The sequence below is a fragment of the Diospyros lotus genome, chromosome 6 (genome assembly GCF_014633365.1).
Source record: "Diospyros lotus cultivar Yz01 chromosome 6, ASM1463336v1, whole genome shotgun sequence".
NCBI lineage: Eukaryota > Viridiplantae > Streptophyta > Magnoliopsida > Ericales > Ebenaceae > Diospyros > Diospyros lotus.
In genome coordinates this window covers 46,199,198-46,271,286 of record NC_068343.1, presented here as the reverse complement: position 1 = coordinate 46,271,286, position 72,089 = coordinate 46,199,198, and the positions used below count along the sequence as shown (strand labels likewise).

Here is a 72,089-nt window from a genome sequence, read left to right as displayed (position 1 = left end):
TCCACAGCCTGATCAAGAAAAGAAAGTAACCCATCAAAAAAATGGTTAATATTTAAAAGTCCAATGGGTTTGGTATGGAGATTGCTCTTAGCCTTGGAGATTATACAAAAAATTTCTACAAGTGTATTAAAACCTCCCAACAAAGCAAGGAAGGCATCTGACTGATAAATCTTACAAGCCATGCGCTCAGACATAGAAGTTGTTCTTATAAGTTGACCTCGTGTATACTCAGAAATTTGTGGATCTGCCAAAGGGATTGGCATAACACCTACCACATATGATTGCCCAAGATGTGCAGCTTGTGAAACACATCCATTCAATCCATGACTTCCCCTTCCATAGACCAAATTAATTTTTATCTCTCCCAATTTTATGCCAAGTTCGCTTGTTGCAAGTGTGTAACAAATATCGCTCCCAAGTTGAGAGCCACATAGTACACATATGGTATTGATTCGACGAACTAGCTGGCCTTCCATTTATGTTAGTTCTTTATATATGCCCTGAAAGTAGAACTGGTTAAAGAAGTTTGGCGATCAAAAGTAACTACATAGAAATTCAACAATAAATAAACACAAACAAAAATCATGCGTATATACAAGTAGTTGTGATTGTGGCTCACATCTTCCTCTGGTTTTATGTCCAGAAATGACTTAAACACCTTCTATAAAGTGGGGATAGCCTTCCCATCCAATTTTCTTATAGATTGGCAAACAGGGTCAATTATAGTCAGATTCCCAAGACTGTAGCATTGGTGGTCACTTCTAAACTGGGTCTATAAAGCACGAATTTCTCGTTGCACTATTCCACACGGATGTGTCTCAAGAGTCAATCGGATATCATCCAAAGACTCCTTACTCAGCCCATCCTTTATGAAACTAATTTTATCATCTCGATTTATGGAAGTAAACCCCACAAATTTGCATCGTGTGTTATAAGTCCATTAAGCACATTTGTGACAACCATTTAATCTTTTCACTCTTCTTTTTCTCGAAAAACTAATCTTTCCTAATCTTGGAAAATGCTTAAAACTAGGTGAAGTTTCGCCAAGAAATCAAACTTTTGCCTCAATCAACCAACGAATATCTTCAGGGATGTTTTTATACAACAATTCCTTAAGTACACCTTACCCCCAACTTGAATTGCGCATTGTCCTCAATCGGCAATAATAGAAAAGATAGAGGAAAGGCATACCTAGCGGTCATTAATGCATGAATATGTGATGTTTTCTTCACCCTGAATAACTACAGGGGTTGTTATTAATGTCCTGGACCTAGAGACATCCATTTAACCTAAATGGAAAGGTGGTCTTTTAACGTTAGATTCCCAGACGATATGAAACCTCCTTTACTCATTTGATGGTGGATCCCCTAAATCCACACTTTCTTCGTCTTCCTCATAACTATATTGATAAGGTTTCAACCTATAACCATTGACCTTAAGGCATTACCCTGACTCCTAATTTTCAATTTCGAAAGCCCCATATTCTGAGATGGACTTGATTATGAAGGGGCCAACCCATCTTGACTTTAATTTTCCCGGGAATAAATGCAATCGAGAATCATACAAAAGTACCTGTTGCCCGACATGAAAGCTTTTCCTAATGATGCGTTGGTCATGCAACTCTTTCATGCGAAGCTTGGCTAGTCGTGCATTTTCAAATGCATCGTTTCTTATTTCATCAAGCTCATTTAATTAGAGCTTCCTAGAGAGGCCTGCTTCGGTTAAGCTGTTGTTAATTCTTTGAATTGCCCAATATGCTCTATGGTCAATTTCCACGGGTAGATGACAAGGTTTACCATACATTAATCTATATGGAGACATTCCCAAGATCGTTTTATATGCAGTCCTATATGCCCAAAGAGCGTCCACTAATCTCAAAGACCAATCTTTGCGATTGGTGGCAACGGTCTTTTCTAGGATATGTTTAATCTCCCTATTAGCTAACTCAGCCTGACCACTTGTTTGGGGATGATACGACGTGGAAATCTTGTTCAACACACCATATTTTTTCATGAGACCCGCCATGACTTTGTTACAAAAATGGGAACCCCCATCACTAATGATCGCTCATGGCATCCCAAACCGACTAAAAATATTCTCCCTTAAAAATTTCACCACAGTCCTATGGTCATTGCTCCTTGTCGGGATTGCCTCTACCCATTTGGACACATAGTCGACCGCAAGTAAGATATACTCATGCCCAAACAAACTAAGAAATGGACCCATAAAGTCTATACCCCAGCAGTCAAAGACTTCTAACACCTGGATTGGTTGTAATGGCATCATGTTTCTCTTGGATAGATTGCCTAGTTTTTTACATCGATCACAACTTGAACAAAATTTGTACACATCCTTAAATAGTGTTGGCCAATAAAATCCACTTTGTAGAATTTTTGCAACTATTTTCTTGATGGAAAAATGGCCTCCACAAGAAAGAGTGTGACAAAAATTAATAACACTTTGTTGTTCATGATTGGGGATGCATCTGCGAATGATTTGGTCAGGACAATACTTGAACATATATGGGTCATCCCAGAAAAATGTCACCACCTTCTTGAAAAATTTTTGTTTATCTAGTTTGTACTAATAATCTGGGATTTGTCTAGTGACTAGATAATTTGCTATGTCAGCGTACCATGGAAAGGTGAGTGGTTCAGTTTGAGTGTTTGTTTGAAACAATTGTTCGTCAGGAAAGGAATCTTGGATTGGGTTTTCAAATTGATTAAGATTTTGGCATGGTAGACGAGATAAGTGATCGACCACCACATTTTCTACCCCTTTTTTGTCTTTGATCTCGATATTGAATTCTTGTAACAATAAGATCCATCTAAGGAGACAGGGTTTTGCATCTTGCTTTGTTAATAAATATTTAAGAGCAGCATGGTCAGTAAAAACAATCACCAGTGACCCCACGAGGTAAGATCGGAATTTGTCTAGGGCGTAAACAACTGCTAGCAACTCTTTCTCTGTCCTGGTGTAGTTCTTTTGGGCCTCATTAAGAGTTTTGCTAGCATAATATATCACATAAGGTTTCTTGTCTTTCCTTTGCCTTAACACGGCTCCTATCATGTAATCACTGGCGTCACACATTAGCTCAAATGGTAGGAACCAATCAGGGGACTAAATGATAGGTGCGGAAACAAGTGAGTTTTTTAATTTCTCAAAAGTAGTTTGACACTTATTGGGCCACTCAAAGGGCATGTCTAGGGCTAAAAGACGACATAAAGGTTTGGCTATGGCACTGAATGAAGCAATAAAGTGCCTATAAAAACCAACATGGCCAAGAAAAGACCTAACATCCCTCACATTCTTCGGGGTGAGTAATTTTTGAATTAATTCAACCTTAAACTGATCGACCTCAATACCCTTAGAAGAAACAATGTGTCCCAAGATACTTCCTTGAGTGACCATGAAGTGGCACTTCTCCTAATTTAGCATTAAATGCGTTTCCTTACATCGCTCCAGGACTCTCTCTAAATTTTTCAAACAACTATTAAAGTTGTCCCCATACACTAAGAATTCATCCACGAAGACTTCCACCATATTCTCTACTACAACAACAACAACAACAACATATCCAGCCGTTATCCCACTTCCCAACAGATAGTTTGTCTAGAATTCATATTTGGATCCGACTAGGTTTTACGCTGGCTGTCGGCTACCTAACGCAACCCTCCTCCTTTATCCGGGCTTAGGACCGGCAATGGATAATATCCACTGGCGGAGTAATGGTGAAATGAAGTTTGAACACCATCTTCACATGGAGAAGTTTCATGAGATGGTGGTGAATGAATGCTCATCACGCATCTTTGAAATGTTGCAGGGGTATTGCACAGACCGAATGACATTCGTCTGTAAGCAAATGTCCCGAATGGACAAGTGAATGTGGTCTTCTCCTGATCCTCTAAAGCGATTTCAATTTGATTATACCTAGAGTACCCATCCAAGAAGCAGTAGAAGGCATGTCCCATAATTCTCTCTAAGACCTAATCCAGAAATGGAAGCGGAAAATGATCCTTCCTCATTACGGAGTTGAGCTTCCTATAATCAATGCACATACACCATCCAGTCTGGATGTGCGTAGGGATGAGCTTATTGTTCTCATTTGCTATCACAGTGACTCCTGACTTCTTAGGTATAACTTGAGTCGGACTGACCCATTTGAAATATGAGATAGGGTAGATGATACCTGCATCTAACAGTTTAAGAACCTCTCCCTGGATAACTTCTTTCATGTTTGGGTTCAAACGCCTTTTCATTTTCCTTATAGGTTTCGTATTTTCCTCTAAGAAGATCCTATGGGTGCAGGTGGGGGGGCTAATGCCATGTAGGTCAGAGATGGACCATCCTATAGCTTTTTTGTGCATTATGAGGAGATCTAGTAATGCTTCCTCTTGATGCAATTCTAGGCTTGATGAAATCACTACTGGCAAAGACTCCCTTTCACCTAAGAATGCGTACTTAAGGTGATTCAGCAATGGTTTTCTCTCAAGTTGGGGTGGGCGGACCAAAGATGGTGGGGTTTCATTCCCAAGTAATTTCAATGGCTCTAGGCCAGGCATCAATTGTGTGATCACCTTGGCTGACTCAACGTCAGGCTCTATCCTTTTCAAAGTTTGCTTCTCTAATTTATAAATAACCTGCTCATAAAGAGCCTTCTCAAAGTATTCTTTACTTAAGGTCTGGATTAAATCAACTTCCTCCAATTCCATTTCGCCATTTGGTTGCTTTGCTACCTTGAAAACATTCATCTCCACTATCATATTCCCAAATGATAGTTTCATGATCCCATTCCTACAATTAATGATAGCATTCGAAGTAGCAAGGAATGGTCTCCCCTAGGATAACGGGAATAGGCGACTGAGGACCCTGGTGGGGCTAGGTATCTAAGACAATAAAGTCCACTGGGAAATAGAATTTGTCCACTTGGATTAGGACATCCTCCATAATCCCGCAAGGAACTTTTACTGATCGGTCAGCCAATTGAAGAGTGACCCTAGTGGGCTTGAGTTCTCCCAACCCTAGCTGCTGATAGACACTGAAAGGCAACAGATTGACACTAGCCCCTAGGTCAAGAAGTGCTTGGTCGACTTTTTGGCTTCCAATTATGCAAGTAATGGTAGGACATCCTGGGTCCTTATACTTTGGAGGGGTCTTGAATTGAAAGATAGCACTTACTTGTTCCGTCAGGAATGCTTTTTCCCGCACATTGATTTTTCTTTTGACTGTACAGAGATCCTTAAAAAACTTAGCATACGAAGGTGTTTGCTTAATTGCATCCAATAAAGGAATGTTTATCCTTACCTATTTTAACACTTCGTATATGTCTGCATTTGTTTTATCTCTTTTTGATTGGGCTAATTTTTTAGGAAAGGGTGGTCGAGGTTCAAATTTGGATTTCTCTTCAATACCCTTCCCTTTTTCCTTTTGCTTTCTCTCTTGCTCTCTTTCTTCCTCCTCGGCTTTCTTCTTACCCTCTTTACTTCCTTCATTCACTTCCTCATCATTCATTTCATAATGCCCTTGGTCTTTTTTACTAGTGGTAGGCCATACTGTCCTAGGGTCCTCAGGTTTCTCAATTACTTTCCCACTCCTAAAGACAGTGATAGACTGAACTTGTTCGTGATTCTCACTAGATGACCCTTCAGCCCTATGGGCTTGACCTACGGGGTTCGGACTTGGTTGTGAGGTAAACTTCCCTGGTTCTCTAACACTCAAGGTCTGAGTCAACTCAGTTAGTTGACTTCTCATGTCTTCTAGAGCCCTATTTGTTTGTTCTTGAAACTTGGCTACTTGGGTATTAGTTCCTATTTGACCTTGCATGAATTGTTGTAGGGTGTCCTCTAGAGATCTCCTATAAGGAGGTTGATATGCACCAAATGACCCTTGGTTTGGTTGGTAAGACTGTGGCTGTGAGGGGAATGGTGCATGGGGTTGGGCGGCAGAATCATTTTTCCATGAAAAATTAGGGTGATTACGGGAGTTTGGGTGGTACGTATTGGAATTAGGATTGTACCCTGAGTAGTTCCCACCCTGATTCTGATTCTAATAAGGCCTACCCTCTGTGTGACGTGGTTGTGCTCCAGACGCTTGGCCATATAGGACCTCTTTAAAAGTAGGAATGGTAGGACAATCTTCTGTCATATGGCCATTCGTCTCACAGACCACGCAAAGCACTTCCACCTCATGGACGGCCTTGGTTTTTTTTAATTCTAGTTCTTCAATCTTCTTTGTTAATGCTGTTAACCGGCATTGATGTTATCACTTTCACTTATTTGAAATTTTCCTCGAGGCTATGGACTAACATGCTCTCTTGAGTCTTCCAAAGACATTGGACTTACCTCCCAATTCCTAGTATTCTCAGCTAAAATGTCGAAAAAGTGAAAAGCTTCTTCGGGTGTCTTCTCGTAAAATTCACCATTGCACATGGTCGACACTAACATCTTAAGGTTGGGGGTCAAGGCATCATGAAAAAAACTAATCACCCGCCACTGCTCAAAAGCATGATGTGGGCAAGTAAGAAGTAGATCTTTGAAACGATCCCAGGCTTGAGAAAATGACTCGGTGGGTTTACAAGCAAAGTTCATCATTTATCTTTGAAGGGATGTTGTCCTATTGGCTGGAAAGTAGTTCTTTAAAAATTTAGTTTGCATTTCTCTCCATGTTCCTATTGATCTCGACTCTAATGTGTTCAACCACATTTTAGCTTTGTTTTTTAATGAAAATGGGAACAATTTTAGCCTCACAATATCCTTATTGACATTCTGATAGACACAAGTGCCGCAGACCTCTTCAAATTCTCTCATGTGAGTGTACGGATTTTTCAAATCCATACTGTGAAAAGTAGGTAACATCTGAATGGTACCTAGTTTAAAGTTGAATCTATGATGGTTAATTGGAAGTACAATGCAAGAGGGAGTAGTTTGCCTCAGAGGGGGCAAATAGTCCCTGAGAGGTCGAAGCATTTCAACTCCCAAGGGATCTTGATCAGCATGATCACCCCCTTAGCAGACATGTTATCATTTTGTTGAGATATTAGAGATTGTGAATGGACTTCTTGTTCTAGCACTCTACCTAATCTAAGTCTCATACACTGTTTAGAAAAACTGAAAGTTACCTAACAATGTTTTTTTTAAGTATATAGATTTTTTTCTTATCTTTAAAATATTTATTTTTTATTTTGTTTTTTGTTTTTTTTTTTTTTTAAAGTAGTAAAACAACAAAAATAACACACTAAGTTACCAATTAATCTTCCCGGCAACGGCGCCAAAAACTGACTGCTACGCTACCCTGCACATTTATTTATCAAAACAACAACCAAATTTATCAAACATTAATCCTCTTGTTAAAACAGGTATAGGGCGATTATACTCGCCAATGTGCGAGTGTTCGTATAGTACAATTTTAAATTTATAATTCGGTGAGTCCGAGTTGGTTCATAGGGAGATTATTTTGGATGAAAACCAAAATGACTGAATATTTGATTTTAAGAGCTGATTAAGATGATCTAAAGGAAATGATTAAAACTAAATTAACTCTGAATTTAAGTAGCTTGGGTCAAGATAATTTTAGTGTCAAAATCAATTAATTCTAAATTTAATAGAAAAGATCAATAATATTCATCTGAATTAAGTTTTACAGATATGTCAGTAATTTTAGTTCAAGATAATGATAATTCTTGTTTAAGCAATCTCCATACATGGCATGAAAATTCTAAGTTAAGCAATTATCATAAATTGAATTATATCTCACAAATATAATTTATAGGTACAGATTAATCATTTGGGCTTGGATATGAAACATTTCCAGGTCTAACAATCTCCATACGTGACATAAAAATTCTAAGTTAGGCTTATGCTCCAATCCAAACTCAAAGATACACTATACGCACACTGCTCAAATTAAATCAGATTAATATTACACATTTAAAGTGCAACTTTCTTTGGGAATCATTGGCGTTGGACAATGTCCTTACCTTAAACCAAGATTGGATTTAGCTACTCATCTTCATTTATAAAATAAATTGGCAAGAATTTAAATGACGGGAATTAAAAGACAGTATTTAAAAGACTATTTTTTAACCGACCATATAGGCAGTATATAATGAAAAGACAATAATTGAAAGATTATTTTTTAACCGACCATATAGGCGGTATATAATGAAAAGACAATATTTAACCGACCATATAGGCGGTATACAATAAAAAGACAATATGAATAACATAATACAATTGTATGGAAACAAATGTTGAAGATTTAAGAGAGAAATTCTAAGAACAAAACTATATAGAAACTAAAGTGAAAAATTTGAGAGAGAGAAATCTTAAGAACCCAACCATGCTTTCATTATAGGAAAATTGAATGGTTACAAATGCACCCCAAGTGCTCTATTTATAGGCTAAAAGATGCAATAGAGACCACTCAATTATATAATTTAATAATACAAAATATCTAAAGAAAAATAAAATAACTAATTTAAAAATACAAAGATAAATAAAATATCTAATTACTTAAAAAGTTTGGGCCAAAGTGTAGTTCTTGAAACTTTGTGACTTGATGTAAGCAATGAAATCATTCCAACCCATGATGTAAGCGATGATGTCATTCCAACCCATGATGTAAGCAATGATGTTATTTCAACCCATGATGTAAGCGATGATGTCATCAATTTGTGGGACTTGGGCTTTTCATATTTTTAGACTTGGGTCTTTCGTGTGTTGGGCTTGGGCCTTCCTTGTGTTGGGCTTGGGCCTGGGCCTTTCTTGTTTTGGGCTTGGGCCTTCCTTGTGTTGGGCTTGGGATCCATAATTTTATATTATTATATATATTATATTTATTTTTATATTTTATATATATTTTTATATTAATATTTTTAAATATGCACAAAATTACAAAATGCATAATAATATTCAATTTAAACCATTTTAAGATCAAAATAAGGGTGAAATTACAACAAAATTTTTACAAAATTGATCACTAATCAGTCCTCGCTCACCCAGCCATACCCGCCGACACTAGAGGATAACCTGACCCATCCTATCCTAACCTCCTTGCCCTCACTTGCCTTAATAGCCTTCTTCACCATGGATGGAGCACCTGCACTGTCCTCGGAAGAACCAAGGAAAATAGACCCGTCAAAAGTAGACACTCAACACCTTAGACCAAGCTAGCAAGGCCCGACACCTGACTTCCTATATAGATGTCGATGGTTCGCTCATGAACTAGACTCCTTAAAACCCCCCACAGTACCCCGACACTAATAAATGATGACATAAAAAAGAAATTATGGAAGATCAGAGATTAATACCTATTGAAACAGATGAAAATCACAAGAGTCAGAGTAGAAGAACTTGGCACGAACTAAGGATTCACCTTTGATTGGGGTTGCGAAATTGGTGAGGAACAAGAAGACGTACATAAAATTTGCAAAAACATAGGGATTTGAAAATAAAGCAAGCACAAAAGTGGGAACGGGAGTGGAAAGTGGCCTTCATATAGATACCGTACGATAATCCAATTGCCAAAAGTCCGTCAATTGCTGAGTGCCCACTGATACCATGCCACTTGTCACGCATTAATACCCTACACAAGGTAGTAGGGTACAATTTCACTTGTCCACGAAATCCCAATTCTCAAGTCTAGTGCCTTGAATCTCGAGATTACACATGTCGCATGTCAGAACGTCAAAAAAATTGCCCCCATCATTGGATTCGGGAAGAGCTTGAACAACTAGAAGAATCACACTACTCAAACCATAATACCATCTCGGTAGTCCACCTCGGACACATCCAAGCACCATCTTGGTCGTCCATCTAGGCCATGTCCAGACACCATCTCGACAGTATATCTCGCCTTTTGAACATCCGACTTAGGGGGCTATGGACCATACTGGCCTCATTGGGCCCAGCCCAGTGAGAAGCCCATCTGTTTGAACTCCCGGCTTAGTCTCGGTCCAAATGCCAGCTGACGGTGATCATCATCACCTCCATACTCTGACACTCCTATGCCTACCAAAAGTTCCATTGATATTTAATATAGGTCCTGTCAGCACCGTACCTTCATCAAGAATTCTCGCTGGCGCCGAACATTTCGATCCCATCCCTTTATAATGCCCGAGATAAGTATGCACACAAGGGGATCCCTCTTTTTTCTCTATATAAACTAGCCTACCCATGGGCCAAGGTATGTTCTTCTCGATCCTACTGATACTCTATCACCTTAAACCTTTACTCACTTGAGCGTCAAAGTGCTTGCAGGTGTCGCCGCTCCCCGTTGTGTCGATCACCAGAGCAAGTTTTCTCGCCGCCTCAAGCTCACATTCGACCACTCCCTTCAAGATGAAAAGAACAATTATTAACATGTCACAATTAAGAAATATTAAACGTGGTTGTCCATGGAACAATTGAAGTCATTTGTGGTCTCCATTAACATTGATGGCCACAATTTGATCAATAGTCCTCAAATAATGAAAAAATTTAAGAATGTTCAATTTATTTTTTTGAATATTCTTTTGTACTTTTTTAAAAAAATATTAATACTCCATAAACTGTATATTTTTGGTAATGGAAGAAGAGTTTTAGGATGGGATTTGTGGCCATAACTAATTAAGTATACTGAAAAGCACGTTCATGGTCGATTTGTCACCGTATTTTGTGGGAAACATTAATGATATTAGAACTTATGTCTTTTATTAGCTTATTATGTAACAGAGAGGATGAAAGTGGGAGATGATGTCTTTTACTAGCTTATTATTCAAATTTTGGGTAATGCGTGCAACCAACTAGGGCGCTAGAGTGACCCTCCGAGTTCTCGCTGACATCAAACGTTACTAAGATTGACCCCGAACTCTCGCCAGCAAGGCATCGCTATAACTCCATCCTAAGTTCGATGTTACTAAGACTGACCTTGATCTCAGCCTAAGAACTCAAGATGATATTTCCATATTCGCCAAGATCTCTACACCTGCAGTGAATCCATCAACTCCGCATAATTCGCTTGTTGATCCTCATCAACTCCAAATCCTCATCGGATTAGGAAACTTACAATCTTGATTTTCATCCATCCCGGACAACTTGCACACGATTTTGAATTGGTTCAAGATTCTTGAGGATGATCCCTATCATACAGTGTATCTTAGCTCTCTATCATTCCACGGTGACCGGCGATACACAAGGTACCTTCACCTCTATATAAAGTTATAAACTACCCTAATCATAGGCCAATGTATGTTCTTTTCAGCCATACCAATACTTTGTCATTCTGAATCCTTTGGTTAATTGAGTGTTGAAGTGCTTGCAGGTGCCACCACCCCCACCGTGCTGTTCAACAAAGTTAGACTCTTCACTGCTTCAAGCTCACATCTGATCATCCCCTTTGGGCCAAAAGGATCAAATTTATTAGGACTAACATCTGGAGGAATTTCTCCTAAATATATCAAGTCGATGTGAGGGTACATCCTTATGATCGTCCAAAAAAGGTCGAAGATATTCCTCACTGTTCAAACTAAAAAAAAATGTTACTAATTATATTAATCATTAAACAATTTAAAATGGTAAATATTTATTTTATTTATTATTGTAATTTTTATAAATAAAGAAAAAATTATGAGGGTATATAAATGTGACGTTACTATTAAATGAAAAAAAAACACAATCTACTTGTTAAATAAATTTGATTATTGTCCATTCCAAAAAAATTAATATATTAAAAAATTATTGTCTTTGAATTAACTTAATTTAAATTCAAAAAAAAAAAAACTAAAGAACACAATTTTTAATTTTATTTTTAGAATTATTCAAAATTTAAAATAATTAACATGCATGTAATAATTTAAATTTTAGAATAATTTTAAATTAATTTTTTAATTTATATAATAAGAACAGTGTGTTTTGGAATGTGTTGTCCGTAAATACTGACTAGATACTAAATTAGTCATAAAATAAAAAGTCAATAACTCAATCGTATGCGATAAAAGATGATCAAAATTAAAAAAAAAAAAAAAGTGATAAAGTTGTTTAGTAGTTTAGTCCTCTCATTACGGCGTCCTAGAGCGAGCCATCAGTAAGTTCTGACCATAGACTAAATTGGTCTAAAAATAAAAAAACTAGAGACTCAATCGTGTAGAATAAAAGATAGGAATGAAATATGCTTATCGTCCTTGTGTTTACGATTGTGTTAGGGGTCAAAATCTGTTTGTTGAGTTCCTTGATTTACCTCTCATATTGAAATCGTGGGGCCGAACAACGAGAGGCACTCGTGATGGTGCGTTAATAAGAAAAAAATAAAAAATTAAAATAAAAAAATAATAAAATTGAAGAACTAATTAATTAGTTTAGCCTAAGAAATATGTTAAGTTAGGCAATTTTGTCTCAATTATTATTATTTTTTTGGACCATGTCTCCATTATTATTGATGAGGACGTTGTGTCCCCACATATACCACGTGGTAATCAATAATTTTGTGAAAATTAGGCGTGGATACGACCCCCCTCCCCCCACCAACCACTCCGGTGATTTTCTTTTCATTTTTTTTTTTCACTCTAGTAATTTTTTTTCCTTTTTTTTCTCTAGACTCTGTGGTTTTTGGCTGCAGGCTCTATTTGGTGTTCATAGGTGGGAACTGGGAAGCGACTTTTCGTACAAGTTATTGATTTTATTGTAAGAAAAATTAAACAAAATAAATACTGACCTCCAGCCATTATTTGTGTGCCAAAGAATTACCGTAGACCTTAATTTGGATGCTTCCAACCAATCAACAAACTCACACTCTGATGGTGTAGGGCCTCAAGTCTACTCTCGATTGGGGACCCAAACTATTTTCTGCATCCATATGAATTCCAGTAGAGGAAACCCCTATTTATAGACTACACGATGTTTATCTTCATTCAAAACTAATCCCATCAAATTAGTTTGAATTTGATTCGAAAAATAAATTATCACTCCTTATCTAGTGGATAAATATTAGGAGATAAATCCTCAATGATTATCAAAATGTGTGTCAACATTGGAGATTGGTTGATCGTGGTTCGTTAGCTCGCACTGAGAAAATAAGCACAACATAAAGAAAACAAGAGAGAAGAGAGAGAGAAGAGAAACACACAAGAGGATTTTTTACGTAATTCAGCCGGAATGATGCCTAACTGTCCTCTAGTTATCTCGACAGAGTAACAGTATGTTATTATTCATGTTTCTTACAACGATTCCTCAACCCCTATTTATAGTGTGGGGTGTTTATAATTCAAATAAAGTTTAAGATAGGAAGATGGAATCACGTTTAATTGAGTTCCCTTATTAGTTCCTTGTAATCAGGAATGGATTTCGCCTTTTAAGAGATTTGATTTGTTTCATATAAGGCAGGTGGATGTCACCTTTGATTATTCTGCGGTCTTCTTGTTATGCGAGTTGAACAGTTCTTCCAGCAAGCCGAAAGTGTCACTGGGAGCTTGCTTGGTTCAACGGTCTGAACTCGGGTTTTAGTGATGTGCGACCTTGCTCTGACGACCTCGGTCTTGGGCTCATTGGGCTTTGGGAGATTGGGTCATCCTATTGGGCTGAGTCTAGCCAATTTGGTCGATTATCGAAAATCACCCGTAACACTAGCCCCCCAACTCTCAGTGCGATCTACAGACTGGGAGCTGAAACCGTCCGATTTCTCGCGAGCTGCTCGGCCGTCTTCTTGCCTTCTTGTCTAGTCACTTGGAACCACGTCATTTCACACTGCACATCCTTCTTTAGACGCATTTAATGCGCACGTCCCCCCATTACGGCCTATAATGATAATCGTGGGGCCCACGAGCTTCTGTGTAACCAGTGGATGTGGGGTAAACCATGAGTCATTTTGATCCGATGGTGGGGATATTCTGGCATAAAATTCAATATTTGGAGGTATTGAATATCTTTATTTGAATACAACTTGAATTAAAACATCATTGGAAGTTCACTTGGATTTTTGGAAAAAGCCATCCGGATATTAGGGAAGATATCTGGATATGAGGAAAGATATCCGGATATGAGGAAAAAACATCCAGATACGCTGGCCCTCAAATAAGAAGCTATTCAGATATGCTGGGATATATTTAGATGGAAACTAGGACATCCAGATACGATTATGTACATCCGGATATCTCACAAGGCACTCGGATATATATATCAAGAGACTTATTTGAATATAAAATTCAACTTTGGAGAGAGGCATCCGGATACGGAAGGAGGCATCCAGATATGCTAAACCTATCTGGATAGAAGAAAGGCCATCAGGATACTAGCTATCCAGATGTGCGAAGAACCATTCGGATATCATATGCAAGGAACTTGGAACTCATCCGGATATGGGAAGACCCATTCGGATATCTACAATTAAATTTGACGAACATGAACGCTAACAAAGACTGAAATCTGAAACAAAACTTGATGATTCTACACCATTCTAAATAAAATCTTGGGAAAACGAATCCCAATCGATATGAAACAACTTTAAGGATGATTCAAAGATAATATTTGATTGAATTGCTATAAAGATCATGCATATATGATAACTTGCCTCTAAAATAAATAAAAGGAGGAAAGAACTTGAAACTCAAAAGAAAGAAGAAATAATAGGACTTGCACTCCAAATGGGAAAATGAGTAATAGAACTTGGAGTAATAGAACTTGCATTCCAAATTGGATAAGGATTAATGGAACTTGCAATCCAAAATGGATGAGGATTAATGGAACTTGCAATCCAAAATGAATAAGGATTAATAGAACTTGCAATCCAAAATAGATAAAGATTAATAAAACTTGCTCATAACTTCACTGTTATACGCATATATATACTGTTATACGCATATATATATGTCTCTACTTACTGATATAAATCTAAAAACTATAATGAAGAATTGGAAAAATCTGAAATCAAAATTGATATGAATCTGTAATGGAAGGGATTACAAGAAGAATACTTGCCTTGATAAATCTTGATCGACTCACACGATCTCAACCAGAAATCTCCTATGCAAAGCAACTTCTGCAACTCACAGACTTCTTGGCTCTCTGCTCCTCACGCGGCGTGAAGAAAACTATGGCTTATGTGCCTTTATATAGAGAAAGAAATAACCTTAGAAGCCCATCTCCTTCTCCTTTTATACTTTAGAGTCCTTATTCTTAATTAACTTGGAATCCTCCTCCTAGTACAACTAGGAGACTCTCAATCCAAATCCATCTCACACTTGGATTCTCACTCTCCCTTAAATACATAATCTCACTTAATTAATAATAATACAAAAATTATTATTAGCACTCTCAAATAATAATAAAACTCCAAAATTACCTTCATGCCCTTGCATTTAATTTCCATAAAATAAATGCCATTTAAATGCTATTTAAATACTATTCTCTCAATTAAAAATTTAAATTGCCACCTTGGCAAATTCCTTTAACTCCAACATTAAAAAGAAATAAATGCTATTCTTTTCCTTTAAAATCTCTAAATTGCCACATTAAATAATTAATTGACAAAATCTCTTAATCAAATACTTCAACAATTAATTAAATAATTCTTGAATAAATATTGCGTCCTCTAACGGGTCGTTACAGGGGAGGTGCTCTATAACTATTTAGCTCACCACGGCTTCCTGGTAAGCTCCGCCTTTACTCTTTAATTCTTTTAGTCTCACATTTCCTTACGAGCTAACTCTTTTTCGTCTTCAGGTCTCCCTTACTTCCATGAAACTTAAAGGGTAGGCCGAGGATTTTGAAGAGGGCTCAACGATGCCAAAGTGAGCTTCGAGGAAGAGGTGAAGAAGCTTGATAAAGAGGGGAGTCTCATATCTCTGAGCTCCTAAATGCCTAAAAGACAGTCGAGAGCCTCGACATATAACTGCAAGACGCGCAACAAAGGAATAAAAACCTTGAGGAGGAGCTTCATATCGGGTTTTTTTTCACCTTGTGGGTGAAGCATCTAGAAATGGATTTCTCCTTCTTTGCTGAGGAAGCCGTCGAGGAGGTGAAGAGGTTTGCGGCTGAAGCTGCAAGGAAAAGGCTGCTGAGGCTTCCACCTCGCTAGACCAAAGCGAGGTCGCCCCACCAATTGAGAATGTCGATAGCCAACCCACTGAAGAAATAACTCCTCCTTGCTAGGGCTTTGTTTTTCCCTCTTTTTCTTTGTTTTAGATCGCTAGGATTTCTATTTTCCTATTTTTTGCTTTCTAATACAAGTACTTTTTTAATGAAGCTTAGCTTTCTCTGAACATGTGCATCTCGCTTTAAATTTTTCCACGAACTCAAGCCAGTCAAACATGGAGTTTAAATGAGCCTTGACGGGATAAGCCTGAGAGTATAACTTGGAAGAAACTTTCAGAGTATAAGCTTGGAATGAATCTTTCGAATATAAGTTAAGATAAATCCAAAGAATTCCTAGCTAACAGTGCATCTGCATGAGAGTTCTGAGAACAGGGAATCTATCATACCTCATACTTCTCAAAGGCACCTAGGAGCACGCGTACTTTCTACAAGTATGTTGCCATTTTCGAGCCCCTGGCCTAGTATTCTCCCCGTATCTGACTGACAACTAGCTGAGAATCGATGAAAATTACAAGGGCCTCTACTCGCACCTCCTTTGCTAAGAGGAGTCCTGCCAATAGTGCCTCATACTCAACTTCGTTATTGGTGGCTCGGAAATCAAATCTCAAGGCACAGAAGATCCTATGGCCCTCGGGGCTTATCAACATGACTCCAGCTCTTGCCCCTTACTCACTTGATGATCCATCCACATATAGCTCCCATGGCGGTCCTTCCGAACACTTCGCTTCCTCTTTAACTAGCCTAATGAACTCATCAATAAAATCCTCTAGTGCTTGCCCCTTTATCGTTGTCCTCAGTTTATACTCTAAATCGAATTGGCAAGCTCGATAACCCATTTTAGTAAGCAACCCGAGGTGTCTATCTTCTGCAAGATTTGCCTCAGTGGGTACTTGGTTAGGACGTCAATCTAATGAGCCTGAAAATAGGGCCACAGCTTCCTTGATGCCATCACCAGACAATACACAAGCTTTTCCATTGGCGTGTACCTTATCTCCGCATCCAACAGCCTCTTGTTGACATAATATACGGGGTATTGGACTCCATCTTGCCCCTGAAAAAGGGTCGTACTAAGAGCATGATAAGACACTCCCAGGTATATAATCATCTTTTCTCTATCTCTAGGCTTGGCGAGGAGTGGAGCTCATCCCATATACTCTTTCAGCTGCAGAAAGGCGGCCTCACATCCTTCTGTCCATTGAAAATCCCGTGCCATTTTCAACACCTCAAAAAATGGGACTCATTTATCAGTCGCCTTAGAAATAAATCGGTTCAGTGCAGCAACCTAACCGGTGAGGCTTTACACATTTTTTGTCTGTACGGGCAACCTCATATCCAGCAAGGCTCTTATTTTCTCCAAATTAGCCTTGATGCCTTTATTATTCACCATAAAACCGAAGAAATTTTCGGAGGCCACCCCAAAAGCACACTTGAGCGGGTTGAGCTTCATCTAATAGCTCCTGAGGATCTTAAACATCTCCCCCAAGTCACGAATATGATCAGCTACCCACTCTGATTTTACCAGCATGTCATCAACATAGACCTCCATGGTATTATCGATCAGCGCCTCAAATATCATATTCACCAGCCTCTGGTAGGTCACCCCAGCATTCTTCAGCACAAAGGGCATCACTTTGTAACAATACAACCCTCAATCGGTAATAAATGATGTGTGCTCCTCATCTTCGGGGTTCATGGGGATCTGATTGTACCCTGAATAGACATCCATAAAGCTGAGGATGTAATACCCCATGTTTGTATGAGGATGCCACGTAATTTTGATAAGTTTGAAATACCGAAAGATTGGTTTAAAGATAAATTAAGTCATCGAATTGACTACAGGGAATGTCCTGAGACTTAGATATCAAAGGAAATTTATATGATACTGACAAGCATCCCGAGATAGGATTTATGGTGTTAAAAGAAATCAGATTAGAGATAATTTTTGGTATAACTATAATTTAGGCTAAAAAATCAAATGGTCGTAAGGGACTTCTAGAAAGTCAATAGAACCTTGAAGGGGCTCTTTTTTTCGATAAGGATCAACCCTGAAGTGGTTTCGAGATGAATCGATAGCCCCGTAAGAACACTGGGACGAAATCGTCTTTTTTAACTAAGCCTTGAATTATTAATTTTTAATTTTATGTATCAAAATGAAATTTATTTTAGTGTTTGGCTATATTTGCAATTGCGGAATTGCATAGGTGAATTAGAGGTGAAATTAGGGTTTAAATGAGTAATTTCCTATATTTATTGATGTAATATATAGTTATATATATATATATATGCATGTGTGAGGCCATTCTCTGTAACTTCAAACCCATGCCCTGCAATTTCAATCTGCAAGTTAAGTGTTCTTCAAGAAAAGAGGGATGGGTAAGGCAGGCTTGAGGTAGTGGCAATGGCTATAAAAGGGGACAGGTTGAGAGCAAATGGGGAAGAAGAGATGGAGAGCAAAGCTTCGCGGCCATGGCAGGGCATTAATACTCAAAGCGGGCAGCAGTGGCGACAACTGACGGCGGTCAGGGGCGCGACCAATGGTGGTGATCGTAGGCGGCGGTGGCTAGCGATAGGGTCTAAGCGGTAGTGGTCGCGGGGCTGGAGTAGGCAGGTTCATGTGTTGCAGGAGCAGGGGAGGAAGAAAGAAGGAGAAGAAGAAAGAAGAAGAAGAAGAAGAAGAAGAAGAAGGAAGAAGAGAAGAAGAAGAAAAGAAAAGAAAAAGAAAAGAAAAATGAAAAGAAAAGCGAGGAAAAGAAAAAAAAAAAAAAGAAAATAGAAAAAAAATGCAGAAAAAAAGGAAAAAGTTTCCAAAAATTTCAAAAAATTCTTGGAATTAATTTAAGGTTAGAGGAGTATGTTCGAAGCTAGGAGATTACACGGGCACGCGATTTAAGGTCAAGGCACACATACTAAGGAAGCCGGAGAGGCCAAGTAAAGGTGAGTAAAATTTCCTGAAAAAATCCTATAGGCTGGATTTAATAGTTCGTGTGGAAATTTGTGGCAGAAGGCATTGTTGGATATGCAAACCAAGGCTTTGTCGCAGTATAGGGAATACCGAATCGCTCCGCGGGAAGGTGAGTTATCTTCGAAAATTTTAGAAACATGAGAATGATATTTTAGAATTGTTGATGATGAAAATTGGAAGAGAAATGCATGATTGGTATTTATGATGGATTCTTGAGGCATTAAATGCTTGAAAATCAAAGAGAAAATGAGAAATAACTAGAAAATGGATTCTGAAAATTATGAGGAATTTCTTTAAGGCTTGGAAAATTATTTTATAAATTGTTATAGAGAAATATTTGAGAAATATTTAATTTGGATTTATTGAGGAAAAACAAGAAGAAATAGAGAAAATTATGTGAAAATTGGAAAACATAGAATATTGATATTTTTGAATAAATATGATGGCCATGGTACGTTGAGGTTCCGAATTGATTACGTTAGAAGCCTAACACGAGAATTAATATGGTATGAGATACGTTAAAGGTAAGTGGTCCGACCCTAAACTTGATTTTATGTAAACATTTTATCATGTTGTCATGCCTTGATGTGAACATGTCATGTAAATTGCATTTACATGTGTTGATGATGAAATGTGCATATGTACACGATGATATTATTGATCATGCATTGCATTGCATAAGGGTTTAAGAGTACAGGCCGATACCGCTGCTCTACCAAGGGTGCACCCATACACCTCGGCATAGTCAGGAAGCCATAAAAATGGGGAGTAGCATTAAGGTACGGTCGACTCAAATCGAAATGAAAAGGAAAAGACATTTTTCATATTGCATCCATGCAAGAAATATGTTTTGTACCCTTACTTAGATGATTCATCATCTAACTTGGACTTTGTCCTTGGAATATTCAAATATTCTAGATAGAGATTGTAGCAAAACGAGGATGAATGAGGCATTAAATGGCACTAGCAAAGTGTATGATATATTGAATGTATGTTATGTAACCTATGTATTTAAGTTCTATTACTTCGAATTTTGAACATTTTAAGGAATGATGATGTATGACCTTATTATTGGTTAATGTTAAAGTTAAGGTTCGATTCTAGCTTCCGCATTTCATGTTTATAATGATTCTCTTCGAGATAAATGAATGGAAATTTTGGAATGGATATCAGAAATAATATGGTTTAGCATTAGTTTTGAAAGGAAACATTTTATTATTTCAAAATTGTCCTAAGAAATAACACGCCTAGAAAAGTGGGGTGTTACAGTTGGTATCAGAGCGAAAATTTTTATTTGGAGATTTAGTGATTGCAAATGGTTTAGAAATTGTTGATTTAGAACTAATCTTGAGGAAGGAAAGGATAGGAATTGGAGGATTAATCTGTCAATTTGAGGTCATTAGTCGAAATCATTGTGATAGATGATAGGGTAACTAATAGTTATCAAGAATGGTCAAATCATGGATGGTTCGTAGAATGAAGTCTCTGTTTGGAGACTCGGGGATTGTTAGTTGAAGTCTTGGAGGTTATTGAAGTGAGGATATTGACCTTGTTAAGAGCACAGCTAGTTGAAATGACTTAGCTAGGAAAGTAACTGGTTATTATCGGGAATAATCGAGTCATAGATGGTTGGTCTGATGTGATGTAACCTAGTTGTCAAAAATTAGGTTCAAGAACGGATGACATGAATCGTCGACGTTTGAATGAAAGAGTAATTTAGTGAAAATGAGATGTATAGATAAAAAATCTAAGGGAGTGGGTTAAGCGAGAGGCAGTGAAATCTCGGTAAGTAGGATTTCGAGTAATAGAGCATGGCCAAGCTAAAGGCATGCCAATGAGCGGTGAGAAAGTAACCTTAGTTCAAGGTAGAGTTTGTGTACCTAAAACCACAAGAGTTGCTTGTTAGGCTGTATCGACCATAAAAGTAATGATGAGTGACCTAGTCAATAAGGCTTGTGACTAAGTTTCAATGTGCCAAGTGGGCTTGAGGATTGGGAAGTCTGTGAGAAGAGACACGTGAATAAGTTATGCCTTGTGCATCCACATGGGGACCTGAATCACTATTAAGATTCAAGGTAAAAAAGCTTTGGAGGTTCGGAGGTTCGGTTGTTCACAGAAACTAGTTGGAACCAGGTAAAATGATCTCAGTTGAGATCTTCAGAGATAAATTGGTTTGGGATTGCTGAGGAATTTTCTTGAAGGATTGATTTTTAAGGGCCATGGAAAATCTAAGGATTCGTGATGAGACTTCAGATTTTTTCAAGAAGAGATCTAGCGAGTCTTTGGGTAATATTGTAAAGGAAATGGAAGTTTGAATCTCTTAAAGCTATGAAGGCCAACGAAGACTAGAGTACCATAGGTGACGTAAGTACCTAACTACTCTAGCTGGTGGCGTGGTAATGGATTGTTATCTTCAAGGTTATGCGAATCTTTAGCATGTTTGGGAGAATTAGGTGATGGTAGATATGCTAGGATGTCATGTCACAGTAGGAAAGACTGCGTTCTTAGTAGACAAAAAAAAAGTAAAAATCTATTTGAGATCCAAGATTTTCGATTTTGGAGAATGGAACCCTTGTAAGGCTAGACGGTTAGTTTAGGTAGCTCTGGCGGGCAAATTATGAGGTGTATAGCTGGGCAATCGTTAAAGTGATGTCAGCGAGTATTGATTATAAGGAGCCTAAGGATATGTGATGAAGGCGCATGCAGTCAGTGAAAAATCGTAGGAAAGTTGAGAGATGCTAGAAAGTATTCTCGAAAAAAATTTATTAGGATTATTTCTTAAAGTGTCTATTTCTGCCATTGATAGCTTGAGATTATTTCATGCTCAGTTATGTGTGGCTTTACTAAGGGTATAAATTATTAGGGTTTTAATGAGATGATAATTAAGAGTCAATAACTTTTACCTCAAATTGATGAATTATTAACCAGCTACAAGAGGCTATGATATTTTTTAAGATTGATGCGTGATTGAGAGTAAGATAAGGGAATGAAACATTTCTAGAACGACATTTAAGTCATGATTTGATGTTGCCTTTGTTAGAACGGGAGGTGCTATGGCACACACCAAGAGGGGAGGTGAATTGGCTATTTTAAAATTCTTGATAGAACTTGAAAATTTTTTGAACCAATTGAGGTTTCAGTGATTTAAAACATAGAACATATGAAATGACAAATGTAAAACAAGAAGAATAAATGACACAAAGGATTTATAGTGGTTCGGCTTAAACCAAGCCTAATCCATTACCTTAGCTCCCACTAAGGATTTTGAACCAATTCACTAAAACCTCCTACTTACATAAGTAGGCCCTCTAGCTACCCAAGATAGGAAATACAGCCTCCTACTTAAACCAAGTAGGCCCTCTAGCTACCCAAGTTAGGAAATACAAGAAGTGTACAATTGGAAAGAATCTAAGAGATGAATCTCTTAGTTACAATGTCTCTCAAAAATAATACAAGTCTTGAATGAAATAATACAAGTTAAAATCAAAGCCTCGAAGAGAGAAAATTAAAGCACCGAACATTGTAAGCTCGACTAAAATGATTTGTAATTTGTAGATTAACTCATTTCCATCCATTAGTCTTCTCTTGATCATCCTTGAGTTGTATTTATAGGCTTCCCAAAAGATTGAAGAGAAATGTAGCCGTTTGTGAACGTTGGAGTTTGAAAAACTAGCCATTGGAAGCTTTCTGCAAAAGATATAGTCGACAGAAGAAAATGCATAGTTGACTATTTTTACAAGTAAAACAAGACATAGTCGACTATCTTATAACACAAATTTTTCATAGTCGACAGACACATAAACATAGTCGACAGATGCAAAAATATGAAGAGGATTTCGAATTTTATGAACAAAAATAGTCAACAGAAGAAAAGCCATAGTCGGACTATCTTTACATGATAGTCAATAGAGTGAAAAATAGTCGACAGAAGCCTCAAATAGTCGACAGATCAAACAAGTATAGTCGACTATCCTTATGCATAGTCAACTATCCTTAACAACATAGTCGACTATTTTCAGGCATAGTCAACAGAATAAACCACATAGTCGACTATCCATTTGAAAAGATTTAAAAGTTAACAACTCCTCATTTTGATTCTTTTGAAAACAAGTTGAAATTATCAAAAAATATATTTATTTTGAATCTAAACACACTCAACCACACTTCAACATTTCTCCTATATAAATTTTCATAACTTTGCTTCAAGGAGATTTAAAGATTGATTTTCTCATACATATAATCCATATAGTAGAGATTGATTTTCATATAGTCATTATCAAAACTATTTTATTACCAAGAGTAAAATATCAATCTCCCCATTTTTGATGATGACAAAAACAAATATGAAAATCAAGTCATTCATTTTATCTCCCCCTTTTTGAAACATATTGAGAGCATAAATAAAAGAGGCTCCCCCTTAAACCAAATCCTCATAGAAATCATTCATCAATTTAAGCATATATTCAGAGGCAAGCATTCATTGGCAAGAGTAAAATGTCAATATTTATCCATATTTCAGAAACTCGAAAGCAAACATCCAAGACTGCCAAGATAAGCATATATATATCAAAAGATTTGTTCTCCCCCTTGATCAAAGCATAAAATTTGAAAATCATTTTAACATTATAACTCCCCCTTAATTTTAGAAACCAATATAAGTTTTCAACAAAATCATAAAGCCATACTTATAACTCAAGATCATCAAAACTTATAAACACATAGAGTTTAGGGAAAGAAATATACCACCAAAGATGAAATTTAAATATCTCTTACTCTTGGTTGGTAAAATGAGAATCTAATGGAGATGATTTTCTCCTTCATCCTCATTTTCTCTTCATGCTTGATACATCCATACAAATTTTACTTTGAGTCCCATTTAGATGACAAGCAACCTGCAAAAGTAACTATCCACAAGCCTTTGGTGCCCAAACCACTTTGGGTTCACCATTGTTAGCATAGAGCTCCTCCTTAGGAACCCAAAATTGTTTAAACTTATATGGATTATTTCTTTCAAAGCCTTTACTTCTAAAATGATACCAATAGCTAGGATGTGAAGTAGAGAATTTTTATTTCCTTTTTATGATGATTGTTTGCTTCTTATCCTTATGCACATTTCTCTTAAAATAAGAGTTTTTAGGTATCAAAACATGCTTGGATCCTTGAGGATTAAAATCAGAAACATTAGATACCTTAGTTCCCTTAGGAATCCATTTCAAATTAGGACCACTGGATGATTTCCTTTTAAAAGGACAATAAAATGCAATGTGGTCGTTCTTGCAACAGTAAAAACAATTAGCATCATGAGAGGTGTGACAAGATGAGCTTTTGACATTAGCTCTTTGACTATGAAAGTTTTGAACACCTTTGTTATGATCATAAGAATTTGAAATTTCTTCTTTTAAAATGGATTTCTCATTTAATGCACTGTTCGAGGATTTCAATTCAAACTCTTCCAAAACTTTTTCCTTTAAAAATTCTTTATTGGAAGTAATCAAATATTCATTCTTAGATTTTAAAACTTCCAATTCTTTTGACAATAAATCTAATTTCTTTTGAACAGATTTATTTTTCAAACATAGCTTTTCAAAATTTTCATATAAATCATTCAAAGCATTCAATAACTCTTCATTTGAAAAATCATTCTCATTGTCATCATTATCATCAATAACATAAATAGAAGTAGAAGTTACCTTCTCTTCTTCTTGAGCTATGAGACACGAGATAGGATTAAAGCTTTCTTCATCCTCTCTTTGTTGATGATTCAATGAATTTTCAACCTGTAAATTTTCATCAACATGCTCACAAGATTTGTCAGAGAGATATAATGAATCAAGAGTACTCAATATCTCTTTAGCACTAGAGCACTTAGAAACTTTACCATAAATATCATCACTTAGGGCATGCTATAAAATATGCATAGCTCTAATATTTAAAGAAAAATTCATTTTATCACGATCATCCCATTCCATCCTTGGTTTTAAAACAAAACCCTTTTCCACAATACACCACAAATAACTATCAATGAATGTCATGAATACACAAATTCTTTTTCTCCAAAAATCATAGAATGAGCCATCAAAATACGGTGCCACATTTATAGGATAACCTTCTTTAAGAGCCATGGATCTCTCCTCAGGTTGATAGACCTTGAAATAAGGAGTTAGGCTCTGATACCAATTGTTAGAATGGAGGTGCTATGGCACACACCAAGAGGGGGGTGAATTGGCTGTTTTCAAGTTCTATCAAGAATTTTAAAATAGCCAATTCACCCCCCCTCTTGGTGTGTGCCATAGCACCTCCCGTTCTAACAAGAGTCTTATGGTTTGACCAATGCCTCAGTGCATTAAAGACACATTAGTGATTATGTTTATTGATGATATACTGGTGTACTCTTCTAATAGGGAGATGCATGAGGTGCATTGAGGACAATGTTGGAAACTTTTAGGGAGCATCACGATGGGTGTGGTGACCAAGATTTGCTTGCTAGGTTGTATCAAAGGTGATGAGAGCCTAAGGCTCCATGTCGATGAACATGAGATCAAAATTGATTGACATAAGCACCATGAGCTTAGGGAGTTCGGGGAAGTCAGATGTCCTGATAAGTTCGGGAGACAAATCGAAGTTTTGGAAAGAGTTTAGTTCGAGCAAGGGTTGGTAACCTGAGTAAGTGTAACTCCGAAAGGAAGATGTGGAGACAGGTAGAATCTATCAATAAATTGTAAATATTTTCTTGAGGAGATAGTTATATGTCATGATGATTGTGGACAATTGGTAGAAACTTGAGGTTGTATTGGGAGATAAATACCTGCAAGAATGAGGAAACAATAGCTTACAAGAGACCTTGAATAAGATTAGCACAAGTGAAGATCAAACAATGATTAAGTTAAGGTCACTTAAGGTAAAGGCATAGTTAGTTTCGAAGACAAAGATCTCAAGGACATATGACAACCAAGATGAAGTGGTAGGACCACTGACTTGTTGTGGCAGTATGAAAGTCTATGAAACAACCTAGTGATGACAAGATGTGTGATGATGCATATTTGTGATGTTGAGGATCAAAGGATACATGAAATAGTTTGATGACATAAAATATTTCTTTAGGGATCAATTCGATAGAAGTCAAAATGTATCTAAATCATGGATTTATGTGCTAAGGTTAGAAAAATATCAAAGCAAGATAAATGACGTCATCGAAAATCGGCAATAGAGAAGTGAGATGTATAAGGATATCGATTGAATGACTTAATGAAAAGCAAATTGAAAATTGATGATGTAGATATGAGAGCCACAGGCTCATTATGATGATGTGTGAACCGGCTTAGATGGGAGCTCAAGTTGAGACTCATGGCCTAAGGACCAGGTTATGTGGTTATGGGCTTCGAAAAGGGAAATCTTAAAGGCACGTGTGGGTGGCAGGTGTATTTGTCTATAGATTGATGAACGTGGCCAATCTAAGGGTTCTGATTTTTATGCGAGATGGCATTTTCAAGTTTAGATAGGATATACGTGCCGAAAACCTTGTGATTAAGAGATGATTATGGACAGTATAGTTTTCTTGGGATATGTGATTGCTTGTGAGGAGCTACAATAGAAAATTCTACGAATGACACGATATACCTTATAAGCATTGATCGTGTAATAATTAGACTATTTGTTGAAGATTAGGAAATATGAGATTGAGGTATTCAGGTGATGATATTATCAGTTGGAAGTACGTATATCGACTTGAGGAAAAAGACAATGGCAATGTTCTTTTTCAGACATGATCATTTGAAATGAAGTAATAGGTTGTGATTCACCTTACTTAGTCAGGTGCTAATTTCGAGAATGAAAATTTGAGATTTTGAGTGTATGAAAAATTTTGAGAACGAAATTTTTGTAAGGATGGGAGAATGTAATACCCCATGTTTGTATGAGGTTGCTAGGTAATTTCGATAAGTTTGGAATATCGAAAGATTGGTTTAAAGATAAATTAAGTCACTGAATCGACTGCAGGGAATGTCCCTAGGCTTAGATATCAAAGGAAATTTATATGGTACTGACGAGCATCCCAAGATAAGATTTATGGTATTAAAAGAAATCGGATCAGAGATAGTTTTCGGTACAACTGCGATTCAGGTTAAAAAATTGAATGGTCGTAAGGGACTTTCGGCAAGTCAATGGAGCCCTAAAGGGGCTCTATTTTTCTATAAGGATCAACCTTAAAGCAGTTTCGAGATGAATCGATAGCTCGGTAAGGACACTGGGACGAAATTATCCTTTTCAACTAAGCCTCAAATTATTAATTTTGGATTTTCTATATCGAAATGCAATTTAATTTAGTGTTTGAGGCTGTATTTGCAATTGGGGAATTGCATAGGTGAAATAAAGGTGAAATTGGGGTTTAAATGAGTAATTTTTGATATTTATTGATGTAATATATAGTTATATATGTATATATATATATGCGTGTGTGTGTGTAACACCCCCTCTCCTAGAACTGCCCGAGAAGAGGTGCTACGGGAAAATAAAATAAAACTAATTGATAACTAAAATCTGATATCAATAATGAATATCTCAATCAATTGGAATAAAACTCTGAGTCATCAAGACTAAAAACCATAACTGCATCTAAGGGAAAATCCCTAAACTGGAAATAAAAATAAACCCAAACTGATAAACACTATAAAACTAACAACTCCCAGACATCTTTTGTCTTGAGCGGCTCCACGTACACACACTACTGGACACTGCTGCTAGGCCCCACATTTGGTACTCCCCCGCTAGGACCTGAAATGGTGAAGAGTACAAAGTGAGTTATAAAGCTCAGCAAGTAATAAACTGGAAAGAATAACTGGACCTGAATCGAAAAATATCGATACTGATAAAATACTTACTGAACTTGTACTGAGAGATATAATAATTATTGGATTGCATTTACAAGATGTAATGCACATAAACTGTAAACTAAATGTAGGTATGCAACTTTGGCATGTAGGCCCACATAACTGTAATACATACCTGGCTGATCTGAATCCTGCAAACATAAAAATTGTAAGCACATATTGTGGGCAATATACCCCTAGCCCCCTGGTCGACATCAGGCGAGTATCTTATAACTGAGATATAACTAAATTGATACTAATGGGATCCCCGCGGACAAGCCGGATGGCGCGTATAATGCAATGCTCATATAAGTACTGGCACACGATATGTAGTGCTCCATATAAAGTCATGCTTACCCGACGCCTTAACACCTCAACCCTCCATTGGGCAACCCCAAAAGCATCTAACCGCCTCCCCAACGGCCCATTTACAGGCGCTGCAACCCGACCACGCCTTGCAAGAATTTTTTGAAATTTCGGCCACCAGCATGCTCGTTTGTAGGCCTGGGTTGATGCTTGAGCTTCCCAAACCAGTTTCCTCGAAATTCCCAGGGTCAAAGACGTCGAAGGATGGCCAGCCAGAGCTGCTGTCGGCATGGCAGATTCAACTTCCTAATATTACACTTTAGCCCCCTATAATTTAGACCTTTTCACTTTTGGTCCTTCACACAAGCCCCTGAAATTTCCATTGCTTCCAATGAGACCCCCAAAACCAGGAATTTACATTCGCACCCCGAGAATTCAGAAATAACAACATTTAGACCTCCCTTGGGCAATTTTAGAAAACTGCGTTTAGGCCCAATTGACTTATTTTATAAAAATTCTTCTCGTTTCAATCCGAAAACACTGAAGGGTTGCTTTACTTGAAAAATCGAGTCCCCCTAAGGGTATCGTCACTTTTTTGGAAGCCCCCTCTGACAATTCGATTTTATCAGCTCGAACTAAAGCTGTACCAAAAACTATCTCCGATTTGATTTATTTCAACGCTAAAAATCATATCTCGACTTGGGAAACGATGATGTGATCTTGCTTTTGATCTTTCGAGCTTTGGGATACTCCCTTCGATTGATTCAACTATATAACAACGACGATCTACTTTATAGGGCCTTAATTTTAACCATTCGAATGCTACGAATTACAAAACATTTCCCATTTTTTTTATTTATTTCAAAAACAGGGTTTTACAGTTCTGATCATGAAGCTATGTCAAAATCCCTTTCGTTCTTAATTGCATTCTTAATCAATTAGATGATACCTCTTTGAACTTACACTACATTTACTTAAGATTAAGGTACATCTTTTGAGGGTAACTCTGACTGATCAGTTTATTGAAGAGAGACATACCCACAATGAGATTTTCCATCAAAGCTTAGAGGATTGAATGTGATCTGCTGATTGATTTAACCACATTTCTCTTGAAAACATGCCCTGGACAAACGTTCAAATATAAATATTTCTTTGTATCTCCAACGTCCCTATGCTACCGATCATACATTTTTACTTCACACAGGAGATTTAATCTATCAATAAGTTTGTGAATGATGAATTTTTCCTTGCATTTGATTTGATTGCTAAGGGACTAGCAATGTTTAAGTTGGGAGGGGTGATTGATGCTCACAAATGCCAAAATTTGTTATATTTTGATTGCCTCTTAATTCACTTAATAAGCTAAAACATCAAAGATACTTGTTTGCAGGCCCAAGGAGGAAGGAGAAACCGAAGGTTGAATTAATCCCCCAAAGGCATGATCAAAAGAGAAAAATATGAAGGAAGATATTAAAGGAATCATTCAAATGAAGGCTGAGTAATTTGAATGAATACACAGAAATCAATAGACATTCGAATGAATATATCGTATGAAGAGGCTAAAGAGACATTCGAATAAAGACCAAGACATTCAAATGAATTGAGGAAATCAAAAGCAATTCGAATGAAAATGGAGCAATTTGGATGGAAGGCAGTAACAACAAAAAATCGAAGACATTCGAATGAACCGTGAAGATATTCAAATGAGAGGATCACCAAGTCCACATTCGAATAAGAATAAAAGTAACTCAAATAAGAAGCAGCAACTCGAGAAATTAAGGTGATTTATATCTGCCTAAGAGTATTCGTATGAAGATGAGAGCATTCGAATAATGCCTAAGTCATTCAAATGTTTAAAGGAGTCAAAGAGAAAAATTAGAAATTCATTCGAATTACAGAGGAAATCACCGTGAAATAAACAGTAAAGTATGAAATTCATTCGAATAAGCTTTGAATTCATTCAAATGATCCAAGCAACCAAGGAAAATCAAGAGCACTTTCGAATGTCTTTGCTCGCATATTCAAATGAAGGCCCGAAAACTCTCTAACATATGCAAATGAATACAGTGGCTCTAAGGTTAATACAACTAACTCTTTCAGCAGCTTTACACCAAGTGGTCCCCCTCTTCCATGCGTGACAAACTTAAAAAGGAGCCAGCATTCCTCGAAATCAAGTGTGGTGGATAACCCAGAATACTCAGAAAACACCAAAAAAAGGAGAATCATTGGAAAGTTACAAGTCTTTTCATGTTGTCATGTTTAAGTAGTTTCAGTTCTTGTCTGTACTTGAAAACATTCACACTCAAGTTATTGTTCTAAAATTCCTAGTTCTTGGTTCATTTCAGATGGACTGCAAGTCCCTCATTAGGCTGTAGTTTCTTTTCAGTAATTAATATAACCGTAGTTCATCTTGTTCTCATTATTTGTTATTGCTTATTTTTGTTATCGTCATTTGAGATTAGTTTTAGTCGTGCACTTCTCATGAAGATATGTGGCTAACCCAATCCTTGGGCCAAGGCAAGGACGGTGTCCAAAGCCACTGATAACCCAAAAATAGCAGAACTTCAAATGTTCGAGTAACAAAAACAAAAATAGCTTGAGAAATGTTCTTAATGAAAACCTCAGGCTTGGATTGGTTCGTATGCCTAACTTAGAGCTCCTATACCATGTATGGGAGTTGCTTGACCTCGAAACGTTCTCATACCCAAGCCCCAAGTGATGATCTTGCTAAAACGTTATTTATACACTGATTTATGATAGCGGCTTGGCATAGAGTCTCCATGCCATGTATGAAGGTTGGTTAGCAAAGAGTTATCATTATCTCAGTAGTATATTTAATGAAGAAACCACAAGCTATTTGAACTTTCAGTTATAACAAAGAAAGCTATATGGGAAATCAATTGGGTTTGGCATCAGATTTGTCTTGACCCAAGAACTTACCATATCCAGATTACATTTGCATTGTATTAAGTTTAACCTCATCTTGTTATCTTATAGATCAAGTGAACTGGTGTGATTATCTCCTTCCATGAGTAATCTCCCTGAGAATCGACCTAGACTTGCCCGGTAAAAAAAATAAATTTCTGCTACAATCACACTCGTGCACTGGTGAGTCTAAACACCTCACCCTTTCTTTGAACATAAATAACTGCTAAATAATCCAAGTTAATCCAAAAAGAATACATAAAGTGACGAATGCAGGGTGAGTGATGCAGCAGAAATGGAAATAAATTTTTAAATTGAAATGTTACTCCCTGCCATGGCATGCCTTGAGCCTTGTTACTGATTCGAAAGTCCAAAAATACTCTCTCTTGTTTTTCCTGTTCTTGAGTGTCAAGTACAAAATTTCCATATTTCTACTGCTAATCAATAACTATGATGGCCATGATAATAAAATGAGAAATAGTGTAACTGAGAACATTACTCTCTATCATGACAGGTTTTGAGAGTGATAATTGTGCATCATGGCATGATATGGTATGAGCATTGGCATGACGTGGTTGGCATAAGAGCTAACTTGCATGTCAATAGGTGAGAATATGCATCTAGAGCATTCATGTGTGTGGATTACTATGTGAGCATAGTATAGCCTGATGCTTGGCTTATGGGGGCCTTGTCATCATGTTGATGCTGAAATTCCATTACATTACCTATGTGTTGCATTACATGATGAGCTCTCAATACAGATGGTGGATGTGTGTAGTGAATATTTTTGTAGGGTATAGGCCCAATGTTTGGTGGATGGTATGTTTACGCTCCTTTGGTGATGACCAAGAGCGCGCTCATTGGTGATGACCTTAGGCACAGTATGTTTTACGTTAACTTGGTGACAACCAATGGATGAGAGATCACTATTTCTATAGTTGCAAGTATCCAGATGCAGGTCGGTATGTATTAATGAGATTTATTTCATATTTGTAATACCCCATGTTCGTATGAGGTTGCCACGTAATTTCGATAAGTTTAGAATACCGAAAAATTGACTTGATAGCAGTTATAAGTACCGAATCGACTGTAGGGAATGCCTCGGGGTGAAATTGTCTAAGGAAAATAATAAGGTCTCGACGAGCGTTTCAAGATAGGATTTATGGTATCGAAAGAAATCGGATCGAGAACAATTTTCGGTATAACTAAAATACAGCTGCTATTTAGGCTGCAAAATTGAATCGTTGTAGGAGGCTCCCGAAAAATCAATGGAACCCTAGGGGGCTTCGATTTTACGTAAGGATCAACCCTTCAGTGGTTTCAAGATAAAAAAATAGCCCAGTAAGGACACTGGGGTGAAATCGTCATTATCGAGTAACTTTGAAGTTATTAATTTTGTGTTTTCGGTATTATAATGCAAATTAATTCAGTGTTTGAGGGCATGGTTGCAATAAGAGAATTGCCTAAATGAAATAGAGATAAAATTAGAGTTTAAATATATAATTTTTCTATTATTGATGTAATATATAATGTTATATATATATGTATATATATGGTTGTGCGCGTGTGCGTGTGAGGCCATCTTCTTGGCCGAGATTTTACTGCAAATTGGAAGATAATGGCAACAGAATTTGAGGAAGATAATTGCAGCTGGATTTAAGGAAGATATGGCAACAAGATTTAAGGGATTGAGTAATTAATGATGTATAATATATATATATATATATACATATACGTTTTGCGTGGAGCTCAAGCTGTCACTGCCTATAAATTGGCAGCAATCTTGGCCGAAAGAAGCAAAGATCCAAGAGATCGAGAGAGAGTGAGAGAGCAAGATTGAGAGATCGAGAGAGAGCCAAAAGCAACCAGCACGTGGCAGCCATGGCTGTGAGTTTCAAGCAATCTCGAGCGACTAAGGCCGCGAGCATCAAGCCGGATGCGCCCTCACGGGCCCCCGGAAGGGTGGTCACGCGCTACCCCCTTCTTTATTTTGCATCCCAAAATTAAAATGGCTATATCTTGCTCATTTTTTATCCGATTCGCTCTCCGTTTGAACCTACAGACTCCTCTTTTTGTGATCTACGACTTTATGGAAAGAAAGTTATCTTACATTTTCGAATTCCCTTCTATTTTCTTGGTTTTCTAGCCAGGTCTCTCTTTCCTTCTTCTTTTCTTTTTCTTTGCTTTTTCTTTGATTTTTCTTGCACTTGCCTTCTTTACTCCTTCTTTAGTTTCTCATGGCCTTAATTCCTTTCCTTTATATAGCCTTTAAATGCCCAAATCCTCAAGATTTTACTTGGCCTCCAAGTTGCTCATTTTCCACCCAAGTAATCATCACACTTTGAATTTTTTGCAATCTTCTCAAGCAAGCCTCCACTTCTTCCAATCCTAGGCCACCAAATACACTTTCAAGATAAGCCTTATCATCTTCTTTCCTTGCAAGCAACTCCTAGCCAATCCTAATTCTCCAAGTTTAGACTTTAGATAAAAATCAATCATGACATCCTTTGATTTTGATTTCATCTTCTCCTTCAAGCCTTTACTTCTTTCCAATCAATTTCCCTTTCACGTGGCTTTCATTAATAGAACACTCAAAGACCCTTATCTCTTCTCTTCCAAGCCACTCATAGCCTTCCAACTCATGCCACTTAAGACTTTTGGAGTAAGAATCCATCATTACAACCTTTGAATATTTCCTACTTTGATTCCATCTTCCAAAGGAAGCTTCTCCTTTCTTCTAATCTTAAACCTCCAAATACTCCTTCACGTGGCTTTAGGATAAGCTCTATCATTCTCTTCTTTTGCAAGCCAATGTAAACCTTACCAATTATGATATTTGCATTTAGGTCCTTAAAACCATTTTTATTTACACTTAAATCCAAAACTTCCATTAAAACACTTTATTGCATTATCCAACTTCTACATTAAATTTTGGGGTATTACAATAGGTGACTGGTGCGCCAGTGGCGGTGGGCGGAGGCTGTGCATGCGGGAGTTGCAGGTGGGTGCAGGGGAGAAGAAGAAGAAGAAGAAGAAGAAGAAGAAGAAGGGAAGAAGAAGAGAAGAAATAAAAGAAAAAAGAAAAGAAAAAAACAATATCGAAAAAAATCCCAAAAAAATCCCAAAAAATAGGAAATTATGTTTCAATAATATTCCGGAGATTTTGGTAAGAAAAATTGTCCGGGCATGCATTTCGAGATCAGGGCATGCATACCGAGAAAGTCGGAGATGCTAATTAAGGTGAGTAAAATTTTTTAGAAAATTCCAAAAATTCAAGAATATTATTTTATGAATTTTCACAGTGAAATATTTGAGAAAATATTTGAGAAATATTTAATTTAAATTTATTGAGGAAAAATAGGCAAAAATAGAGAGAAAAATAAAGAAAATGAAAGAAATTATGAAAAAATATGTTTTAATACTTATTTAAATAAATATGGTGATTAGGATGCTGTAAGGCTCAAGTTGAAGTGACTCATGCGAATTTTGAGGTTGACACGCAAATCAAGGCGATGCACAAATTTCGAGGCAAGGGGCGAATATTGAGGTAGCCCGATAAGCTTGAGAAGGTAAGTGGCACTTCCCAATTAAATTTAGTTTTATGAAAAAATGCTCAGTTTGTAAGTGATTTATGTTTAAAAAAAAAAAAACCCGATCCTCGAGAATGCTTTCATCATATTAACATGTTCCGATATGTATCCATCACATAGACTGCATACATAACATGCTATGAAATGCATATGTACATATTGATATCATTGATCACACGCACCGAGGCTATAGGGAGTACGAACTAGCACCGCTACTTTACCAAGGGTGCCCCCATACACCCCGGCTTCGAAAGAGGTGGCCGTAAAAATGGTAGGTAGCATGAGGGGTGCAGTTGATATTTATGATGAGTAAGACATTGCATTCATGAACAAAATATGTTTTCTGTACCCTTACTTAGATGATTCATCATCTAACTTGGGCTTTGCCCCTGTATTATTCAAACGTTCTAGATGGAGATTGTAGCAGATACAAGGATAAATGAGGTATGAAATGGCACTTAGTATAGTGCATGAGAATGAAATATATGTTATGTAGCCCATGTATTTAAGTTATGCTACTTTGAATTTGAACGTTTTAAGGAATGATGATGTATAATTCTATTTAGGGTTAATGTTCAGAACTTATGTTTTGTATTAAGTTATGTTGAGAAATGATGATTTTATGATTAATGTTAAGATATCAGGTTCAATCTTTGCTTCCGCATTTGATGTGTATAATAATTCTCTTTCGAGAAAAATGAATGGGAATTCTAGGATGGATTCGAGGAATGATGTGGTTTAGCATTAGTTTGAAAGAAAAAAAAAGTATTATCCCAGAATTGTCCCAATTTATAACGCACCCGGAAAAGCAGGGCATTACAATTGGTATCAGAGCTTAAGACTTAAGTGAATCTGATGTAGTTGATATCAGAGTTAAACCCAATTTAAAGATTTTGGGATTGTCGGTTGAAGGGTTAGAGGTTACTGGATTTAAGTGTTGTGTAGTGGAAGTGCATGTCTAGGAAAGTTCTGGCTAAGGAAAGACTTGGTATTTAAGTGTGTCCATTTGTGACCCACATCTCTTTCTTGGGAACTTACTTGGTGCACTATTCACGTACAGACATTATTCCAGTATACTGTTACTATTCTCAGTGAATAGTGGAAGCCTGATGTAAACTAGTGCAAGAAGAATGATCTAGCCATTGAAGTTAGGATTCGACAATTTGATTCGAGTGTAAGGTTGACTCGGTAACCATGATTATGGGTCCAAGAGATTTAGAGACTGTCGATTTGAGGTCATTAGTTGAAATCCTTACAATGAAAAATATGATAGGATAATTGTGGTTATCGAAGATGATCGAATCATGGATGATTAGTCTGATGTGACATGGCTTAGCTAAAGAGTTAGGATCAAATGATAAATATTTTTTGAGGATCATTTAGTGTCTCGAAAATGAGATGTAAAGATCAAGAATCCAACGTTTTGAGTCAAGTAGGAGGCTGAAGATGGCTAAATGATGGCGAATGAGTTGCGTCAATTGATGAGACGATAATGGTACAACCGATGTGACTCGCAGAGATGGGATAAGGAACCCTAGCAGCATGACGACACTACTGGTTCAGTGTTCGCAGTAACAGATCTAGATCTAGGGACCCACGTGTAGATGGTTGATGGATGGCTTGCAATAAGGTACGGGAAGCCCGTCAATCGAAGCATTATAGCAGACTGCCTGGGAGATGATTAGATGCTGAAGATCTGGGACAGCCCAGTAGGGTCTATACCTAGTATGGGTCTAAGTCCTAATGGTCTAGGAGCAAAGTGTACCACTAGCTGTGATTGATTGAGGCCAGAGAATCAACCCGAAATGAAATGGATTGAATATGGACTGAGTGTCCTATTTAAAGAATTATATTGGGGTTCGCGGTCATCTTGGGAGTGGGTGACATGACGAACAGTGCAAGGCTCAAAGAGTAGAATACCTCGGTATTTAGTATAGCAATGAGATCATGAATGGTCGTGTGCCAATAGTCAACTGGATCTGAAGAACAAAATGCGAGAGTCAGTGGATTCTCGATAAATGAGATTTTAGGTAATGGAGCATGGCTAGTCTAAAACCTTGACAATGAGTAGTGAGATAGCAACCTCGGTTCAAAGTAGAGTTCGAGTACCGAAAAATGAAAGAGTTGCTTGATAGGTCATATCGACCCTAAAGGAATGATGTCAACAGAGGTTGTGACTATGATTCGATGTGCCAAATAGACCTGCAGAATCAGGTAAAGTTGTCGGTAGTAAACCCGATGAGGAGAACTCAGGAGCACCATGATAAATGGTGGATTAAGAGCCATAATTGCAAGGAAATAGAGTTCACGGAAGATGATTGGAACCAGATATTGTGATCTGATTTGAGATTTTCGGAGATAAATCGGTTTGGGATTCTTGAGGAATTTTTTTAAAAGAATTAATTGAGGATCTAAGGACTCATGAGGAAACCTTGGAGTTTTCAGGAAAAAAAATCCAGCAAGGATTGGGGTACCATTAGTGATGTAAGTACCTGCCTGCTTTAGCTGGCAGTATAGTTACGGATTGTCGTCTCAAAAATTGTGTGAATCTTTGACGTGATTGAGAGGATCAAGTGATGGCAAATGTGCCAAGATGATGGGTCACAATAGGAGAAGCTGCAGACCTAAAGCAATTAGAGATCCGATATTTTCGATTTTGAAAAATAAAATTCTCGTATGGCTAGACGGTTAGTCTAGGTAGCTTGGTAGGCAAATTAGGAGATGTATATCTGGGTAATCATTAAAGTGATGATCATAAGGAGCCTGTTGATCTACGGTACAGAAACGTGTGGTCAGTGAAAAGCCAAATATTAGGATATATTCTCGGAAGATTTATCAGAATTATTTTTTTAACGATGAAATTGCCAATAATGGATTGAGGTTATTAGATTCTTAGCTATAAGTGGCTTGATTGAGGACGTAAATTATCGAGCTTTGAAAGAGGTGATAATTAAGAGTCGATATCTTTACCTCAAATTTAATGAATTATGAAACCGCTGCAAGAGGCTATGATATTTTCTAGGATTGATGCGCGATCGAGGAGTAAAGTAGACTCTTGTAATATTAAGGTTACGTGGGACACTCTTCATTATGATGCTTGAGGGTAAATGGTCCCAAGATTTTGATTGGATGATAATGATGTCATAGATTGTGTGGACTAAGAGGCTAAAATAGTACAAATAAAGTTAATATCGCTATTACCAAGACAAGTAGACAATAGAGTCGATGAGCAAGTCTAGAGATTGCGAGTTGGTAAGTGAACATGTGCTACGATTGACTAGAAGTCAAAAGAGCAGATGGTCAAATGCAAGGAAAGAAATTAGGTGATTTTTGTATGATAAAGTATGATTAGCATGAGATGGTGCCCAGGACTAGAGTTAGTTGATATGAGATGTTATTACTCGAGGAGTAGTTCGAGCAAATTTAAGGATTAAATGGTTAATCTGATGATATAAAATGTTATTTGAGGATCACTTTGAAAAGTACAAAGACTTATTTGAGTTATAGGTATGGATGAATAGATATTAGTACTGCTAGATTGGAAGATAATGTTAGGTTTTAAATTGATATTAAAAGTTAGATTACGAAAGGAAGATTTGGAGATAGATAGAATCTATTAATTGTAAAGATTTCTTGATGAGATAGTTATACGACATGATTAGAAGATGATTGTGGTCAATTGTCAGAAACTTGAGGTTATATCAGGTGATGAATACCTACGAGAATGAGGAAACAATAGAAATCTTGAATAGATTAGCACAAGTAAAGATTAGGCAATGACTAAGTTTGAGATAACCTAAGGTGAGGCATAATTAGTGTCGAGGATATGTGATGACGTACAATTGTGATGTTTTTGGATCCAATGGTACGTGAAATAGTTGATGACATAAAAATATTTCTTTGGGGATAAATTTGATAAAAGTCAAGATGTATCGAGATCGAGACTTTTGTGTTAAGGTTGGAAGATTATCAAAGCATGATTGATTGGTTCAAGATGAATGACGTCGTAGGAAATCTGAATTAAAGAAGTGTCGTGATATCAATTGGATGACTTAGTGAAAAACAAATTGAAAATTGATAACGTGGATATGAGAGTTGCGGGCTCATTACGACGATATGTGTACTGACTTGGATAAGAGCTCGAGTTGAGACTCGTGGACCAAGGACGAGGTTATACGGTGGTGAGTTTTCAAAGAGAAATTTGAAAGGTATGTATGGCTAACAAGTGTACTTGTCTAGGGATTAATAAGTATGATCGGCCTAAGGGTTCTGATGTGACAGTATTCTTAAGTTTCAAATAAGATATACGTGTTAAAGGTCTGGTGAGTAAGAGACGATTATAAATAGTATAGTTATCCTAGAGATAAGATCGCTGTAAAGAGCTTCAGCGGGATTATTTGAGATAAAGTAATGAGGTAGGATCTTCCCTAGTTATTCGATTAGTCGGAGTTAATTTCGAGGATGGAATTTTGAGATTTAGAATATGTGGCAAATTTCGAGGATGAAATTTTTGTAAGGAGGGGAGAATGTATATATATGGCTATGCGCGTGTGCGTGTGATGCCATCTTCTTGGCTGAGATTTTGCTGCAAATTGGAAGATAATGGCAGTAGGATTTGAGGAAGATAATTACAGCTAGATTTAAGGAAGATATGGAAGCAAGATTTAAGGGATTGAGTAATTAATGATGTATAATATATATATATACATATACGTTTTGCGTGGAGCTCAAGCCATCACTGCCTATAAATTGGCAGCAATCTTAGCCGAAAGAAGCAGATATCCAAGAGATCGAGAGAGAGAGAATGAGAGAGCAAGATTGAGAGATCGAGAGAGAGCTGGAAGCAACTAGCTCGCGGTAGCCATGGTCGTGAGTTTCCAGCAAGCTCGAGCGGCTAAGGCCGCAAGCATCAAGCCACGTAATAGCTGCAAGCGGCACCTAGGGTGGCTGGGGAGAGGTCGGCGGGGTCGTTGGAGGCTCGAGAGGCGGCTGGGGGGGGCAAGTGCGGCCATGGCAGCCATGGCCGCAACCGGTTGCAGCGAGGAGCAACCAGCCGCGGCCGCGAGCGACTACCAACGGCGGTGCGGCGATCGCGGTGGTGTCCGGGGAGGCCGGCGGCAGGCGGCAAGATCGGTAGGGCAGGCGACTGGTGCGCCGGCGGCGGTGGGCAGAGGTAGTGCCCGCGGGAGTTGCAGGTGGGTGCAGGGGAGAAGAAGAAGAAAAAGAATAAAAAGGAGAAGGGAGCAAGAAGAGAAGAAAAAAAAGAAAAAAAATATCAAAAAAAATCCCAGAAAAATCCCCAAAAATAGGAATTTATGTTTCAATAATATTTTGGAGATTTTGGTAAGAAAAATTGTTTGGGCATGCATTTTGAGATCAGGGAATGCATACCGAGAAAGTCGAAATGCTAAGTTAAGGTGGGTAAAATTTTCTAAAAAATTTCAGAAATTCAGGAATATTATTTTATGAATTTTCATAGTGAAATATTTGAGAAATATTTAATTTGAATTTATTGAGGAAAAATAGGCAGAAATAGAGAGAACAATAAAGAAAATGCAAGAAATTATGAAGAAATAGGTTTTAATGCTTATTTAAATAAATATGGTGATTAGGATGTTGTGAGGCTCAAGTTGAAGTGACTCGTGCAAATTTTGAGGTTGACATGCAAATCGAGAAGATGCATGAATTTCGAGGCAAGGCACAAATATTGAGGTAGCCCGATAAGTTTGAGAAGGTAAGTGGTACTTCCCAATTAAATTTAGTTTTATGGAAAAATGCTCGGTTTGTAAGTGATTTATGTTTAAAAAAAAAAGACCCGATCCTTGGGAATGCTTTCATCATATTGACATGTTCCGATATGTATCCATCATGTAGACTACATACATGACATGCTATGAAATGCATATGTACACGTTGATATCATTGATCACACACATCGAGGCCGTAGGGAGTACGAACTAGCACCACTACTTTACCAAGGGTGCCCCCATACACCCCGGCTTCGAAAGAGGTGGCCGTAAAAATGATAGGTAGCATGAGGGGTGCAGTTGACACCTACGATGAGTAAGACATTGCATTCATGCATGAAATATGTTTTTTATACCCTTACTTAGATGATTCATCATCTAACTTGGGATTTATCCCTGGAATATTCAAACGTTCCAGATGGAGATTATAGCAGATACGAGGATAAATAAGGCATAAAATGGCACTTAGTATAGTGCATGAAAATAAAATGTATGTTATGTAGCCCATGTATTTAAGTTATTCTACTTTGAATTTGAACTATTTAAGGAATGATGATGTATAATTCTATTTAGGGTTAATGTTGAGAACTTATGGTTTGTATTAAGTTATGTTGAGGAATGATGATTTTATGATTAATGTTAAGATATCAAGCTTGATCTTTGCTTTCGCATTTGATGTGTATAATAATTCTCTTTCAATAAAAATGAATGGGAATTCTGGGATGGATTCGAGGAATGATGTGGTTTACCATTAGTTTGAAAGAAAAACAAAATTTATTATCCCAGAATTATCTCAATTTATGACGCGTCCAGAAAAGCGGGGCGTTGCAATATTGATATGTGAGGTCGTTAGCCAGCTATGTGTTTACCAACTTTTATGTGTGCTAAGCATGGCATTGTTATAATGGGTGGGTGTGTGAACAATGTGAGGTAATTTGTCTTTTTCACATTAAAATCACCCACCTTACCATTATTACATTGTTATCTACCATACTTTCCTTCTATTTCTTATACTTGCTAAGATTTGTAGTTCACCTTGTACTCTTCACAATTCCAAGTAAAAGTAAAGAGTTAACTAGTGAGGAGTCGAGCAGAAGGTTAGTTAAAGATGTGTGTGTGTGCGGGTTGACTCTCAAATCAAAGGTCTTGGGAAATGTGACGTTAGAGGTTGCTTAGGTTTTATTTTGTATCATGTACCCTAATTTTGAGTTGAGCCTGTAACCCTTAAATTCTTTTATTTAAATTTTGGGTCTTGTGACAAATGCATGATATATATATATATATATGTTCGTTGGTAGTTGTTGGATCTTTCTTAATCCTTAACGCTCTTTCTTCTAGGTTGCTTAGGGTTAGGGTGGCTTTGGAAATGGGGTGTTATAGGTAGGGAATGGAATCTGTCTAGCAATGAGATGCTAGTTTGGTTGAGAACCCTATAGTCTAGGGATAGTGAGCTTGAAGTGATGATAGATGATGTGTTCTAAGGGTAAGTCGCGAGGACAATGGCTGTGACGCCCCAGCCCCCACTACCGTGTGTCACCGTAACCCACAGTTACGACCCCAACCTATCTCGAAGGACGGTTATGCCCTGCCGATATAAAGCATTAAAATAATATGGGCGCCTTGAGTGGGGTCCAGGCTTCCCTGCCTTCAACTATCGAGAACTTGGGCTTAAAATACATAGGCAGCGAAAATTCACCCGATTCTCATGCTCAATAAGGCCTTTAAAATATAAATCCAATTTTCGTAAGTAAATAAAAATAAATACCAACATGCTCAAAAAAGAATTCCAACAATCAAGCATATTTAAATAGGTTTTTATACCTCGATCACAATCGACCGGTTCAAACATACACTCTGAGTTACTAAGAGCAGGAACCTTAACTTGATCTTAAACCGTAGCCGCCTCCTGTAGTCAAATACAAAGCATATATATTGTTGTTTCCAAAATACAACAATTAAAATTTGTGATGTGGGGTCCACCCGAGCTCAGTATCGGGTGAAGTTAGGTTACCGTAAGAGATGTCGCCTCAAAGGAGATTGCCGCTGGGATGCTCGCCGCAAGGATTCGCCACCAGCGCTTACCATAAGGTTTTGCCACTAGCTCTTACCATTAGCTCTTGCCATAAGTGCTTTCCACTAACTCTTTCCACAAGCTCTTGCCACTAGCTCTTACCACTAGCTCTTGTCATAAGCTCTTACCACAAGGTTTCGCCATTAGGTCTCGCCATAAGCTTTTGCCTTCGCCACAGGCTTTTTGACTTCGCCACTAGGTCTCGCACTTCAGCCTTCACTGATAGGTCTCGCCGCAAGCTTTTTCCTTCGCCACGATGTTTCGCCTTAAGGATTTGGTTTCGCCACTAGCTTCGCCGCAAGGATTCAGCTTCGCCGTAAGGATTTGACTTCGCCGTTAGTTTCGTCACAAGGATTTAACCCTGTTGATGCTCAGAAAATGATTTAGGAGGCTCGCAGGAATCTTCTCCCACGAAGACCCTCCGATGCCAAAGTAAGTTTTGAATCTCAATGACAATTCACGAAAACAGTAAATGTTCATTCAAAGTGTCTAGATTTTACCAAAATTGGAAGTCCTCATCAATGTTCTGTAGCTAGGTATTTATAGGGCACGATTCTCAAGCATGGTGGGTGCTGACACGTGTCGACTACTGAATGGATCAAAGCCAAAAAAGAGAAAGGTTGCCACGAAGCCACCGTGAGGCCACTTGCGGCTGCCTCAAGGCCGCAAGGGAGCCGTTATCGGCTAGCCGCGGTAAATGCTGTTGTAGGCAGCTGGTCCTTGCAACAAAGGCTGTTGCGAGCCAGTTGGGCCTCGCGACCAGTGTCCCTTGCGGCCAGCTCCTACTGGCCGTGAGGCTTTCCCTCCTGCAGCCAGCACCTGCTGGTCGTGAGGTTTTCTTTTCGCAAGGTAGCTGGTGAAGGATCATCACGAGGATACATAGCATGCAACGGAAGCGTTTTTAAATAAAAACTTTCCTCGTATTGATTAGAATCTAGGAAACTTACTTTTCCTTCGGATTACCGGATGGAATGAAGCGATGGGAGGAGGATGTGCGGGAGCTTCTTCTCGTGGTGGAGATGACGGCTGTTCTGCAATCCTTCGGCTCCTTCGCATTAGAACTTGAACGTTCTCTTGATCTTCTAAAGGTATGACTCAAACTCATGGCCTCTCTTTTGGTGAAGAAGAGTAAAAAAAAAAACCTTAGATGAAAAACAACCAAGGAGAGAATATATATAGGGAGAACCCTAGGGTTAAAACCCTAGTGGGCCAAACCCTAGTGGGCCAAGTTCATTTAATTAATTTTCTAATTAGGTTAGCCCAATTAATTAAAAAACTAATGAACTATTATTTTATTCTAGCCCAATTAATTATGGACCATTCTGAATAAAATAATTCTCTCTCAATGTAATTCACCCAACAAGCCAAATGTATTAAATAATACATGAGTTATATCGAGCTACCCTGGGGACCAAAAGACAAATTATTCACGGCTACTAAAATGACCAAAATATCCCTGCTACCTAGTAGCTATATTTTGTCATTCTAAGTGTTCCAACTATCACCATATGGTAACACTGACCCCACGAATAATTTTGCATATGCAATGTCTTTGACCTACTAGTGTAATGATGAAAATACCCCTCTGCGTAACACCCATCATTTAGAAAGGAATAATATACTAACACCTCTCTAAATGATTTCTACCATCCTTAGATCACTAGTCCAATAATCCGTGACTACTCGAATGTACTTGCTTATCACTGGGAGCTACCCAGAAGCACACACTCTTAAGTCACGTTCCCAGGGCCCTGGATTATTTGATTATTCTTGGACAATCACAAGGGGGTGAATCACAGAAACTATCTTGTATTAGTCTGTCTTAGCTAATTAGAAACCATACTCCCAACTCAAAAGGTTATTGATCTTTGATAGACCTCACCTACAGTGAATCTAAGAATATAGCTCTAGGTTCACTAGACCACCAACTAATACTCAAGTATTAGAGTACTCATCCACGTAGTAGCAGTGATAGACTAGCTCCATGATAATTAGTACTTTGTCATTAGCTTCTATCACAGGTCCACTCTACGCATTCCAAATGCGCTTGTACAATTAGAGTAAACGGACTGTTTACTGGCTAAGGCAAGCCATCCTCCATTAGGATCTATTGCACAATGATCTTATCATGATAGAATGCTCAGTTCTATCAAAAGATCAAGAGTAATATTTTCTTGCTTATTAAGTACCCATGATTCATGCCTAACTGTGAAGAACGACCCATCACATGAATCACTTACTTAATAGCATGGACACTTTTCCAACAATTAAATGCAAATAATATATGTGCCATAAACTGACTAAAAGAAACATCATTACCATAAATTAAACAAAACGTGTCTTTAGGGCATACATTTCCAATAGCTGGGCCTCGCAGCCAGTACCCCTTGGGGTCAGCTCCTGCTGGCCGCGAGGTTACCTTGTCACGAGGCAACTTGGCCTCGCAGCCAGCACACTTGTGGCCAGCTCCTGCTAGCTACGATGCTTACCCTTTGCAGCTAACACCTACTGGCTGTGAGGCTTCCCTTGCTGCTAGGTAGCTCACGGCCAGCCTTGCCGCGAGCTTGACTTTTGCAGGTAACCTTTCTTTCAAAAGGATTTTTATTTTCAAAGTGTCTAGATTTTACCAAAATTGGAAGTCCTCATCAATGTCCTGTAGTTAGGTATTTATAGGGCACGATTCTCAAGGATAGCAGGTGCTAACACGTGTTGACTACTGAATGGATCAAAGCTATAATACCCCATATTTTTGTGAAGATGCCACGTATTTTAAGTGAGTTTAAAATACCAAAAAAATGTTTAAATTGGCAACGAGTGACCGAATCAGTCGTAGGGAGTACCCTAGAGCCTAGATACCTAAGGTTAAAGGTATATTTTTTATGAGCGTCTCGAGGCGAGATTTATGACGCTGAAAGAAATCAAATCAGAAATGGTTTTCGGTTAAGCTAAGTTGTAGCCTAAAAAGACCGAATGATGGTAAGGGGCTTCCGAAAAATTGTATATATTGAGTAATTTTGAGTTATTAATTCTGGGATTTTAAGTATCTCGATAAATTTGATATTTGATGGTGTAATTGTAATTAGAGAATTATCTAAACGAAATAAGGATAAAAATTAAGAGCTTATGTGGTAAAATGTTAAAGTTGAGGACTTGAAATAAGGGCCAAAGTGTTATTTGAAAGAAGTTTGGGGTTTTAGCTTGGATTTCAAAAGTTCAACTCATTCTAGTTTTGGATTTCAAAAGCCACTCAATTATGGCTTTGAGTCTTTGGAGTCCATGGCTAAGATTTTGACAAGTGGCATAATGTGATTGGTTTGAGGAGTGAAGCACTCTAAGAGGAGGAGCTTGCTCTAGAGAGAGAGAAGGGAGTTCGGCAAGAAGGAGGGAAGAAAGCGGCAAAGAAGCGGCAGAGAACGAGCCTCGTCGGAGTTGCGGGTTTTCGTCGGAATTTGCCAAAATCAGTCAGCAAAAAAGCAAGGTAAGTCTGATTTTTTTGATAATCCTGTAGAGGGGGAAGAGAGGGTCGCGTAGGTTCAAACAGGGTCGAATCAGAGTTAAAACGAGGGAGATATGGCCGAAATACGAAAACGACGCAATGCTGTCCGAAATCTGGCAGCAGCGCGTGAGTTACACGCGCCGGATAATAGCTGCGCGTGAGGGCGCGTGGCCCGCCTTTCTAGGGCACGTGAAGGGCCTATTTTTCTCCAAATTTTCCAGTTTTGTCCCTACTTTAGTGCCCCTCAACCTTATGTAAAAATATTTGAGGTTAGGTTTACCAAAACGTATGTTTTCTGCAGAAACCTAGGCCGTTTGCTGTGAAATTATACCGTTGAAGAGATAAACCAATAAGGTGAGACTCCTATACTCCAAATCCTATTTTTTATTCTCTTATGAGAGACTTCTATTGCATGAGACGTGTTTCGTGAAGTTCTTACACATAAACGCTTGTTATTCTCTTACGTGAAATCATGATGCATATATGAAATGTATTTTTCTGAAAATTATATGCTATTGGCTTTTTAACTGTTGCATTTATAAAATTCGTGTGGCCATACTGTTGTACCTATCTATTATTGGTCGAGGGCAAAAGTCGGATATCCCCCGAAAGGCGCTATGCGTGCGCCATCGAGAAAGCTCTCGTGGGGAAGACCATGAGTCTAAGGAATAACGGATGTGGTGCTTGCATGAGTGCTATGAGGTTGGGCCGAAGTGACATGGTTAGGGACCTCCCGAGAGGCGTTATGCGTGCGCCATTGAGAAAGCTCTCGTTAGAGGAGGCTGACGTGTTCACTAGGCACTTCGGAGTAGTTCTCCTTGCCTTCTCATACATTTTATACCTGATCATGCATCGATATAAACTATTTTTTTTGGAATTTTTCACTAGAAGATTCATCTTCTAATTGGACTATGTCCCTGGAATATTCAAACGTTCCAGGTTCGATGAGCGGCTATAAGGGAAAGGAGGTAGCTGAAGAATTAGCTTAAATTACTACTTGTAGCATATTTAGCATATTTTTATTTATGTGCGATCTATGTAATTTTGGATATGTTTAAGATGTTCAGTTATCAGTTGCTAGAGATGACGTCCATGTAACATATTTTGTAAACGTCTTAAACGATTTTTAAAGAATTATGGTGTTGAACCATATCAGGTTCGATCTAGCTTCCGCATCTGAAATTTTAACACCTGTCTTAGCTATTTAATATTGGGTTTGTTAAGATGAGAAGGTTAAAATTAGGGTTTTTGGGAATTTGTGTGATGTATGGCAGCGATTGCAGTATGAAAATTTTTATATTCCCGAAATCCTAAGTTATAACACGCTCAAGAAAATTGGGGTGTTACAGTTGGTATCAGAGCGAACCTAAGAAAAAGTTCGCATGTGGCTAGATGAGTAAAGCCACCATAAGTTTTGGGAATTAGGTTAGGATTTTTGAAATATTTAGTGGCATACTCTTGTTGCTTATTCAATTTGAATTGTGCCACGTCGTGATGATTTAATAGATCACCTTGTCTTCTTGCCAGATGGTGAATACAAGAAGGAACAAGCGCGAGAGAGGCAATGGCGAAGAAAGCAACACCAACCCGCACCCAAGAGGTGGTGTGGAAGGTCAAAGAGATGCACGAGTTGACCTCGGTGAAGGCCGGATTGATAGGATCGAGAGAATCCTAGAAGGCATGGCTGGGCGAATTTTAGAGTTGCAGCCCAAGCAAAGAAGAGTAGATTCCTTAGAGAGGTATCTACGATAAAACCTGCCAGTGTTTCGAGGAAAACCGGTAGATGACCCTGCAATTAGTGAATACTGGTTGGACCAGACCGAGAAGATCCTACACAGATTAAGAATCCTGAATGAGAACAAGGTCGAGTGTGCGACCTATATGATGGAAGAGGAAGCTGCCCAATGGTGGAGGTCTATGCAGCGAGCGATACCTAACCGGACAGGATCTCAGGGGTCAGCAACAGACGTAGAAGTGGGGGAGGCACCCCAGATGTCGTGGGAACGGTTTAAGGAACTGTTCAACGGGAAATTCTTTCCCACTTGCTAGAAGTTGGCTAGAGCTCGAGAGTTTATGAACTTACGCCAAGGGCTAAATATGTTTGTGGCCCAATACGAGGCTGAATTTTTGCGGTTAATCAAGTATATGCCATTGTATGGGATGAACAATGTGGAGAAGGGACGGAAATTCTTACAAGGCTTGCGGATAGAGTTTCAACAACTGATGAGCTTGGTCCACGTGGAGTCTTACACGGATATAGTTTTCAAGGCTATGACAGCCGAGGAGAATATGACACGAGTGGGAGAACTAAAGGCTACAACTGTTCAAACTAGAGGACAATCAGAGAAATCCCACTCGACTATGGGACCTCGGGATGGGAAGATCGTGAAAAAGGGCAAGGCGTGCTTTAAATGCAAGAAGAGGCACCCGGGCAAGAGGTGCGATGGCCAAAGTATTATCTGTTACACCTGTGGACAACTCGGGCACACTTACAGAAATTGCTCGAAGGGAACGGTCCAAGAAGGTAAAGCCATAGTAGCAACACCAGTGAGCATGATCTACTACAATTGCAACCAGCACGGGCACATCTCGTGGAATTGCCCAAAGAAGAACGAATAGCCGCTAAAGATTGCAGAGGGAAAAGGGACCAGACAGGGGCGAGTCTATAATTTGACCAAAGAAGACGTAGAAGCGAACCCTGCAGTTATCCAAGGTACTCTCTTCATTTTGGATACTCCTGTGCATGCATTGATAGATCCAGGGTCTACTCATTCTTTTATATCGCATGCTTTGGCTGGGAGTTTGAGAGTAGAAACCGAGTCTATGGGGTGTCTTATGGTGATTTCGACACCTATGGGAAAAAGTATGAAGTCCTCAAAAATGGTGAGGAGATGCGAAATTAGCCTAAGTAATGTTTGGTTCCAGGCTAATCTGATTCTGTTAGAAGTATATGACTTCGACATAATCTTAGGGATAGACTTCTTGTCCAAGTACGACGCCAATATAAACTGTCGTAGGAAGATAATGACCATAAGAAAACCCAAGGGAGGATGGGTCAAATTTCGAGGACAAGGCGAACCCAAGGTCGTAAAGATGATTTCGGCAATGAAGGCAGCAAAGCTATTGAGCCGAGGAGCTCATGGATTCATAGCTTATGCTCAGTTAGAAGAAAGAGAGGTACCGAAACTCAATGAGGTGCGAGTGGTACGAGAATATGATGATGTGTTTCCAGAAGAATTACCGGGACTACCTCTACCTCGGGAAATTGAGTTCTCAATTGAGTTAGTGCCAGGAACCCAGCCAATATCAATTCCGCCATATCGAATGGCTCCGGCGGAGATGAAAGAACTGAAGAGTCAGCTACAGGAGTTGACTGATAAAGGGTTCATTAAGCCAAGCACGTCGCCATGGGGCGCACCAGTGCTATTTGTAAAGAAGAAAGACGGGAGTCTAAGGATGTGCATTGACTACCGTCAGCTAAATAAAGCCACTGTAAAGAATAAGTATCCGCTTCCAAGGATAGACGAGTTATTGGATCAACTATAGGGAGCGAAGGTGTTCTCGAAGATTGATTTGAGATCCAGATATTATCAATTGAGAATTAAACCAGATGATGTTCCGAAGATGGCAGTTCGGTCGAGGTATGGCCATTTTGAGTATTTTGTAATGCCATTCGGATTGACTAACGCTCCAGTAGCATTTTTGGATCTTATGAATAGGGTTTTCAAGCCCTACCTAGATCGGTTTGTGATCGTTTTCATAGATGATATATTGGTGTATTCTTCGAACGAGAGTGACCACGAGGAGCACTTGAGAATAGTGCTAGGAACCCTCAGGAAACACCAATTGTATGCCAAGTTCTCAAAGTGCGAGTTCTGGCTATCCCAAGTAGCGTTTCTTGGGCATGTGATCTCAGCCGAAGGAATCTCAGTGGATCCAGCTAAGATTGAGGCTGTTAGAGGATGGAAGCAACCGACGTGCGTGACCGAAGTACGAAGCTTTTTGGGATTGGCAGGCTACTATCGAAGATTCGTGGAAGGGTTTTCGAAGATAGCTGCACCTATGACGAAGCTCATACAGAAAGAGATAAAGTTCGAATGGATAGCAAAGTACGAGGAAAGCTTTCTAGAGCTCAAGGACAGACTGACCTCGACACCTGTGCTGGCAATGCCTAGTGGGCCTGGTGGATATGTTGTATACATTGATGCCTCAAAGGTTGGTTTGGGATGTGTATTGATGCAGCATGGTCGGGTGATCGCATATAGATCACGCCAGTTGAAGAGACACGAAGTGAACTACCCAACGCATCACTTAGAGCTGGTAGCGGTGGTATATGCTCTAAAGCTATGGAGGTACTACCTATACGGAGAGACGTTCGATGTATTCACAGACCACAAAATTCTAAGGTATGTGTTCTTGCAGAAAGAGTTGAACATGAGGCAGCGACGATGGATGGAGTTCCTGAAGGACTACGACTGCACCATCTTGTATCACCTGGGGCGTGCCAATGTGGTAGCTGATGCTTTGAGTAGGACTGTGCTTACTGTTATGGCCGGGTTGATGACCCAGGAGTGGCTGTTGATTGAGGATTTTAGCCTGATGACGGTGAGTGTAGTGCCGAAGGGATCTTCTATCCTAGTAACTGGCCTGGCGGTTCGGCTGGATCTGGAGACCGAGATACGTGAAGCTAGTGTAAGTGACTGACGTATACGTCTATGGGTAGATGAGCAAGGCTAGCCCAAGAGTTCATATTTTGAGATGTGAAATGGCATTCTCAGGTTTCGGGGTAGAGTGTACGTGCCAAACCTTCGGGAGTTGAGGCAGAAAATTTTGGATGAAGCCCACAGAGCTAAGTATACTGTGCACCCAAGAGCCACAAAGATGTATCGAGATCTTCGAAAAATCTATTGGTGGCCAGGGATGAAGGCTAGTGTGGCTAGAAGGGTGGCACAATGTGATATATGCCAAAGGCTAAAGATTGAGCACCAGAAACCCGCAGGGTTGATGAGACCTTTGGAAGTTCCTGAGTGGAAATGGGAACATATCATGATGGATTTCGTGACGGGATTTCCGAAGAGTCGAAGGGGTTATGATGCCATTTGGGTGGTGGTAGACAGGTTGATAAAGTCAGCGCATTTCCTGCCTACGAGGATGGATCAACCGGTACGAAAATTCACCGAGCAGTACATGAAGGAAATAGTACAACTCCACGGTGCGCCGGTAAGCATAGTTTCAGATCGGGACCCGAGGTTCACCTCGAGATTTTGGGAGAGTTTGCAGGAATGTATGGGGACCCAGCTAAATTGAATACGACTTATCACCCCCAGACTGACGAGCAATCAGAAAGGACAATTCAAACGCTTGAAGATATGTTGAGATCCTGTGCCCTTGATTTTGGAGGAAATTGGGAAGAGCATCTACCATTGGTAGAATTCGCGTACAACAATAGTTACCACGGCAGTATTGGGATGGCTCCTTATGAGGCTTTGTATGGAAGAAAGTGTCGGTCGCTTATCTGTTGGACCGAAGTAGGGGAACGACAGATGTTGGGGCCCGAGCTTGTGCAACAGACTACTGATAAGATTCGAATAATCTAAGAGAGGATCCGAGCTGCGCAAAGCCGACAAAAACCCTATGCTGATCAAAGAAGAAGGGATCTAGAGTTTGAGGTCGGGGATCTAGTGTATCTCAAGGTGTCACCTCAGCATTTAGTGACGCGTGGAAGCGGTAAAGGAAAGCTGAAGCTAAGGTATATAGGACCATATCCGATTGTAGAAAGAGTCGGACCTTTGGCCTATCGATTGGAGCTTCCATCTAGCTTGTCCGGGATTCATAATGTGTTCCACGTCTCCCAACTTCGAAGGCATGTGCCAGATCCAACCCTCGGAGTTCGGGTGGAGACAATTGAGCTAAGGAATGACTTGATCTACCCGGAGTCACCTGGAGCAATTTTAGATCGCCGAACTCAAGTGTTGAGAAATAAAGAGATACCGTTAGTGAAGGTTCAGTGGGGAAAGCACTCGAATGACCAGGCAATGTGGGAACTTGAGGAAACAATTAGGAAGAAATATCCTCGTTTATTCGAGGAAATGGAGATAAAATAGGAAATTTTTATATTTTCTTCCAGAAATTGTATTTCAGAATGCAATAATTATTTAACCTTCAATAATGTTGAGTATGTTTCAAATTTCGAGGACGAAATTCTTTTAAGGAGGGGAGAATATAATACCCCATATTTTTGTGAAGATGCCACGTATTTTAAGTGAGCTTAAAATACCGAAAAAAATGTTTAAATTGGCAACGAGTGACCGAATCAGTCGTAGGGAGTACCCTAGAGCCTAGATACCTAAGGTTAAAGGTATATTTTTTATGAGCGCCTCGAGGCGAGATTTATGACGCTGAAAGAAATCAAATCAGAAATGGTTTTCGGTTAAGTTAAGTTGTAGCCTAAAAAGACCGAATGATGGTAAGGGGCTTCCGAAAAATCGTATATATTGAGTAATTTTGAGTTATTAATTCTGGGATTTTAAGTATCTCGATAAATTTGATGTTTGAGGGTGTAATTGTAATTAGAGAATTATCTAAACGAAATAAGGATAAAAATTAAGAGCTTATGTGGTAAAATGTTAAAGTTGAGGACTTGAAATAAGGGCCAAAGTGTTATTTGAATAAAGTTTGGGGTTTTAGCTTGGATTTCAAAGGTTCAACTCATTCTAGTTTTGGATTTCAAAAGCCACTCAATTATGGCTTTGAGTTTTTGGAGTCCATGGCTAAGATTTTGACAAGTGGCATAATGTGATTGGTTGGAGAAATCTATAAAAAGGCACCATGTGTTCTTCTCAAATCATTCCAACCAAGTTTGAAGATTGAATCACTCTAAGAGGAGGAGCTTGCTCTAGAGAGAGAGAAGGGATTTCGGCAATAAGGAGGGAAGAAAGCGGCAAAGAAGCGGCGGAGAACGAGCCTCATCGAAGTTGCAGATTTTCGCCGAAATTTGCCAAAATCAGTCAGCAAAAAAGCAATGTAAGTCCATTTTTTTTTTTATAATCCTGTAGCGGGGGAAGAGAGGGTCGCGTAGGTTCAAACGGGGGTCGAATTGGAGTTAAAACGAGGGACATATGGCCGAAATATAAAAACGACGCAATGCTGTCCGAAATCTAGCAGCAGCGCGTGAGTTACACGCGCCGGATAATAGCTGCGCGTGAGGGCGCGTGGCCTGCCTTTCTAGGGCGCTTGAAGGGCGCATGAAGGGCCTATTTTTCTTCAAATTTTCCAATTATGTCTCTACTTTAGTGCCCCTCAACCTTATGTAAAAATATTTGAGGTTAGGTTTACCAAAACGCATGTTTTTTGCAGAAACCTAGGCCGTTTGCTGTGAAATTATACCGTTGAAGAGATAAACTAACAAGGTGAGACTCCTATACTCCAAATCCTATTTTTTATTCTCTTATGAGAGACTTCTATTGCATGAGACGTGTTTCGTGAAGTTCTTACACATAAACGCTTGTTATTCTCTTACGTGAAATCATTATGCATATATGAAATGTATTTTTCTGAAAATTATATGCTATTGGCTTTTTAACTGTTGCATTTATAAAATTCATGTGGCCATACTGTTGTACCTATTTGTTCTTGGCCGAGGGCAAAAGTCGGATATCCCCCGAGAGGCGCTATGCGTGCGCCATCGAGAAAGCTCTCATGGGGAAGACCGTGAGTCTAAGGAATAACGAATGTGGTGCTTGCATGAGTGCTATGAGGTTGGGCCGAAGTGACATGGTTAGGGACCTCCCGAGAGGCACTATGCGTGCGCCATTGAGAAAGCTCTCGTTGGAGGAGGCTGACGTGTTCACTAGGCACTTCAGAGTAGTTCTCCTTGCCTTCTCATACATTTTATACCTGATCATGCATCGATATAAATTGTTTTTTTTTTTTGGAGTTTCTCACTAGAAGATTCATCTTCTAATTGGACTATGTCCCTGGAATATTCAAACGTTCCAAGTTCGACAAGCGGCTATAAGGGAAAGGAGGTAGCTGAAGAATTAGCTTAAATTACTACTTGTAGCATGTTCAGCATATTTTTATTTATGTGCGAATCTATGTAATTTTCGATATGTTTAAGATGTTCAGTTATCAGTTGCTAGAGATGACGTCCATGCAACATATTTTGTAAACGTCTTGAACGATTTTTAAAGAATTATGGTGTTGAACCATATCAGGTTCGATCTAGCTTCCGCATCTGAAATTTTAACACCTGTCTTAGCTATTTAATATTGGGTTTGTTAAGCTGAGAATGTTAAAATTAGGGTTTTTGGGAATTTGTGTGATGTATGGCAACGATTGCTGTATGAAAATTTTTATATTCCCGAAATCCTAAGTTATAACACGCTCAAGAAAATTGGGGTGTTACAAAAGCCAAAAAAAGAGAGAGGTTGCTACGAAGTCTCCACGAGGCCACTTGCGGCTGTCTGCCGCAAGGCCGCGGGGGAGCCGCTATTGGCTAGCCCCGGCAAATGCTACTGCAAGGCAGCTGGTCCTCGAGACAAAGGCTGCCGCGAGGCAGTTGGGCCTCGCAGCTAGCGTCCTGTGCGGCCAGCACCTGCTGGCCGCTAGGCAACTCGGCCTAGTGGTAAAGGCTGTCATGATGGAGCTGGGCCTTGTGGCCAGCTCCTACTAGCTGTGAGGTTGCCTTATCGCGAGGCAGCACGACCTCGCGGCCATCTCGTGCTAGCTGTGATGCTTACCCTTTACAGCCAACACCTGCTGGCTGTGAGGCTTCCCTTGCTACTAGGTAGCTCGCGGCCAGCCTTGCCACGAGCTTGACTTTTGCAGCTAACCTTTTTTTCAAAAGGATTTTTATTTTCAAAAAAATCCCTAATTTTCCATGGCACAACAATTGCCCCCCACTCTTCTGTTTTATCTTTAGACAAAATTGAACAGTAGAATATTAGTCAAGGAGTCGAGTCTAACACCTAAACTCTATCAAGTGTTCCAAAATACCCAAAGATCTTACGTTGACCAGGGGCTAGGGTACCAAATTATCCCTAGGCAACCATGCCCTTCATAGATATGCTCCACTGTAGAATTTTTACAGGGTGTCCGAGCTTGCCGAGAGGCCTAAGCACTGGATCAGCCAAGGAGTCAAGTCTAGCTTGGGAGCATAGCAACGGACTCAGTCAAGGGATCCCAACGAGCCTATAGGCACAGTCTCCGGAGCGTCCGGTGATCCATGATGGATCATAGCGCACTAGCTATTGTGTTCTCCATATCCGTCTTTTGGGGTTAGCCTACTTCAGGGAATCTGGGTTTGGCAAGTGGTTCGACGCGGGATTCTTACCAGACATCCAAGTTTACCGGGAGACCTAAGCTCCAGATCTACCGAGGAGTTGGGTCTAGCTAAAACGGCATGGCATCCAACTTGAACAAAGGATCCGGGTGAGTCTATGGGCATAGGCATCGAATGTTCTGGTAATTTCGGGCCAACCTGCAGTCATCAACACCAGATTGCAACCGGGTGACTCAACTCCGATAAGCGGGATCATGACAGAACTGTCATAGGGTTATTGTTTCTTCATGCCTTCCTTGGGCCAGTCTACCTCAAGGGATCTGGGTTTGGCCAGTGGTCCAGCACGAGATTCCTACCAGGCATTCAAGTTTGTCGAGAGACCTAGGCCCCAGATCAACCAAGGAGTTGGGTCTAGCTAAAAAAGTATAGCACGAACTCAAATGAGGGATCCGGGTGAGTCTACGGGCATAAGCATCAGATCCTCTGGTGACCCCAAGCCAGCTCATGGTCATTGGCACCAGATTGCCACTAGGCGACTTGACCTTCGGGAGCAGGCTTATGCTAGAGCTATCATGTGATCACTTTACTTCTTTTCCTCCTTCCTAGGGCCAATCTACTTCAGGGAATCTGGGTTTGGCCAGTGGTCTGGCACAGGATTCCTATCAGACATCGGAGTTTGCCGGGAGACCTAGGCTCCAGATTAACCAAGAAGTTGGGTTTAGCCAAAAAGGCATGTCACCCAACTCGAATGAGGGATCCGAATGTTCTGGTAATCCTGGGCTAACCCGTGGTCATCGGCACCAGATTTCCACTAGCAAACTTGACCTTTGGAAGTGAGCTGTGCTTGAGCCACCATACCTGCGTGACACATACAAATAATCTAGGCCCATGGAGATTTTATGTGGTTCGGCTTATAGTTTTTCCTACTACACGAGAATACAAGGGGTATATTCTTTTATTTATAGAGGGATGTTATTACAATGGAAAATAAAAGACAATTCTGGCCTCTAACCGGGTCAAGTAACGCTTCTAATGATAGGCTTGACTCTACGTCTCGTGCTTCGTCCCTTCCCCTAAGGCTAAAGCCGGGAAGTACTTCTCGAGGTGCACAATGTTCTAAGCTTCTCCTATTCTGTAACGGCCGAGGTCCACATAATAACGTATTGTCCAGTTCAGGTCGCAACCAATCCCCTGTTTTATCGCTCTGGGATTTAAGGCCCGAATGAAGACTGCCCAGGATCGTCAGAAGAGTTATGCGGACATGAGGCATCAGGACTTGGAGTTTTTAGTTGGAGACCACGTATTTCTTCGTGTCATGCCTATGAAGGGTATTCGACGTTTTGGGGTTTCGGCCAAGCTTAGTCCACGCTATGTGAGTCCATTTGAGATTCTGGAGCGAGTTTGGCTGTTGGCATATCGCCTAGCCTTGCCACCGCAGCTGGCTCTTGTGCACGACGTTTTTCATGTCTCCATGCTACGCAAGTATATCGTGGATCCTAGTCAAGTTATAGACTATCATCCCCTCCAAGTGGAAGAAAATGCCTCATATGTAGAGTTACATGTATGCATTGTGGACAGAAAGGAGAAAGTGCTTAGAAGTCGCTCTATTCCCTATGTGAAAATCCAATGGCAGCGGCACGACTCTGAAGAAGCTACATGGGAATTAGAGGAAGAGATGCGACGTGATCATCCACAACTATTCGAGTAATTAGGTTAGAATTTGGAGGACCAAATTCTTTTAAGGGGGGGAGGATTTGTAACGACCCGTTCCTGGGTTTATGCCATTATTGATATTTATTTTAGATTGGTGAAGATATATATATATATTGTTTTTATTTATTAAAATAGAAAGAAAAATGGAAATAGCAAAGGAAATGGCAAGGTTATGAAATGATGCAAGAGCAAGGGTAAAATGAGAAGAATGGAGGGATATATAAGCAATCTTGATTTCAATCCTCTTCACTCTCGTTCTTCTCTTCTTCTTGCCTTCTTCAAGTTCCATCTTCTTTGAAATTAAGCTCTAGGAAGAGATTTGGTGGAGGAAATTAGAGGGCTTTTACTTGGAAGCTTGAGGATCTTCTTCTTCTCCACTTAAATCACCCATTGAAGCAAAGGCAAGCTCCTTCTTGTTCTTCTTCCTTTCTTGTTTTTTTTGGATGCAAGTTCTCTCCCTTCTTTTCTTCTAAATGCAAGATCCAATCATCTCTTTCACTTCTAAGCTCTTGAATGTAAGTATCTTGAGGATGCTCCATAAGTAAATCTCTTTGTTTTGCAAAATAAGGGTTTTCTTGTATCTATGTAGAGTAATTTGTAAATCACTCTTTTTCTTTGTTTGATCTTGTTAAATTTCATAGGAGCTTCAAATAGGGTGTGCTTTACCCTATAATCCTCAAGGAAGGTTGTATTTATTGGTTAGGGTTTGGATTGGGCAAGAAATGTGATGTTTTTGGCAAGAACGGCGAGGTTCACGTTGAACCGCGGTCCGACCGTGACATGCTTGTCGCGGTAGACCCGTGAGCCCCAGTGACCAAATCTTACTGCGGTCCTATTGCGGCATGCATTCCGCGACAGGACCGTGAGCTTCAGATTTTGTGCATGTTGTACACTTTGAGTCATAACTTTTTATGCTAATATCAGAATTAAGATCCATTTGAAGCGTTGTAAAATACACTCAAAAGGATTCATTTTGGTATAGAATTCAACCCATTTGGCCAACATTTGAGTAGTTTATTATTGTAAGCTTTGAAGGGTTCGATTCTCCCTTCTGTTTGTTGTGGAATGAAGCTAGGTTGTTGTGGTAGGTTCTCATAGAGGTTGCTATGGCCAAGTTTATGTGTAAATGATCATTTTATATTCAGTTCATGGTCAGTTCATATGCATGCAAGAGCTTGGGATATGCATTGGGGGGTTTCACGTGACTTGAGTGCTTGTCACACGACCATGATAATTACTTACTAATTGTTAAGCATGAGCATTTGCATTTGGCGTGTGGTTTACTAGTTGGGCGAGGCTTGGCGGGATGCTTGGCTTATGGGGGCTTTGTATCCTGTCCAGTCTATTATGCCACCCCTTACGTGTTGCATTTGCATGAGTCTTGGCACCGGTTTTGAGATACAGCTGTACAGTGTCGGGCTTTCCCAAACCGAGTTATTAAGGACGCCTCGGCGTGCCTAGTTTTTATTTTGGATGCTTATACGCGCCAGCGAGTGTGGTCGCTCCCACTTGAGCGAGCTTTGGCTCGTAGTTTAGAGACAGTTGCCTTCAGAGCAGTAGCAGGTTTGTTATTAGGACTTGGGTGCTAATGCATTTCTTATTTGGGCCCCAAGATCCAGTATGTGAGCATTTTTACTTTTCAGTTGATACTTGCTTCATTTTATGATTGTGCATGGCATGTTATGCATGAGTTATAGTTTGTTATGTACTTGAGAGGTAAGTGTACTCTTAGTGCCTATCCTTTGTGCCTTCCTTTCTTATGAGCTTGCTGAGTCATTTGGACTCACCTTGTTTCTCTTCATTCCAGGTAAAGGCAAGGACCCGGTCATAGGCGAGTCTAGCGGTTCCCGACTTATGGGTTAGACGGTGTACAGGGCCATGCAGACCTAGCAGTGTCAACCTGGGGTCTCTTTTGTGCATTTTGTCACTTTCGGACTGTATTTTTCTTCAGTTTATTTGGGTCTGTATGGATTGTAATTATTTTTGTGGCCGGTGTGCCAGTGATGTATGTTATGCATGCCTGGGCTATGTAAGCCTAGAGATCAGCTGTTGTATAGCAGATTGAGGTTTTGAAATGCATGCCAAGATGGCAAGTTTCTTTTCTCAGTTTTCTTTTGATATTTATTAGCGGCATGCATGACAGGTCCTTTGAGATCAGGTTGCCTCTAATTTAGTAGGGCATCCGCTCTGGTTCTTTGGGGACCTAGGTGGGGGCCTTACATTTGTTGGTATCAGAGCGTGTTTGGAGTCATTTATGATAAGATCTCCATGTACACCTAGGATGTCGGGTAGAGTTAGGTTGTTTTGTTGTTGAGTTAAGCTTTGAGGCTGCATTCTATTTCTAAGTGTTATTCTTTATGTAGGAAGTATGAATACGCGAAGTGGACGAGGACGAGGACGACCACCTATGAGAGGTCGTGGGTAGAGTATACCTCCTCCTGAGGCTCCCAGATATGCTGGTGAGGTAGAACAGCAGGGTACTCCAGACGTGCAGGTTGCCCTGGCAAGTCTCGTATGCACCGTGGAGGCCTTGACTGCTGCTCAGTTGAGGCAGGGGCAGCGAGAGCAGGGGCGAGGTGAGGCATCTCAGCTAGTAACATCGGCAGGCGAGGGTAGCTCTGGGGTAGCTCTCCTGAAGACTTTTGTAGCACTGTGACCCCCAGAGTTCAGAGGAGGAGCAGATATAGCCGAGGCTGAAAATTAGCTTCTCGAGGTTGAGAGGCTTATGCGTTCCATGGGCTGTGCAAAAAATCAAAAGGTTCAGTTGGGTACTTTTCTTCTGTAATGAGATGCAGGGCGCTGATGGGAAACCACTAGACATCAGTTTGGGAACCGAGCACCCACGTGGGCAGAGTTTAAGGCATCGTTTCGTGAGATGTACATACCAGATTGCGTGAAGGAGCAGAAGATGTACCAGTTCATTGATTTACAGCAAGGAGATATGACAGTTGCTCAGTACGAGGCAGAGTTCATCGCCTTATCTAGATACGCGCCTGAGATTGTGACACCGAAGGCCTGCAAGGTTAGTAAGTTTGAGAGGGGCCTGAGATTAGAGATTAGACATGCCATGGCTGGTGTTCGAGCGAATGATTTTCCTACGGTGGTGAGACGTGCTCATGCGATAGAAAAGAATATTGAAGAAGCTAGAATGGTATCAGAGCTGACCCCCGAGCCTCTGAGCGCCGTGGTGGGGCAAACCTCAGTGAGGACGCTGAGTCCCAAGGGGGGGTGTGTGTAAGCACCTTAGGCAAATCCCACATTGGCTATGCAAATGGGGGGAACTGGGCATATAAGCGCCGAGGGTGTTCTACATAGTGACGCGCGTTTTGGGATTAAATCCCAGAGCGATAAAATCGGGGATTGGTTGCGACCTGAACAGGATAATACGTTATTATGTGGACCTCAGCCGTTACAGAATGGTATCGGCCGGGGTCCACATAGCAACGTATTGTCCGATTCAGGTCACAACCAATCCCCGGTTTTATCGCTCTGGGATTTAATCCCAAAACGCGCGTCACTATGTAGAACACCCTCCGCACTTATATGCCCAGTTCCCCCCCTTTACATGGCCGATGTGGGATTCGCCTAAGGTGCTCACATGCACCCCCCCTAGGGACTCAGCGTCCTCGCTGAGGTTTACCTCACCACCGCGCTCAGAGACTCCGGAGTTGGCTCTGATACCATTATGTAACGACCGGGGTCCACATAGCAACGTATTATCTGGTTCAGGTCACAACCAATCCCCGATTTTATCGCTCTGGGATTTAATCCCAAAACGCGCGTCACTAAGTAGAACACCCTCCGTACTTATATGCCCAGTTCCCCCCCTTTGCATGGCCGATGTGGGATTGGCCTAAGGTGCTTACATGCACCCCCCTAGGGACTCAGCGTCCTCGCTGAGGTTTGCCCCACCACCGCGCTCAGAGGCTCGGGGGTTAGCTCTGATACCATTCTGTAACAGCCAAAGTCCACATAATAATGTATTGTCTGGTTCAAGTCGCAACCAATCCCCGGTTTTATCGCTCTGGGATTTAAAACCGGGGATTGGTTGCGACCTGAACAGGACAATACGTTGCTATGTGGAGCCCGACCGTTACAGAATGTGTGTAAGCACCTTAGGCAAATCTCACATCGGCTATACAAAGGGGGGGAACTGGGCATATAAGTGCGGAGGGTGTTCTACATAGTGACGCGCGTTTTGGGATTAAATCCCAGAGCGATAAAACCGAGGATTGGTTGCGACCTGAATCGGACAATTCATTATTATGTGGACCTCGGCCGTTACAGAATGGTATCAGAGCTGACCCCCGAGCCTCTGAGCACGGTGGTGGGGCAAACCTCAGTGAGGACGCTGAGTCCCAAGGGGGGGGTATGTGTAAGCACCTTAGGTAAATCTCACATCGGCTATGCAAAGGGGGGGAACTGGGCATATAAGTGTGGAGGGTGTTCTACATAGTGATGCGCGTTTTGGGATTAAATCCCAGAGCGATAAAATCGAGGATTGGTTGCGACCTGAACCGGACAATACATTATTATGTGGACCTCGGCCGTTACATATTGCCTTGCTTTGTAGTGTTGGTAGTGTACACGTGTTGAGGCCTATCATCTTCTGAATTTTGTAAGGTCCTTCATACTTCAGGCTAGGTCTCCCTTCCTATTCTATTTCCTTCCCCTGCGTCCAAAATTTCCATTTGGATGATAAACTGTTCTGCTCGGTCGAACAACCCAGACACGGAATTTGGCTCGAAAAAGGCTAAGGATCTTCTAAAAGGGTCGTATGTAGTTCTGTTTGGCAGGGCTAACGTTGCCAATCCGACTAGGAAATCCCTTACTTCCTGTGTCGCGACTGTAAATCACTCAATGTATTGCTTTAGGGATTCATCTGACTTCTGCTGTAAACTCATTAGATATATTGCATTCTTCTTCTTTGGGAGATAAACGAAGAATGCATCTAGAAATTCTTTCTTTAACTGTTCGAATGATCATATATGTCCTGCCGATAATTCAGTGAACCACTATTGAGCTTGTCCTGCCAGGAATAGTGGGAAAGCCCTACACCTCGTGACCTCATTCCATCCATGTAGCATGACCACTACGATAAAATGCTGTAAGTGTTTCTCGAGGTCCTCCCTTCCCGAGTATACCGAAAGGTGCGACAGTTTGAACCCTAGTTGCATTAGTCGCCTTTGGAGTTCCTCAGATAGAGGGAACCCTTTCGAGGGAGTTACCTTTGGTACCATTATTACCTGTTTCTGTTCTAGCACCTCTTCTATGAGGCATTTAATGTTAGACACGCTGAGTGTTTCCTATTTCACTTCATTTTGGCAAAGAGATGGGTCATAAGGAACTACTGAGTAGGTGTTTTATGCTGTCTCTCCATACGTGTGAGCTTTTCTTTCCCTCCTGCTATTTTTCCTTCTCGAGTCCGTTACTTCCGAGACTTGACTATTCAGCCCTGGAGTTCTAATGCTTATCCCCTGCCGAGGGACCCTTGAAGGGTTGTCTTGGGATCTCCGATGTTCTACCCTCGTATCAATTTGTCCCATGTGGGGAATGTGAATGTCCGGCATTAGTTCACGTAACAAAGCAGTAACTTCCTGTAGTCTTCTCATATTCTCCTCATTGTTCATTCTGAATTCATCATTCTGTTGTTTCAACTCCTCAAAATTCTTCCGCAATAGTTCATAATCTGAGAGTAAGACCGTGGGTGGAGCTATTCTTGAAGTCCCCACGAGGTTTTCATTTGGAATTAAAGACTGCCCAATGGAGTGTTATTCTTGACTAACAAGTGCTGCACGTGGGACTTGCTTCTCTCGCCTTGTCTCATATCTCCTCAATCCAATTACATGTGCTTCTCCTTGCTCTGAACGCTCCATGCCCCCCAGTCTGGTGGTATGGTTGCATTTGAGTACAGGAAAGTTCCCGGAATGCACATCATTGTTAGAGTGATCTATTAAAAATTTTGGTATGGTAGAGTGCACCTGGTAGGGGCCTTTTGTGGCTCATGTCCTGGTACAAGTGCTCCGTCGAGCGGGGTCAAGCGGGTTCGCCCAACCGGCTAATCTTATCCCTCTCATCATCTTGTGTTAAGATTGGCTTTTTGTTGCGTTTCCCACAAACAGCACCAAATTGTTGTTGCCAAAATACAACAATTAAAATTTATGATGTGGGGTCCACTCGAGCTTGGTGTCGAGTGAAGTTAGGTTGCCGTAAGAGATGTCACCTCAAGGGAGATTGCCGCTAGGATGCTCGCCGCAAGGATTCGCCACTAGCACTTGCCATTAGCTCTTGCCACAAGCTCTCACTATTAGCTCATGCCATAAGCTCTCGCCATTAGCTCTTGCCACTAGCTCTTGTCACAAGCTCTTGCCACAAGGTTTCACCACTAGGTCTCACCGCAGGCTTTTGACTTCGCCGTAAGCTTTTTAACTTCACCACGAGGTCTCACCACAAGCTTTAGCCTTCGCCGCTAGGTCTTGCCGCAAACTTTTGCCTTCGTCGCGAGGTCTCACCACAAGGATTTAGTTTCGCCGCTAGTTTCGCCACAAGGATTTGACTTCGCCGCAAGGATTTAACCCTGTTGATGCTCAGAAAATGGGTTAGAAGGCTCGCGGGAATCTTCCCCCACGAAGACCCTCCAATGCCAAAGTCAATTTCGAATCTCAATGACTATTCACGAAAACAATAAATGTGCATTCAAAGTATCTAGATTTTACCAAAATTGGAAGTCCTCATCAATGTCCTGTAGCTGGGTATTTATAGGGCACGATTCTCAAGCATGGTGGGTGTTGACACATGTCGACTACTGAATGGATCAAAGCTAAAAAAAGAGAGAGGTTGCTATGAAGCCACTGTAACGCCCCGCTCCCACTTACGGGTGTTACTCGTGAATAATTACCCAAACTATTCACCTGCCCGGTCTGAGATGAAGGGCGGACTATGTTTCAAGAAGAAACGCCCTAGGTGGGAACCAGGCTTCGTCTGGCCCTTCGCTTACCCAGGATCCATAAACACCCTAGGACCTCGCGAGTTTCTTATGAATGAAGAAATAACCCGCTATTCCGCCCAAGGGCTTCAAGATGCTTCTTAACACCGGGCTAGACTAAGGGGAAAACTCATACTCAAAAAAATCCTCCAATTTTTCCAACATTTCATCGCTCGGGACTCCTTCGGGGATTTTATAATTTCTTCTATAGCCCAAAATCTCCCAAAATTGGGCCCTATTATTTTCCCTTTTATTCCCCTAATTTTTGAAATTTTTCCCCCCCTTTTTTTTTTTCTCGCGCGCGGGCCCCATGGCCGGCTGGGCCCTCCCTGGGCCCGGCCGCGCGCTGCCTGGGGCGGCCGCGGCCCGCGGCTGGGCGGGCTGGCCCAACAGCGGCCGCGCGGGCGGGCGCCTGCCGCCCGCGCACCTGTGCGCGCTTGCGCGGCAGCGCGGCCGTGCACCTGCCGCGCGCTCCTGATCAGCCGCGTGCCCGCGCGCACGCCTACGCGCCTGCGCGCCCGTGCGCCTGCTGCCCGCGCGCCCCCTGCTGCCTGCCGACCTGCTGCGCCCCAGAAATTTTCCAGCAACCCAATTTTTTTGAATTTCCAACTTTCCAACACCCCAAAATGCCCAATTTCTTCTGATTTTCCTTTCCATATATACACATCAAAATATACACTTTGGGCTTAAGAAACCCTTACACAAAGCATATACAATTTAAGCATAAATTACACCATTTGAGAAAAATATTCAATGTCTTCATGCTCAAGCCTCTTTCTCTTGCCAAACCCTTCCATAGCATGCTTCAATACCTACAAGAGGTCAAATAAACCTCATGAGCTCCAAGAGCTCAATAAGGGTGCAATTACATAAAGTATGGAAATTAACAATATAGATGCTAATGCCATATGCAAGTGCTTAGGGTTCCAATACCTCAACCCTCAAGGTTAAAGGCTTCAACATACCCACCCAACACACAATTTCATGGCCATGAGTCTCATACACACAAGCATATGCAAAGCAAGCACAAAAATGTTAAAATGTATACAAGAGTCATGCTAGCCCCCATCCACTTGGGGCTTTCCCCTTACCTCATACTCCATGGCTCTTCAAGTTTCCAACAACTTCAAGCCTCCAAAATCACTTCCTTTAATTTCCTCAAACTCCTTACATGAAAAACAAGCCTAGGATTATAACAAAATCCTTTAATAATGAGAAATACAAGAAAATTATGTAACCTTTACCTCTAGGCTTCTTGGATTTCTTCTTCTCCTTTTTCTTCTTCTTTCTCTCTTCTTCATTTCTTTCTCCAAATGGCCAAAGGAAACCAAGACTTCCCTTCTTGTCATTTTATACTAGTTCCCTCATATTTCAAGAATGCATCTTAGCCATTAGATTTATTTGGTGAGAATAAATCCTCACCATCCAAACTAACACAATTTATGGCATTAAGTCTTGCTTAAAATCCACCATTGGATCTTTTCTCACTTTACAAGACAACATCTTAGCCATCCAAAGGAAGCACAATCCATGTGCTTTGCTAGGTTTTAATCCTAGCCTTTGATTTAATTTGGAGATTAAATCTCCACCTTCCAATCATTTCTCTTTAAAATCTCTCCACCCATTTGGCAATCCATGCCAACTTCCAAGATTTAATGGCAACCCTTGGATCACTTTCCCATTTCAAGAATTAATCTCATCCTTTGAAATATCTTTTCTTTCCCATTTAAATTAATGGGACTATTTTCATAACTATAACATTTGAATGACATAAATAAATTTCTTTCCCATTTAATTTAATGGGACAATTTTCCACCATCACATGAGAGACCACTTTGAAAGACATAAATGCTTTTTTTTCTCATTTAAATAAATCTCATAATTTCCAAAGCATTAATGGGAGACTATTTTCCCATTTTCCTTTTCATTTATTTAATTCACCATAATTTCAAACATTAATAGTGACTATTTTCACATTTCATTTGGATTTTCTTTAATCCAACACAATAATGCCTCTCATTAAATGCTTGAAAGACCAATTATCCTTTCTTTTTGCATTTAATTAAATCATTCCCTAACTCATAAATCCACATATATAATTTCTCTCAAATTTCCAAGATTATGCCAAGTGTCACTCTAAGACACAAACTTGGCTTCCAATTTTGATCTTGGTCATCCATGTGGCATTACCACATTAATTCACCAACTTAGGGAAAATATAATTATTCTCCTCAAATAAATTAATATCCACCATTTTCCCTATTTTCCATAATTAATTTCCTTTATGGAATCACTCCAAATCACCAAAATTCTCATTTCATGAATTATTAATCCCATATCTCCACATAAACACAAGTTTGGGATTTAATTTACTTACTCACCTAATTCCTCATAGGAATTATTTCCAATTTGCCAATATACCCTTTTTATTGGATTTTCCTATCCAAATTATCAAAATACCCTTCTCATGGGCATTCTCAATCTCAAGGATCATCACTTTCTCAAGGGCATTTTTGGAAGTTTACTTACTTTCTTTTATGTTCTCTTAACACCGGTTACACCGGGTGTTACAGCCACCGTGAGGCCACTTGCAGCTGCCTCAAGGCCACGGGGGAGCCGTTATCGGCTAACCGCGGCAAATGCTGTCGTAAGGCAACTGGTCCTCATGGCAAATGCTATTGCGAGGCAGTTGAGACTTGCGACCAGTGTCCCTTACGGCCAGCTTCTACTGGCCTCGAGGCTTTCCCCCCTTCGGCCAGCTCCTGTTGGCCATGAGGTTGCCTTGTCGCGAGGCAATTGGGCCTCACAGCCAGCACCCCTTACGGCCAGCTCCTACTGGCTGTGAGGTTTCCTTGTCGCAAGGCAGCTTGGCCTCGCGGCCAGCTCTTGCTAGCCGCGATGATTACCCTTTACAGCCAGCACCTGCTGGCTGTGAGGCTTCCCTTGCTGCTAGGCAGCTCGCGGCCAGCCTTGCCACGAGCTTGACTTATGCAGCTAACCTTCTTTCAAAAGGATTTTTATTTTCAAAAAAATCCCTAATTTTTCAAGGCTCTACATATATATATTACATAAACGACACAGAAGCACGACCCACATTCTCACTGTCCGCAATCACTGTTAACCAGTTACTCTTTCACCACCACTACTTTCCCTTTCTTATACCCCGAGCCATCTATTGGGTTAGTTGTGTAACACCCGCTCTCCTAGAGCTGCCCGAGAAGAGGTGCTACTAGAACAATACTATACTATAAAATAAACCTGGCTCATACTATATGAACTGAAACTCTGATACCATAAGAATATCTCAAATGTGGAAAATAAATCTCTGGTATAATATTACTGAAAATAAAACTCCGAGAAATAAATCTCTAATGAGAGGAAAAACCCTCACTAAAATAGAAAATAAATCTAACTACTATCTGACTCTCCCAGACATCTTTGGTCTTGAGTAGCTCCACGTACACACACACTATAATCCACTACTGCTAGGCCCCACCTCTGGTACTCCCCCGGTAATACCTGAAATGGTGAAGAGTACAAGGTGAGCTACAAAGCTCAGCAAGTATAAAGCTGGAAAGAAATACTGAAGGTGAATTGAAGAATATCGATACTGAAATAACTGAAATACTTGCTGAACTGATACTGGAATTAAATACTTGATTTAATTGATACTGATAAATAAATCTGATATAACTGGTTGCATTCATAAACATGTAATGCACATAAACTAAAATAAAATGCAGGTATGCAACTTTGGCCCAAGGCCCACATAAACTGATAACACATACTTGACTAATCTGAACCTGTAAACAGAAAAAAAAAAACTGTAAGCATATACTGTGAGTAAAATATACCCCTAGCTCCCTGGTCGACCACAGGCGAGCAAACTGGTGGAATCCCCGCGGACAAAGCCGCCTGGCGCGCAACATGCAATGCTATACACATCAAGATGCTAGCACACAATATGTAGTGCTCCATATAAACTCATGTTGAATGTTCATACAAGGATGTATGCACATAACTCACAAATAAATGCTGATCATGACATTTTAAATACTAGTCATGAAATAACTGTTGCCAAACTGATACTTGATGTATTTTAAAAATACATGATTTTATAAATTATGTTGAAACATAATTTATTTTAATTTATACTAATATTATTTTCAATAAAGGGAAGAGATACACTATTTTTATTGAAAATAAAAGAATTTTAACTTGCTGGAATTTAATTTTGAAGTTCTGCTGAGGGGTATCCAAAAATACAGAATTCTGGATAGATTTGATACTCTTTCGTATCATGGCCATAACTCTCTCGTCTAAACTCCGATTGAGCTGATTCAAATTTCTATGGAAATCCAAGAGGAAGACCTACAACTTTTATTTTTTGCGTTTTCCAAGATTCAGGCCCCATAAAGGTTAAAATTGGCCCACAAGAGAACAAAAACGTTCTGAAAAAAATGAAATAAACTCGAAATCGTGAAAGGAATCGCCAGAAATCGAAACTGATACTAATAGAGTATCCGGATGCTGGAATTTATTATTTTTTTTTTTATTCTAAACATCACCATTCGAAGAAATCTTGGGAAAAACAAGTCCCAATGAAGCAAGAATCATTATTATAGCAAATAAACAGATCAAAACTCGAAGAATTGATGATTCAACTCAATTGAAAAATCTGGTTTTCTGCCACTGTATGCATATATATATAAATATACATTCTGTTTTCTTTGCTTTCTCATTAAAAGGAATCGAAACAATAGTTTGCTATTAATCCAAGATCACATAAGAACTGATCTACAATACAAAAACGTGATCAAAACTGGAACTTAAATCTGAAATTTCCTGGAATGCTATGAAGCATGAACTGTGCGTATATATGTATATATATATATCTATACTGAATGAAGAAAGCTTGAGAATGGAATGGAAGAACTTGCCTCTAGATGCTCTGATTTAATTGATAAAAATTGGAGAAACGAACTTCTTGATTGCTGCTAGATCTCCTAAGCGCTGCTCACGGCCAAGATTTGAAGAAGAATTTCTTTTTGGCCAATTACATGCTATGCATATATATATATATATATATACTAATAACAATAAAACCTAATGGGCTAAAATAGGTTTAATTAATCCTAGGCCCACTAGACTTTATTTAAAACCTTCTCCTAACCTATTTAGGAGATTATTATTTAAATTATCTTATATTTGGATTTAATTAAATCCCATATATATCACTTAATTAAATAATTAAGCAATAATATAAAATAACTAATGCTAAAAAGCCAAACAAGCCCTTACTCTTAATTCTCTTTAAAAATAAAGGAATTAATTCTATTTATCACTATTTTTCAATTAAAAATCTCTATTGCCAAATTAAATTAATTAATTGGCAAATATGTATTAAACTAAAAATTAACTAATTGCATTAATTAATCACTGAAATAAATTGCTAATCTAGGATGGGTCGTTACAAGTGGGGTTAAAGGGGTGAGTCCGGGGACTCAGTATAGGTAATATGCAATGCAGTAAATTAATGAGCATGACAACATAGTTAAAAATGAAGTGCAACATGCATGCAAGCCCATCCATCGCACCTATCTTAGACTCTAAGTGGCCACTAGTAGTTCCCTTTAAGACCCCGTCTTAAGAATCTCACGGTCAAAAATCCACCGCCCCATGCCTAGGCACTTCCTCAATATCTTATGCAAGCCATGAAAAAAGTAATTTATACACAAACCATATTAAACCCTTACCGTTTTAGGATTAATTGCCTATTCTTGTTAAGCGTACTGACCCTTTGCCTTGATAGCTTCTCTGACAATATTTCTCCTTAACATCGGAATCACCAATATCATTTCCCAATATTTCTTTAACATAAATTATCATAAATTAATGTTTGATGGTGATTTCATTGTATTTTTTTAAGCGAATATTATCTTGTAATGCATGGTAGTAAGTGTAAATAAAAACCATGGAAATAAATGAAACTTACTTGAGGGAATGCTTAGAACAAGTAAATCTTACGATCTAACATGCTGGTTTTTACTAAAGGAGATCGGGGCAGTGACTGTTGACAGTTTAAGTATTGAGTGGCAATGGAGTAAAGGCGAATCATAAGGAAAGTTCCTTCTGCGATGTTTCCTTTCGACGTTGTGCAAGTTCTACTCTTTTATCTTGACGTGGTAAGTTCCTTCTTGCACCTCTTTTCTCCTTAATTTCGTTATGCAAGTTTGGTTCCCTATTTCTTAATAAGAAGCAAGATCTTTTGCCTCTTTCCTTGAGTACGTTATTACCTTAATATGGCTTGATAAACTTGGTTTGCAATTTTTCCTTTCGACCTCATAAGTAGGGCTTGCTCGCCCTATGATTCCTTTGGAATGATACTTATTAGCTAAGGTCAAATTTACGCAAGATATTATATCGTCTTTCAAACAGATTGGATATGTGTTCTCCATCTTTTTTTGTGCGCGGTGATCCTTGTGTGAGTATTTCATTTGGTTGCTTTGTGTATATGCATATTCATAAAGGTGGCTTTGGAAAGTATATAGTTTATGATGCGCGCAACAGAAGAAATTCGCGAGGGTATTAATATGTCATATCCTACAAATCACGGGTGGATAGAATGCCGAACTCAAGTAAAGGCTTCGCCCCTTCAAATATTATGTTACAAATCTCGCGTGGGCAGAATGTTGAACTCAAGTAAGGGCTTCATGCCTTTTCAAAATGATATTTGGTATGGGCATATTCAAATTTATGCAAGTGATTACACGCAGCGAACAAGATCGCAGAGGTATTAACATATCATATCCTGCAAATCTCAAGTGGCCATAACGTCGAACTCGAGTAGGGCTTCGTCCCTTTCTAATATGGATTGGTTGTGCAAAACTAAATGAATAATGCATCTTGTTCTTTATTCGGTTCTTTGAAAAGCATGTTATGTGGATGTGTTTTGGGTGCTCGATATTGCATAACTACAAGCGTGTATGTTTGCTCAATTAGTCCTAGTCGCATGCATGTATGACTAAGAATTTCCACAGTCCTCGTGTTTCGGTACTCTCCAGCATTCCTATTACATACTCCCTTTTTATATTATGTTTGTTGAGTCTTGTGACTCATCCCGTTTCCTTGCATCATTCCAAGTAGGTATTGGATCGTGGCTAAGTGGGCTAAGAGTGATTAAGGGGTTGGTGACCAAAAGTTGGTGTTCAAGATCACCCTGACCTTACTGATTCTGGGGAGTTGTGCAGTGGTTATGACATTATTTAATGTTTTGTTTATGTGAATATGTTTAATGTGAGGGTGGATCCTGGAAAATGTAGCAAAAAAAAAAAATTGATTTTCACTATGTCCATGTGATATATTTATGAGGAAATTGACGATCTTTACACACACACTCGCACTATGTGTGTTTATATATATATGTATATATGTTTAGGTACAATGATGGGTTGTGCCCAAGAAAGAAAGAGAAGGGAAGGGTGGTGGCTGCTGATGGGAGCAATGCGACAATCGGCACCCATCTCTCTCAATCGAGGAAGGGAGAAGAAAATGGGTAAAATTGAGTTTCAACCAAAGATAATTGAAGTATTTAAAAGGTAGTTGGACTTAGAAAAATGGTAGTTGAAAATAAAATTTCCAATTTCCTTTCCCCTCATTTTCCATTTTACCCTTCATGCATAACCACATTTACCATTTATCCATTTCCTACCCATTTAATTAAATCCAATATACTTATATATACACATAATCTTTCAAATGCACATAACCTTCCCTCATTTTCATCTAAGTACCCAAATAAATAAATGCCAACAATACACACATATATAAATGTAAGCACATATATTTTTAATGAATGCAATTCATATAAATACATTTCTTGTCTCTTTTTTTTTTTCATTTCTCTTAAGTTACTATGAATCCATAGGCACATTTATCTAATTCACCATTTCCATTTATCCTCCATTTATCCTCACATAAATTTTTTAGCCATCCCTTTTTTTCCAAAACCATACATAACTCAATATTCATTTCAACTTTTAGACCATCTCATGCCGAGATTTAATACTTGCCAAAATAATACTAA

At 39.5% G+C, this 72,089-nt stretch overlaps 1 protein-coding gene across 1 annotated transcript; it reads left to right on the top strand.

Moving 5' to 3' along the window:
* Positions 1–56,527: 56,527 nt before the first annotated feature.
* On the top strand, positions 56,528–57,013 carry LOC127804580 (uncharacterized). The gene has a single exon (XM_052341453.1). It carries the CDS (start codon positions 56,528–56,530, stop codon positions 57,011–57,013), a length of 486 nt encoding a protein of 161 aa, XP_052197413.1.
* The last annotated feature ends 15,076 nt before the right edge of the window (positions 57,014–72,089 follow it).

Coding starts and splice junctions, on each gene's coding strand:
- LOC127804580 (XM_052341453.1), top strand. CDS start 56,528: ATGAAGACTGCCCAGGATCGTCAGAAGAGTTATGCGGACATGAGGCAT.